Here is a 72089-nt window from a genome sequence, read left to right as displayed (position 1 = left end):
TTTTGAAAATTTTTCTCAAACCCTCAGTTTGAGTCCAGACATACCCGAAGATGCATCCGAATCCCTCAAACCAGGGCTCTAATACCAACTTGTAACAACGTAAATTTTCAAACCAAAAATTTTAAATTTTTAAAACACATTTTTTTCTAAATTCAATATCTCCAAAAGTATTATCAAATCATCAAACACATATTCCAAAACTGAATATATAACAAATCCAGGATCCTCTCAAAACATGACTCAAATCTCTGACGTGTGTACAATCAAGCTGGCGCCTTCCCGTGATCCTGAGAAGTACCTGGAACACATAACACATAACACGGTAAGCACAAAGCTTAGTGAGTTCCCCAAAATACCACTCGTAACTCATCAGCCTCTCATGGCTATACTCAGATAAGACCCTCCGATCAAATGTGTCTCAGTGGGACCCCTCCGGTCCCACAACTCAGATGGACCCTCCGGTCCCTCAACTCAGTAACTCAATATAATACACAGCATACATATCACAAAGACAAATAAGCAGGATAACTCAATACATAGTATATGCACATAAGACCCTCCGGTCACACATAGATTACCACTCAAGGTAAGTATAGTGAGAAGACTCGCCTCGTAAGAACTCGGATAATCTCGAACTCGAATCACCAGTCTAGCCTCGGCCTAACACAACAATAATAATCCCTAATTAATAAGGCTCTCACTGAAGCTAAACTAACCCTTCTACAAACTCACAGAAGGGAAAAGACCATTTTACCCCTCTATGGCCTTATAGTCCACAAATTTACAAAACCCTAAAAGTCAACCGAAAGTCAAAGGCAGGGAGTACGCTGCGCGTACCAACTCTCTACGCTGGGCATACTCGGCTGCCATGCAGGCATCGGGGATGCTCGACCCCTATGATGCGCGTACTGGGATTACGCCCATCGTACGTTCCAGTTTCACTCTCCTCACATATTTGGTCTTAATCAGTTAATACCTTGGCTCAAATCACAGATCTGGACTCCCTAATATCTCTTAATCCATAAAGTCAGTGGCTTTAAGCCTTTGCATGGCTGATTAGGTCACAAACACTCAAAACACTCATCCTCTTTCCTTATGAAGCTCATATCTCATGCATGGCTCACTTCTCACGTCCAAGATTGGATTTTCATGACTTTTTACCCCACAAAATACACTAAAAGGGGGTAGATCAAGGTCTCTAGAGCTCATTATCTCATAAAGTCTCTATCTTTTGGGACAAAACCCTAAATACTCCATATAAATGCACAAATGAAAAGAGTGAGAACGCTTGAAGCTTTATACCTCTATGTGAAGCTTTCCACACAGCTAAGCTCAGATCCAAAAGCCTGGACTCTCATTCGTTCTTCTCCAAGGCTTCTTCTCCACTTCAAGAACACAAGATTACACTCACAAGCTCTCAAATGCACTCACAAGCTATAAGAATGAAGATTTTGGGTTAGGAGGGTTTGGTGTCTGGGAATGGTGGCCAGGAATGAGGCCATCATATCCTTTATATAGGGTCACACCCCAAATTAGGGTTTCCACTCTGGGCCTAGTACGCCCAGCGTACCCTCCGGTACGCCCAACGTACTAGGTGGTCTATGCGTCAAATGCAGGCTCATGAGTACGCTGAGCGTACACTCTAGTATGCCCCGCGTACTCATTTACCACATTTTCTCTAAAAAGGGCCAAAATGGACAAATGCTCAAAAGATCAAGGTTTACAAGGTATACCTGGACTTGGGATGTTACACGAATAGAGCCTGGTTTTACAATTGGGACTTATTAAGCTAATACAACCCGGTTCCTTTATATAAAACCGGGTTTCTTTCCTGGAAAGACAATGTGTTCTATGTGGCTATATAGCCCGGTTCGCATGCATACAACCGGGTTCTATCATGCAAGTGAGAGGAAGATCTTGGGCGTTGAGCGCTTCCGACCCGGTCCAATTATGGTATTTTAGGGTTTGTTGAGTATTTAAGCACACTTATGTCCTAGGGTTAAATCATTTACAGACTCTATCACTCTTAAACAAACCCTAGAGAAACCATAACTCTCTCTCTCTCTCTCTCTCACACACATTTTGGAGCTTGAAATCTCTTTTGGAAGCTTACTCTTCATGTTTTGGTGTGAAGCTTGAAGATTAAATTGTTTGCAAAGTGTGTGGGTGAAGAGCTCAGGTGTAGACCTAGCGAAGCTACCTCATTTATGGATCATTGTGAGTAAAAAACTTCAATCTTGATTTCTAGTATGATAGATCCAACTTATGGTCCACTTTTTATGCTTTTTCCTCCAATTTTTGTGGTGAGTTAAGAGTTGAGGTGACTCCAGCTCCTTTATATCACTAAGGATCGTCATTTGGATCTTTTTTAGTTGTAAAGTAACTATCTTTATCATGTTCTTTGGTCCATGCATGTTTTATGATGTATTTATGTCATTTTTTACTTGGTAGTTTAGATCTAGCAAGTTTTGGTTGGCCTTAGTGAATAAAGTTGGAAGCGTTGCTCATTTACACCTCGTTAGAGTCCAAATCTAGAAAATATGGAATCGACTTAACTGATTAGGTCATTTTACCCTTAAGATTAAGCCAAAGCGTGTGGCGCTTTTCTTTAACAAGGGTGCTTTCTGACTTTTCTTATATGCGCCTGTTTTAAGCCTTATGCCCGACTATATTGTCATCTAGCAAAGCGTTGGGCGCTTATTGACCTAATGTTGACTTTGTTGACTTTTTGACACAGTTTGACTTTGGATCAATATTTTGGGGTTTAGTCCTCGACTGAGATCAGACCTTATGATATTGTTTAGGTGGTTAGTAGTACCAAACTTCTTGTTATTGTAGTCGTGGTGATTGTTTGATCGACTTTTAGGTAAGTCTTCTCATTATACTATGTTGGTTGTTAGATTATCTTTGTGACTCTTGCATGAAAGTCTGTGGTTAGATTACAACACGCGTATGAAAGATTGTAGTTGGATCACAACACTTTGTATGGAAGACCATGGTTAGATCATGGCATAAATGATTGCAGCTAGGTTGGAGCAATGGAAGTGACGGTAAGACTATGGTTGGATCATAATATTCACATTGGTTAAAATATACCCCAAGGGTTGGGCCCACTAATATGTATCGTATGTTGTATTTTGGGGAACTCACTAAGCTTTGTGCTTACGGTTTTATGTTTAGTGTGAGAAGTCGTGATAGCAGCAGTGCGTGTGTGATTCGATTATCTTCAGATTGAGGTGAGTCCCCTTACTATACTTATGGCTCGAAGGCACCAATTCCGGCCCACTGGATATTTAGTAGGATAGTAGTGATCTGTGTGACACTCAGTGGTATGTTTGTATGAGCTTGTTGTCTTTGTGACTCTTACTAGTATGACTGTATGCTTAGCTGTAGGGGTGAAATAGACCCTTACCGGTTGGAAGATACCGAAGGAGTCAGAAGGGACTCAGGGAGTCAGAAGGGACTCAGGGAGTCAGAATAGGCTCAGAGAGTCGGAAGGGACTCAAAGAGTCGAAAGGGACTCATGGTGAAATAGATTCGTACTTGCTTTAGCATGACATGTATGTATGATATGTATGATATGTGGTATTTTGGGGAACTCACAAAGCTTTGTGCTTACAATTTTATAGTTATGCTTTCAGGTACTTCAAGTTCGAAAGGGAAGGGCCCGACCTTATTGCACAACATCCCCCATAGTTGTATTCCACATAAGTTATTTATGATTTTACTTTGATGTTTAAATAATATAATCACTTTGATTGGTTTTGGAATGACGCGACTTCTTTTTAAGTTTATTAATCTTGGGGTTTGGGGGTATTGTCTGTTAGGGAAATAGAAAATACTTTTCAATACTCAAAATAAATTTGATGCCACTTGCCAAGTTCTGATGACCCTTGTTAGGAAGTAATGCAGATAACGCACAAAACAGAAAGCACACAAATACACAGTATTTACGTGGTTCGATCAAGGTGATCTACATCCACAGTCAGGAGAGGAGTACTCTTTATTCATAGAGTTCTCAAACATATATTACAAGTACAACCTCCAGAGATTCGTCCTACTTACTAAGGATACCAAAGACACCCAAATGACTTATCATGCATCCATATTTGTACTTGAGAGATCATACCTAAAACCCAGATGGGCCAAGCCCATTTTCCTATAGGCCCATGAATATTGTCAAACAATCAAAAATTGTCATGTAACATCTTCTAGAACATTCATCCATGTCATACAACCCATGAACATTTATCCTCGCAACAAGATGGCGCATCAACATGAGAATGGTGCTTCTTCTCCGAATATGGCGCTTCCTCCTTATGAATGGCGCTTATACCTTTAGAGTGGTGCTTCTTCCTCCATAATGGCACTTCTAGAACCATATCAGTGGTTCTTCCTTCAAAGTGGCAGACTTTGACCATGAGTTGTGCATCCACATTATGGACGGCGCTTTTTTATTCATAATGGTGCTTCTAGAATGACGCTTCAAGTATAAGATGACGCTTCATGATCATAGATGGCGTATTTTAATCGGTATAAAAAAGCATTAGTAAATGTGTAAAGCAATCTAAAAACTTCCTAAAAGTAGAAAAAATATTCAATTTTATGGGATGAAACTATGGGAAAAGCTCAATAGTATTCAATTGAAAAACACTTTTTCTTCCAAGAAGTGATTATAAATTCAAGTGAATATGGGTATCTGTTTGACATCTAGTCATCCTAAATAGTAGAAACTTCAAAGGATCTTTAGAAATTATAGTTACACCCAAAAATCACAATTCATCATATTCCCGGATTAACAATAAACATGCACACTATAAATTGAAAACAACCAGGAAATTGAAGTCAAAATATGAACTTTAAAAGGTCAAAATCAAACTTTTGGGTATCTTTTAGAATCCCATAACCATTGAAGTACATCACTGAAGTAAAATTGGGCCACCAAAACTTGCATAGACAGATCCACCGCTTTGGCTTCTATGAGGGTATCTTGAAACCATATTCTCAAGCAATCGAACACCACATCTGACAGCAGAAGAAAGTGGCTATGCTTCTCATCAAAGGCTACCAACCCACTAGAAAAACTGTTGCCACCTTTACGCCACGTCATCTCCGTTACTGTAATATCTCAAAAATCAAGGGTAAAAATTTCATTTTTATTATAATCAAAACACTATTGTAACTTTGCCCAAACATTGAAAAAACATTTCAAATAAAACAACTATCATAGTTCATTCTCAAAGATCACATATTGCGGAAAACACGGGTGTATGCACTGCGATCGTCCCGAGCTTTTTCATTTGAAAACTGGAGTACCTGAAACATAAACTGAAAACCGTAAGCACAAAGCTTAGTGACTTCCCCAAATACCTAGCTGAAGGTCACTGAAAGAATTCCCGAGCTGCTGCCCTGACGACACCTCCGAACTAACAGATCAAAATAACACCCAATTAGCAATTGGATTCCATCCCGAGGCCCACCAACCATACTTGGGCTAAAATGACCATTTTACCCCAGACCCCAACATGAACCAAAACTGAGGCCCAATTCCAATAACCAAAAAGGCCCAAAACCAAAAGATCTACAAGGCCGACTAATGGCCCAATTTTCCAAATTGGCCCAAACCTATATGGGCCTTATCCTAAGCCCATATTTCCCTTAATTATAATTCAGATTACCTCAAGTACCCCTTTGGACAAACTTGCTCAAAGACATCAATTAAAAGTCAAAGTCAACGGTCCAAGTTGACCCAACTCGCCGAGTTGTCCTTCAACTCGTCGAGTTTCTCCATTAATCTACAAAGTCTAGAACAAAACCGAGCCAACTAGTCGAGTTCGCTCAAGAACCAACAACTTAATGCATTAAGCTGCCTTCATCGAATCCAAGATCTCCAAAGCTCAGATCTCGACCAAAATGAGATCAAGAAGGGTAAAGTTTCCAACTTTACCCCTAGGAACCACCTAAATGGGTCCAAAACCCAAACCATATACTTGAAAGAGTGAGGGCTTAACCATTAAGCACTTAATCATCAAAGACAATACCCCAAAATGCAGATCTGACCCCATAAAACTAGATGGCCACGTAAAGTTTCCATCTTTATGCTAAAGCATGACTATAAGGAGCTCAAAAGCTCAAAAAGGGATAAATGAAAGACTTAAAGAATGCATGAAGCCCTTAAACCCATAAAGATCATAGATCTGAAAGAACAATCACTTGGGACTTCTACTTCCCCAACAACCACCCATCCATGGCTAAAAGCATACAATCTAACCCAAGAAGAGATCTAAGCAAATATTAAGCAAGGTTAGAACTTTATACCCAAAATGTGCTGGAAATGGAGCAGAGAATCAAGATCTGGAAGCTCCTGCTTGAACCAGCACCTTGCACCAAGCTTCTCTTCCTTCAATGAGCTTTAAACACACCAAAACACACCCATAATGAGCCCACAACACTCAAGGAGGCTCTAGGGTTTCGAGATTAGGGTTAGGGGCTATGGAGGCTGGGAATGAGACCAACACCTGGGACTTAAGATGTTTAAATAGGGTGAAAAACCCTAAAACTAGGGTTTCTCAATTAGCGTCCAACTCGCCGAATTCCCTTCACCAACTCACCGAGTTGGTCCATAAAAACGCCCGACCCAAAAGCCTCCAACTCGTCGAGTTTCCCACCATCAACTCGCCGAGTTGGTCCCTAGGAAAGGGCACTTATTTCCACAATTAATCTTCAAGATTCCGGGTGTTACAGTTACAAGTTCACTACTAGATTACTACCCCTTGGAAATGGTTACTACTCTACATTATTTATATTTATATTTTTTACTTTTATTATAATATACAGACTCATGCATTCATTGGCTAGCTTTTTGACCGTTTGGAAAGGATGAATTATATTGGGGGTAATCAAGCGCATCAAGCTCCACTCCACATCACACCTACTAGCCTATGGGGCGGTGTTCACTAGTGAGTTTCCATGCCATGCAGGTGAAAGAACCCATTTCTAAACTTTCGTATTTCTGAAAGACCCAAACTTTCATACTCGACAATTGTTACTCCAAAACATGCTACTTGCATATTCATAAAACAATATTTCACATTGATAACTTGTTTACATAAGACTGGATACAAATCGACTATTAGAAATTTTTATATGTTACATAACTTCCCAGGATACTATAAGTTATACATACATGATTACTATATACAATAGTTTCAAACTATTCAAAATCTTCTATCAGTATATAACTATATTGGTTGCTTATTGCCTGCAATTGTTAAACAATGAGAGAGGTAAGCGGTGACGCTTAGTGAGTTCAATAATAGATACAATATCACGTTATGTCATATATACTTCAATATGGAAGAAGCAAAGAGGAACAAGGAACCACAAAGGCATATGTGAATCATGTGACAAACTTTCCATATCAATCAATGATTTGATTCAAAGATATACGATCAATGAGACATGACAATTTCTATACTTGATATACATCAACAAAGCTTCGGCCCAAATGGCACAGAAGACATACACTTTCTAATTTAAACATTTCGGTAGATTTCAGGCTTATAGCCCTGTCTAACCATCTGCCAATGCCATAGAATAGAAGTCATTCTCTTATGGAGACATGCTCTACATGGCCAGAGGCTACGTACCAGTACCACTGTGAATCTAAGTCCTTTCACTGATCACATGGTCAAAGGTATAACTTTGCTATCATAAATAGCAGGAATAAAAATAGCACGGGAAAATAACCCGGAATAATAACACTGAAAAGCACATAGCACATATAACACATAACATACAATTGTTCCTATATGTTGAACTCACCATGAAATAACAGCGGGTTAAAATAGTAATTTAGGCAGCACTTCGTTACTATAATTGACTTTCTTCAATGAAAACCGGGAGTTTTCTTGAAAACTGGGCCCTGCGAGGGCTGGGCTTCAAACCGAAAAGATAAATTTCTCGGGCTTCTCGGGAACTTCGGGGCGTGTTTCGGGCATTGGAAATAATCCCGGGGCTTCGTGGGAAGTTGAAATAGTAGAAATATGAGTTTAGGGGTGAAAAAGGGGCATTTTCTAACATTTACCCGGGAGGTCTCACACCCCTTATATAGGTGCGAGCCTCGGATCTGAAGCAAGAGGAATGGAACACGTGCCTCGCATGTGAGGGTACTAGGTGGCAGCGAGGTTCGGATCTTCGGTCGGAGGAAAAGGGCACGCGTCGGACTCAGGAGCTTCGGAGTCACACGCGTTGGTCGCTGGTTGGACCGCGCTTCGGATGCGAGGGGTGGCGACACGGGTCGGACAGCTGGCCTCGGATGACTCAGCGGTATTGGACACCCGGCAGCTTCTCGGGGAGGTGACGTGGCCGAAGTCAGGCCATGCGAATATCCTCGGTTTTAGTGATTTTCTCGAATTTTGTGCCCCGAACTTCTAAAATCCATAACTTTCGCATACGAGCTCCGTTTTTTACGTTCTTTATATGCACGCGTAGGTAAAATTATGCTCTACAACTTTAGTTTAGACTTGGTCGGCTAAGTTTGAATTTATTTTTAATATTATTATTTTTAACAGACCGGGACAGGAAAATCCGTTAAAAATTCATAACTTCTTCATCCGACGTCCGTTTTTGTCTGTCTTTTTACCGTTGTACTACTATTGACGAGACCTTCGATTCTCGTTTAGGTTGTGTCGGCTAAATATCGCTCGATATTTATTTCGAGTTTTTAGCTGTCTACTACTATTTTGAAACTTAGAAAAATCATAACTTCCTCATACGAAGTCAGATTTGGACGTTCTTTTTATGAAAATTATCGGTTTAACAAATACTACGACTTTCATTTAGATCACCAAGGCTAAAAAGTAGTTTATCAAAAACTCACTTTTTACGTCATTCGGTGCCGTGCCGGTTTTGTCGCGGAACTTCGATTGGTCATAACTTCGTCGTTATAACTCGGATTTCGATGAGGTTTTCGCCTAAATGCTTCTAATGAAATTATCTACGACTTTGAATAATAAAATTTTACTTATTTCAAATTTTATATTTTCGTTAAATTTTGATATTTTAACTTTTAATTGAAATCTCATAAGACTTCCAATATTTTCCGAGTGATTCTAAACATAGTTTTACTTCATTTCTAGTAAAAACTATCTGTTAGAACTCAATACTCAATATCACATAATATTTCATAATATTATTTACTTAAAACACGATTTCAAAACGTGTAGGTTACAAATACCTCCTCCTTTTGAGGATTTCGTCTCCGAAATTACATCGATTAAAATAAATGGGGATATTTCGCTCTTATATCATTCTTATTCTCCCAAGTATAGTTCGGGCATCGATGGTGTTTCCACTTGACAAGCACCAACTCTACTTCTTTATTACGTAGATTAGTTGTTATTTCATTCACGATCTCTTCAGGCTCTTCTACATATCTTAACTTATTATCCAATTTCACCTCGGATAATGGAACTGTCTCATCATAGATGCTCAAGCATTTGCGCAAATAACTCGTATGAAAGACATCATGAATACCTGCCAAATCTTCAGGCAATTCCAATCGGTATGCTTGTTTACCAATCCTCTGGAGGATTTTGAAAGGACCAACAAATCTAGGACTTAGTTTTCCTTTCTTTCCAAATCGCATAAGACCTTTCCATGGGGATACCTTCAACATTACGAAATCACCCACCTGGAATTCTATTGGTCGCCTCCTCTTTTCCGTATAAGACTTTTGTCGATCCTGGGCGGCTTTCATTCTTTCTCGTACAATTTGAATCTTGTCGGTGGTGTCTTGAATCATTTCAGGGCCTCCAAGGATCTTCTGTCCTACATCACGCCAACATAATGGCGTACGACATTTGCGACCATATAATGCTTCATATGGTGGCATTTTGATTGAAGCGTGGTAACTGTTATTATACTAAAATTCGACAAGAGGTAAGTATTTATCCCAGTTACCACCGAACTCCAAGACACATGCACGAAGCATATCTTCTACTGTTTGGATTGATCTCTCCGTCTGACCATCTGTCTGGGGATGATAAGTTGTGCTAAGAGCAACCCGAGATCCCAATTCACGTTGCATACTTGCCCAAAAGTGAGATGTGAAGCGAGTATCACGATCAGAAATGATCTTTAGTGGCACACCATGTCTTGCAACAATTTCATCCAAGTATACTTGTGCGTATTTCTCCATTGGAGCCGTTTCACGCATGGCAAGAAAATGAGCGCTTTTAGTCAGGCGGTCAACGATTACCCAAATGCTATCATGCTGTCTAGCAGTCTTTGGCAATTTGGTAATCAAATCCATAGAAAGTTCTTCCCATTTCCTTACAGGAACATTAAGACTTTCTGGAGTTCCGTATGGCTTTTGGTGCTCTGTTTTGACTTGTAAGCATACTAAGCATTCTTGTACATATCTTCCAATGTCTCTCTTTAATCCAGGCCACCAATAATCAGCTCTTACATCATAGTACATTTTACTTGTACCAGGATGTATTGACAGTTTAGACTTATGGGCTTCATCTAAAATCTTCTTTCTTAATCCACCAATCTTTGGAATCCATACCCGATTCTTGAATACCTTCAATCCTCGTGGATCATCAAGTAAAACATCAATATAATGTACCATCCCTTCTTTCTTTACATTTTCTGGCTTTAGGGGCTCTACTTACCATTTCTCTAGTTCATCTAGAATAGTGAACTTTACTGTAGTGTGAGTAATAGCATAACACATACTATTACGATAAACCTTTCTGCTAAGTGCATTGGCAACTACATTAGCCTTTCCAGGATGATACATGATTTCACAGTCATAGTCTTTGATCAGCTCCATGGCTCATTGTTGTCTCATATTCAGAGTTTGCTGACTGAATATATACTTTAGACTCTTGTGGTCGGTATACAATTGACATTTTGTACCAAAAAGGTAATGTCTCCAAAGTTTTAGGGAAAATACCACTGCAGCGAGTTCGAGATCATGAGTGGGATAATTCTTTTCATAATCTTTCAGTTTTTGCTATCACTTTACGGCATCAACACACAACCGAATCCCAATCTTGAAGCATCGCTATATACAAAAAAATCATCATCACCTTCTGGAAGTGATAAGATTGGAGCATGAGTCAAAAGATCTTTTAGAGTTGAGAAAGCTTTTTCTTGGGCTTCACCCCATTCGAACTTCACTTCCTTTCGTGTAAGACTCGTGAGAGGTACGGCTATATGAGAAAAATCTTTAATGAATCTCCGGTAATATCCCGCGAGACCCAAGAAACTACGAATTTCGGAAGCATTATGGGGCACTTCCCAATTTTGAATAGCTTGGATTTTGGTAGGATCTACGGATACACCATCACTAGAAATAACATGGCCGAGAAATTGAACTTGGTGATGCCAAAATTCACATTTCGAGAATTTAGCATATAGTTTCTCCTTTCGAAGAAGTTCTAATACCGCACGAATATGAATGGCATGATCAGCTTCAGACTTGGAATAGATTAGAATATCATCAATGAATACGATGACAGATTTATCGAACATTGGGCGGCATACCCGATTCATCATATCCATGAATACAGCAGGAGCATTTGTCAAACCAAACGGCATGACAAGGAATTCATAATGTCCATATCGAGTACGAAAAGTAGTCTTCGGTACATCCTGCTCGTGTACTTTCAACTGATGATAACCAGATCTTAAATCAATCTTCGAGAATAGCTAACACCCTGAAGCTGATCAAATAAATCGTTAATGCGAGGTAGTGGGTACTTGTTCTTGATAGTCACCTTATTTAGCTCACGGTAATCAATACACATTCACATTGATCTGTCCTTCTTCTTCACAAACAATACCGGAGCACCCCAAGGAGATTAGGAGAGGTACTCGGTCGAATGAAACCTTTATCAAGTAGTTCCTGTAGTTGGATCATCATTTCTTTCATCTCAGCTGGGGCAAGACGATAAGGAGTCTTTGCAATCGGAGCAGCACCAGGCACAAGGTCAATTCGGAATTCTACTTTCATGTCCGGAGGAAGTCCAGGCAATTCTTCGGGAAAAACATCTGGATATTATTTAGCAATGGGAACATCATTCACCATTTTCTTCTCCTCTTTTGAGATATCGACTGTGTAGGCCAGATAGATAGAACACCCTTTCGATATGAATTTACGAGCTTTGAGGAAAGAGATTATTTTTAAGATTCTTTGTTCACCGTAGACATAGATAGGATTCTCCCCTTCAATGGGAATACATACTATCTTTTCATAGCACAAGAGTTCTGCGTGGTTCTTTGACAACCAATCCATGCCGAGAATAATGTCAAAGTTGGGCAAGGAGATAGGAATCAAATTAGCAAGAAAATTGTAGTCTTCAATTTCTATGACACAATCCTTATAGACTTTATCAACAAGTAATGATATATTTCCTGCAGTATCTACGTAAAATGGTTGCGTGAGTGCATAGCAATCAATTTGAAAAGAATGCGCAAATTCATGAGACACAAAAGAATCTGAGGCACCAGAATCAAATAAGATGTGAGCAGGTCTAGAGTTAATAAGAAATGTACCCGTCACAACATTCGGGTCCTCGCGTGCCTCTTCTGTGGTGATCTGGAATGCATGACCCTTAGCTTTTGGAACCTCCTCCTTTTTAGTTGGAGTACCCTTTGATTGTTGAACAGGAGCTTGACTTCTCGCCGGTTGTTGAACAGAAGCTTGACTTCCCGTCATCTGACTAGTAAGAGTAGGGAAAAAAACGCTTCTTGTGGCCAGTAATACCACATGCATAACAAGTAACATCCTTCGTTGGGCAAGCTGGCTTTATGTGACCTATTTCTCCACATCCATAACAGACAATGGATTCCTTGTCTATTTTGCATTGGCCCGGATGATTCCTTCCACAATGCGACATGAAGACGATTGAATAGAAAAAGATTGTGATCTACCGAGGCCACGAGGGGCGTTTTGAGTTTGCACTTGATTACCAGGTTCAGTCCGAACGGATTGAGCTGGTAGAAAAGAGGGAACAGGAACAATTCTTTCAGTACGTGGATGCTTCGGAACAATAAAAGTGGCACCGCGTATTTCTAAGTCATGCTCGCGTCTTCGAACATACTCAACAGCTTTATCGAATGACAGGACTTCCCGATTGGCAATGAAATCGTGTATTTCGTGTCGTAGTCCCTCCATGAATAACTGAATTTTCTTGTCTTCAGTTGGAATATACTTTGTAGCAAACCTTGCTCTTTGATTAAACTAAGTTTCATACTCATTCACAGTCATTCCTCCCTGTTTAAGCTTGAGGAATTCCTTCTCCAATCTCCTCCTCATGTCTAGAGGACAATACTTCTCTAGCAAACGAGTTTTGAACATTTCCCAGGATAAATTCTCCTGGTCAAACCCGTTCAGAGCTTCATATGTTGCTTCCCACCAGACCAAGGCTTCTCCGATGAGCATTGCAGAAGCATAAGTAGCCTTGTCTTCATTATCCACATGAGAAATACGAAACACTTTCTCTGTGTTCTGGATCCAGTTAAGAACAACGATGGGATTAAGAACACCAGAAAATTCTATAGCACCACTACTCTTGTAATCTTTGAATGAGGGACGCTTCACCTCCCCTTTTGAAGATTCTCCAGTGGCTTTCTCTTTTCCTTTATCACCATTCTTTTTGTGTTCTTCGAAACTATGTCGAATAATACCAGTAAGTTTACCCAATAGTCGCACCTCACGAGGAGATACTGTAGTATTTACTTCATCAGGTTGAGGACCTACACCCACCTCAGGGGTATGGCTACCCGCTTGTTCAGCCATTGTTCTGCAATATGGAGTAACATTGTATTTTAGAATATATTAGGGTTTATCTTTACCTAATACTCTACTTAAGTCTTTCCTAAAGTTTGTATCCATATACTTACAATGATTCAGTTCATATATTGAACTTCCAATAGTTTAAGTCTAAATACCAACCCGTGGAATTTAGTTCACTTAAACTACTGCTCTGATACCATGATTGAAAGAACCCCTTTCTAAACTTTCGTATTTCTGAAAGACCCAAACTTTCATACCCGACAATTGTTACTCCAAAACATGCTACTTGCATGTTCATAAAAACAATATATTACATTGATAACTTGTTTACATAAGACTGGATACAAACCGACTATTATAAATTTCTATATGTTACATAACTTCCCAGGATACTATAAGTTATACATACATGATTACTATATACAATAGTTTCAAACTATTCAAAATCTTCTATCAGTATATAACTATACTGGTCGCTTATTGCCTGCAATTGTTAAACATTGAGAGGGGTAAGCGGTGACGCTTAGTGCGTTCAATAATAGATACAATATAACGTTATGCCATATATACTTCAATATGGCACAAGCAAAGAGGAACAAGGAACAACAAAGGCATATGTGAATCATGTGACAAACTTTCCATATCAATCAATGATTTAATTCAAAGATATACGATCAATGAGACATGACAATTTCTATACTTGATATACATCAATAAAGCTTCGGCCCAAATGGCACAGAAGACATACACTTTCTGATTTAAACATTTCGGTAGATTTCAGGCTTATAGCCCTGTCTAACCATCTGCCAATGCCATAGAATAGAAGTCATTCTCTTATGGAGACATGCTCTACATGGCCAGAGGCTACGTACCAGTACCACCGTCAATCTAAGTCCTTTCACTGATCACATGGTCAAAGGTATAGCTTTGCTATCATAAATAGCAGGAATAAAAATAGCACGGGAAAATAACCCGGAATAATAACACTGAAAAGCACATAGCACATATAACACATAACATACAATTGTTCCTATATGTTGAACTCACCGTGAAATAACAACGGGTTAAAATAGTAATTTAGGCAGCACTTCGTTACTATAATTGACTTTCTTCAATGAAAACCGGGAGTTTTCTTGAAAACCGGGCCCTGCGAGGGCTGGGCTTCAAACCGAAAATATAAATTTATCGGGCTTCTCGGGAACTTCGGGGCGTGTCTCGGGCATTGGAAATAATCTCGGGGCTTCGGGGGAAGTTGAAATAGTAGAAATATGAGTTTAGGGGTGAAAAAGGGGCATTTTCTAACATTTACCCAGGAGGTCTCGCACCCCTTATATAGGTGCGAGCCTCGGATCTGAAGCAAGAGGAATGGAACACGTGCCTCGCATGTGAGGGTACTAGGTGGCAGCGAGGTTCGGATCTTCGGTCGGAGGAAAAGGGCACGCGTCAGACTCAGGAGCTTCGGAGTCACACGCGTTGGTCGCTGGTTGGACCGCGCTTCGGATGCGAGGGGTGGCGACACGGGTCGGACAGCTGGCCTCGGATGACTCCGCGGTATTGGACACGCGGCAGCTTCTCGGGCGAGGTGACGTGGCCGAAGTCAGGCAATGCGAAATTCCTCGGTTTTAGTGATTTTCTCGAATTTTGTGCCCCTAATTTCTAAAATCCATAACTTTCGCATACGAGCTCCGTTTTTGACGTTCTTTATATGCACGCGTAGGTAAAATTATGCTCTACAACTTTCGTTTAGACTTCATCGGCTGATTTTAACTTTATTTTTAATATTATTATTTTTAACAGACCAGGACAGGAAAATCCGTTAAAAATTCATAACTTCTTCATCTGACGTCCGTTTTCGTCTGTCTTTTTACCGTTGTACTACTATTGATGAGACCTTCGATTCTCGTTTAGGTTATGTCGGCTAAATATCGCTAGATCTTTATTTTGAGTTTTTAGCTGTCTACTGTTATTCCGAAACTTAGAAAAATCATAACTTTCTTCATACAAAGTCAGATTTTGACGTTCTTTTTATGAAAATTCTCGGTTTAACAAATACTACGACTTTCATTTAGATCACCAAGGCTAAAAAGTAGTTTATCAAAAACTCACTTTTTACGTCATTCGGTGCCGTGCCGGTTTTGTCGCGGATCTTCGATTGGTCATAACTTCGTCGTTATAACTCGGATTTCGATGAGGTTTTCGCCTAAATGCTTCTAATGAAATTATCTACAACTTAGAATAATAAAATTTTACTTATTTCAAACTTTATATTTTCGTTAAATTTTGATATTTTAACTTTTAATTGGAATCTCATAAGACTTCCAATATTTTCCGAGTGATTCTAAACATAGTTTTACTTCATTTCTAGTAAAAACTATCTGTTAGAACTGAATACTCAATATCACTTAATATTTCATAATATTATTTACTTAAAACACGATTTCAAAACGTGTATGTTACAAATACCTCCTCCTTTTGAGGATTTCGTCCCCGAAATTACATCGATTAAAATAAATGGGGATATTTCGCTTTTATCTCATTCTTATTCTCCCAAGTATAGTTCGGGCATCGATGGTGTTTCCACTTGACAAGCACCAACTCTACTTCTTTATTACGTAGATTAGTTGTTATTTCATTCACGATCTCTTCAGGCTCTTCTACATATCTTAACTTATTATCCAATTTCACCTCGGATAATGGAACTGTCTCATCATAGATGCTCAAGCATTTGCGCAAATAACTCACATGAAAGACATCATGAATACCTGCCAAATCTTCAGGCAATTCCATGCGGTATGATTGTTACTAATCCTCTGGAGGATTTTGAAAGGACCAACAAATGTAGGACTTAGTTTTCCTTTCTTTCCAAATCGCATAAGACCTTTCCATGGGGATACCTTCAACATTACGAAATCACCCACCTGGAATTCTATTGGTCGCCTCCTCCATTGTAATTACCATTATCCATTTTATTTTTCAACTTTGACTCTCAAAATTCTCTCGATTCGTCAAAATTTAAATAGATTTCTCAAGATCTGACGTGGGGTTTTATGATTTTCAAGGATTTATGGGTTGATGTTTCGCTCCTTTTTTGATCCAACCTGTTTGAGCTATATGCCTATACCACAACTTTGTTAATCAAAACTGAATGGAGAAAGGGAGGTTAGAAACGGCGAACCAAAACATTAGAGATAGCGTGTAGGCTTTTCTTTGGTGTAGGTTCTTGAAGCGACAATTCGTTATTGAAAACAACAGTAGACAAAAGATGGTGTCCCTAAAAGCACACCTCTAAAAGCAATCCGACTGAAGAGCAAAAACCAGGAAGCCAACGCCAAAATCAGAGCCAACAACAAAAAACAATATGAGCCACGACCCAACCTTTTACTGTTCATAAGGCAAAAGCTTTTTAATATGTATATAATTTAATCATTTTTACAAAAACACGAATTTCTGAGTCCTATAATACATTTTGTAGCAGTTACGTATCTCAAAACCGTGTCCTATTTGGTGAGTCCTATAATACATTTTGTAGCAGTGACGTATCTCACAATGATACACGTCATTCATTTTACATATATTAAATAAATTTTAGATCAACTAAGAATCAACAGTTCAACACGATCATTATATGCTTTACCTCATATTGTTTATGGGAGTCGGCTTCTTCAATGCTATCTATTAAAATTCTTTAATACTTCGATCGTTATCACAATACTTGTAAACTTTCACATCAATTTATCATTGAACAATTCTACTATGACCTTTCCGCTAAAAGAATTAATGTTTTATAAGTAAGCAATTGTCGTGATATTTACAACCAATTTTTATTTCCTTTGGTAAAATGTGATGTTACTTTGTTCAATGTGTAAGAACCAAAAACTAATACTAAGGGTCGGCCGTGACTATTTTTGGGCCATGTGTATTTGTTTAATTTTAGACCCAAACAGTAATTCAATTAAAATATAAAAGATACATATTTTCGTAATTTTATTTTATTTCATTTCATAATATAATGATACAAAATATTTTTGTTGCTATCTTTTTATATAAAACATGTTTGATGATATTTATTTTCTAATATATAGTTCAATACATATCGATATAAGGCAAACGGACAACAAGCTACGTCGCTAGCTTTTTCTGGATGACAAAACTAATTCGTTTGAAAACATCTGTGAATTTAGGAGATATTACATCTTAGAATTCAAAAAAAAAAACTTATTCTTTCAGAAAACTTTTGTCTTAAAATTTGTTGAGAAAAAATTTCAAATTATTTCTTCATGAAGAAATTTTATGCAAAAAACTTTTGTCTTAAAATTTGTTGAGAAAAAATTTCAAATTATTTCTTCATGAAGAAATTTTATGCAAAAAGGTTGTTTTTAAGTGGGAATCAAACCCAATTTAGTAGAAGGATGTGGTGTTGTGGTCGAAATGTAATGGGAAATGCTAGACAGTTGGATTAGGAGGAAAACTTTTGATGTTAACTAAGATCTCTGACATAAAACCTCAAGAGTTAAAAGAGTCGGGCTACCTTTGTTTATCTTATTGATCAACCGAAAAGAATACAAAATGATGAGAGTTTTGTTGTTGATTACAAGTAAATCTGAGTGTATTCGTGTGTGCACATGTGTGAGACTAGCTTCCTATTTATACATCATCATTATTAACGACTATTAACAATATTGCTAAAATCTCAACATTATCTTCAAATCCAAGATTCTTGGTGACTAGATCTTTTTCCTCATGTTGTTTCTTGATGAAATTCCGAGTTGACTGTGTCTTGATTGACACATTCAACACCTATGTGTCTTGATTGACACATTCAACACCTGAATTAGAAGAGATGGACAAATAGAGATAAAAAAACGATTTAGTTAATAGTCTTTAACATCTTGAGCAAGATGTTACTCAATATCTTGTTCGACATGTTATCCCAAATCCTACATAAGGTTTTAGAATAATTTTCATCCATAACAATTACCATTAAAGTCTAGGCTTTACCCTAAAATAAGATTTTAAAAGAATTAAAAATTCAAAAATAAATCTGGTAGGATATTGATAAGTCACGGCTTTTATATCAATGGCCAAAACGTTGTCGTTTGTGCCCTTGTATTCCTGAGGTTTGCAATCAACTCCCGCTATACATTGATTTGGGGATGCTCCCTATTTGAAAAAACCCTCATCTTCCTTGGTAGATCATCCGCTGCAATGTTTTGAAAACCGGACTGGACATCGAACCGGTCGTCTTATCGGGTTGATGATTCAATTGGTTCGACCGGTCGGACCGGTCCTAAAAACCGGATGAACCGGGCGATGTCATATATATATAATAATAATAATAATAATAATAATAATAATAATAACATTATTTTTGGACTTTTAAATTGAAACAACACCTTCCAAAATACTAATTCTAATAATTTGTCTTTCTCAAACAGTAATTCAATTAAAATATAAAAGATACATATTTTCGTAATTTTATTTCATATCATAATACAATGATACAAAATATTTTTGTTACATCTTTTTATATAAAACATGTTTGATGATATTTATTTTCTAATATATAGTTCAATACATATCGATATAAGGCAATCGGACAACAAGCTACGTCGCCAGTTTTTTCTGGATGATAAAACTAATTCGTTTGAAAACATTTGTGGATTTAGGAGATATTACATCTTAGAATTCAAAAAAACAAAAAACTTAATCTGTCAGAAAACTTTGGTCTTAAAATTTGTTGAGAAAAAATTTCAAATTATTTCTTCATGAAGAAATTTTATGCAAAAATGTTGTTTTTAAGTGGGAATCAAACCCAATTTAGTAGAAGGATGTGGTTGTGGTCGAAATGTAATGGGAAATGCTAGACACTGGGATTATGAGGAAAACTTTTGATGTTAACTAAGATCGCTGACATAAAACCTCGAGAGTTAAAATAGTCATGCTACCTTTGTTTATCTTATTGATCAACCGAAAAGAATACAAAATGATGAGAGTTTTGTTGTTGATTACAAGTAAATCCGAGTGTATTCGTGTGTGCACATGTGCGAGACTAGCTTCCTATTTATATACATCATCATTATTAACAACTATTAACAATATTGCTAAAATCTCAACATTATCTTCAAATCCAAGATTCTTGGTGACTAGATCTTTTTCCACCTGTTGTTTGTTTCTTGAGGAGATTCCGAGTTGACTGTGTCTTGATTGACACATTCACCACATCTGTGTCTTGATTGACACATTCAACACCTGAATTAGAGATATGGACAAATAGAGATAAAAAAACGATTTAGTTACTAGTCTTTAACATCTTGAGCAAGATGTTACTCAATATCTTGTTCCACATGTTATCCCAAATCCTACATAAGGTTTAGAATAATTTTCATCCATAACAATTACCATTGAAGTCTAGGCTTTACCTTAAAATCAGATTTTAAAAGAATTAAAAATTCAAAAAACAAATATGATAGGATATTGATAAGTCACGACTTTTATATCAATGGCCAAAACGTTGTCGTTTGTGCCCTTGTATTCCTGAGGTTTGCAGTCAACTCCCGCTATACATTGATTTGGGGATGCTCCCACTTTGAAAAAACCCTCATCTTCCTTGGTAGATCATCCGCTACAATGTTTTGAAAACCGGACCGGACATCAAACCGGTCGTTTTACTGGGTTGATGGTTCAATTGGTTCGAACGGTCAGACCGGTCCTAAAAACCGGATGAACCGGACGACGTTATATATATATATATATATATATATATATATATATATATATATATATATATATATATATATATATAATAATAATAATAATAATAATAATAATAAAAACATTATTTTTGGACTTTTAAATTGAAACAACGCCTTCCAAAATACTAATTCTAATAATTTATGTCTTTCTCAAAATTTTGTTATTAAAGTAATGAAAAAAGTAAAAAAAAAAAAGAAATAGCTTTTGTTGAATGTAGAAGAGGAGTCCTCAAATTGATCTTTAGGTTTATCCCACATCGACAAAAAACAAAAGTGGAGACCTTAGAGAGCATTATAAAACTAATGTAGTCATTAGGGGTGTTCACGGTCCGGTTTTTTCGGTTTTTAGGTCAAACCGGAGCCAAACCGTTACTAATGGTTTTTGTCAAGCAAAAACCAAAGCCGAACCATTGAAAATTTAAAACCGAACCAAACCAAACCGTTACTAACGGTTAGGCTCCGGTTTGGTTTCACGGTTTGGGCTTTTTAGGCCCATTTTAGTCGAGTCCATTAAACTTATTTAGTAAAAAAAACTGCACTATTACATGTATTAAAACAGTAAAAATTCTACGTAATATTAAAGCTACAATATTAGAGGTATTAAAACAATAAAAAACTGCACTATTAAAGGTATTAAAACAGTTAAATAAAAAAACTGCACCGTTTAAGGTATTAAAACATTCAAAATTCTGCCTAATTTAGTCAAAAAAAAAAACTGCACTGTTTGTTGAAAATACTACAATAGTAAAATTGTCAAAAACAGCAAGAAAACTACCAAAAAAGTTGTCCAAAACAGCAAATAAAAAGCAGTAAATGAAAATATCAAATATTGTTCCATTACATCAAATATTAGACTAATACACACATCCTACTAAGCTGTCGAAAACAGCAAAACTGTTATCCAAAAAGCATTATCAGCAAGATCGCTTACAAAATCCACTTCCAAAATTCTATCCAATTCATAAGCTTTTGCTGTCCAAAAAAGTCAATATTAAAACATCACACCAAAAGTTCAATATAAAACCAAGAGAAGAAATGTACATTTCATTCGATATTGTCGGTGCAAATATTAAGTTTGCTTGCAAAATCTAAAATACAAGTTATATTTTGTTAGAATTTAGAAATAATAAGTATGAGAAAATATATAACTTTTGAAAATTTAAAACTTACCATTTTCAATTTCATCAAGGTCTTCAATTTCTTTCAACACATCTTCATAACCAACTTTTGCATTTTTGTTAAACACACTCCGAGTCCAATTTTGTGTGCATATAAGCGCTTGCATTTCGTCCCCTTCCTTGGTTCTTATCAGTAGCACCTCCATTTTGCTCCACATGAACATCATCATCTACATCAATCTCTTCCATATCATCATCAACATCAATGATGTTCACAAGTTCACTACTTGGAATATTGATGTTATCTGTATCCATGTAAGGACCTGAAATAAAAAAGTGCAAGCAAAATTCAGAAAGAAATAAAAAATCAAACGCACATGTAAGGACCTGAAAGAAAAGATTAAGAGATGATGAGTCTTACCAGTTAGCAACAGGTTTTAGAAAGAAATAAAAAATCAACAGGTTTCATCCGATGTTTGCTACTGTTAAAAAAAATCAAACACACTATCGGAGCTAGAATCGCCAAACGGACCTTATCGGAGCAACAATCGGAGCTGCAGGGGAGGCCTGTAGTCGGAGCCAAGCAGTTAGCAACAGATTTAGAAAGAAATAAAAAATCAACTACTTTCTACTTTTGTTTCGTCCGATGTTGGCTTCTGTTAAAAAAAATCAAACGCACAATGATAGGAGAGGTGATGGATGGATAGAAATCAGGTGTAGATGGATGATAAACAAATCAGTTCAGTTGATTAAGAACACAACATACCTTATCGGAGTAACAATCCAACCAAGTAGCCAACGATAGAGAAATGAGAGGTAGAATCGGAGCTGCTGCAGGGTAGGCGACGAGCTGTTGGCCTGCAAGTCGGAGCCTCGGAGGGAAAACGAGTGGTGCACCGGTGTGGCAACTGGAAAGTGGAAGCCGAGTCTGCGTATTTGGCTCTTTGCGATTTGCGATTAGTCGATTAGGGCAAGTTGAATCAGTGAATCACCGTTGAACGATTGCTTGGAGCTGGAGCCTGGAGGTGAACTACTGGCCCAGTTCAATATTGGGCTGTAATAATTCAATATAATGTGGGTTTTTAAATTTATTATTTTTACATAAAAATTAATATATAATACAATAAAAATTAATTATATATAAAAATAATAATTAATATATATATGCAAATCCTACGGTCCGGTCCGGTTTTTATACGGATTGAAATCTTAAAAACCGTAAGCCAAACCGTTCAATACGGTTTGAAAAGTTCAAAACCGCAAGCCAAACCGTAAAGAAAATACAAACCGTAAAACCAAACCGATGACCGGTTTGGCCGGTTTCACGGTTTCAAACCGGACCATGAACACCCATAGTAGTCATAGACTTTTCGAAAAGCGAACATCGTATCTACCTCAGTAAGGTGTGGGTGTCCTGAACAATTTTGTAGTTTAAATTTTATAAATGAAAATTTTTGGCCAGTTTTTTTCCAGTTTGAGCAGCTTGGTTTTTACTGGTTTGTGGTTGAACTGCTGGTTCTTAACTGGTTTAATTACAAGCGGTTTTCAGGCTTTATAAAACCGGTACCCTGACTGGTTCTCGGTTGAACCAGCCGATCCGGTTCGGTTTTCAAAACCATGATCCGCTGGCCTTAGGTAGATTCGTTTACTATCTTTCTTCATTATCTTTTTCTCGCAATGGCCCAAAAGAATTCTCACTCCAAGGCCACCAAAACCTTGGTTGACGACTTCATTGAAAAGGATTTTTTGGTAAAACCTGAGGAGGATGCCAAGAAAATCACCAATGGAGGCTGTTGTAGCTATTTGACAAGCTCATTCGAAGATGGCAAAGGATGTTGAGGCTCTTAATCAAGATGGTTGGGTCGTGGAAGCATGCCAAGAGTCCCTGGATAATCATTTGGCAGATATGTGGAGTAGTTTCTGGAAAGAAGACAATGGGTAAGGTTAAGAGGAAAAAGATAGAGAAAAAGAAGGAAGATGAATTGAAGGAAACATGTGAAGATGAGTTGAACGAAACATGTGAAGATGCAGTGTGGCATGTTTATGAGGATGGTGGTGAAAATGTAGGTGAGAAGATTGGTGATGAGGATAAGGCGGGTGGAGAGAAGAAGTATGGCGGTTCTTCTCAGTTTAATTATCTTTGTTTATTTTGAGATGGGGTGGCCGCTACTAGCACTAGGGCAATTGTACGTCCTAGGCTACTTCTGAACTACCTTCGCTTGTTGGGGAACTCAAGAGTAGAGGGCGTCTTTCAGGTCCTGAAAAATTAAATAATCTCAAAGGCTTAAGACCAACAAAAAAAAAGACATTTATCTTTAGGGATACGTTATTAATACCCCATATTTTATAACCTTACCACCTTAATTATTAAGAGTTTGGTAACTTTACTGCACACTTTTTTTTTTCTTTTAACCGGCAAATTTAATCTACTCGTAAGCTAATAACACCTATTTCATCTATGTCCATGACGGGACTTAACCCTCGACCTCAAAGAGAGAGGGCACCATCTGATACCGTTGGGCTACAAGCCCTTTGGTCTTTACTACACACCTGTATGATAATAGACTTTTGAGCCAATTAATACAACTGACTCTCCTATTTTTTTTTCTTTTTACCAGTGACTTCCATTTTTTCTTTTTTAGTTTTTTTCAAATTTAGGACTAATCATTGACCATAAAAATGCACGGATGGGTATTGTTCACAATTTTTAATTTTTTTATTGACCTCCATAAAACTTACTTGTGGCTTCTATTTTTATTTTTATTTTTTGTTTTTTTATATGTTTATAATTTACCCACCGGTTATATATATATATATATATATATATATATATATATATATATATATATATATATATATATATATATATATAATATCATATTCAATTTGTGGTATTTATAACTTTTTTTTTCGTTCTAAACTTAATCTTGAAGTAATAGAACTTTAAAATAACAATCTATCTTTTAATATTTTAAAAGTATGACATTTTATACCCTTATATTTATATCTTTTATAGTTTCTATATATATTCATTTATTTTAACAAAAAACATCAACTTTTTTTTTTATCAAAACATTATTTAATATAATTTATTTATTTATTTATTCTTTTTTAATAAAAATATCAATTTTTATAATATATTTTAATAGATTAATGGTGTGTCGTGTTTTAACTTTAAAAAAAAATTGAATACAAATATTTACACATATTTTATAAAAATAGTGTTAATAAATTATCTATAGAATAAATAAAATAAATAATATTTTAGTAAATAGATTTATAAATACTCCATCTGTTCCAAAATTATTGTCCACAGACAAAAAAACACATAAATTAAGAAAATCAATCATTAGTTTTGTCTTTTTGAGTAAAATGACCATCTTGCCATTTTCTAAAACCAATGGGAAATGTGTTTTTGTAATTATTCAAGTTTACTTTATTAAATGTTAGGGGTAATATGGTAAAAGTGTAATCTATTTTTGGTAGTGGACAATAATTTTGGGACAAACTAAAATAGTAAGGTGGACAATAATTTTGGGACGGAGAGAGTAATAATTATTTACATATTAAAAAAACTATTAGTCGACGTGTTAAGCTCGTCTGAAGCCATCATTGTCGTAGATAGAAGAAGAGAAAAAGACGTAACTTTAGTCGACGGATGAAGATATGACATTTTATGTCCATCTATTTATATTTTTTCTACGTATATTGATTTATTTAAAAAAAAATAAACATCAAATTTTTATCAAAAAATTATTTAACTTAATTTATGTATTTTTTTTTTCACAAAAACACTAATTTTCCTAATAGCTTTTTTAATAGATTACACAAATAAAATAAATAATCTTTTTTATTTACCGTAGATCATCATCTATGGAATAATTTATAATATTTTTTTTACTTACCAAGTTTTATAATAATTTTTAAAGAAAACTATTATAAACTATTTATTAAAATATTATTTAATAGTTTTTATAAAAACCATAAATTATTATAAACGATTAATAATTATCTAAAATTTATAGAAAACTATTACTTACATACCTTTTTTTTATTATTTGTGTGCCGTAAAAATTAGTCATTTTAGTTTTCAGTAATCATAGAATATTACAATAGTATTTTTTTAATAACATATTTATGGAATAAATAAAATAAATAAATATTTTAGTAAATAGATTTATAAATATTAATTATCCATATATTAAATAAACTATTAATTATAAATATGTTAGTAAAAGTATATCATCATAACTTAATTATTAAAAGTAATATTAATTAGTAAAAAGTATGTCACATAATTTAATTATTATAAAATAATCATTAAGGGTAGTGATAAGTATAAAGATGGTATGGATAAATGATGCCTTATCTTTATTATAATTTTTTATTTTTAAATAAAAAGATATAGTGAAAAAAATTAGGTCATATGCAGCTGCCCACTTTGCCACTCTTAACGCCCTCATAGCCTCTTCTAAAATGCACATTGGCACTCCCAGACCGATCTCGGTTCGCTTTCGGATGGTCCGGTGTTTCTAGGACCGGTTTCAGAATGGTCCGTTTTGTTTTGGACCAACATTTTATTTCTTGTCTTTTTCACCGGTTTCGGAAATGGTCTGTTTTTTTTGGACCAACATTTTATTTCTGGTTAGACGGGTCTTTTTCGATCTGGTTTTTCTGGGACCGGTCTCGGCCTTTTTCAGTGCGGTCTCGTGCTCTTTGCGTGCGTCTTTTTCAGTTCAGTTTCTAGGTTTTTTTGGTCCGGTTTCATTATCTTTCGGTTTCAAATTTTCTCATTAATAAATATGTCATTAACACCAAAATGATACATTAAGATTTAATAAAAATGATATACTAGTCTTTCGTTTCCATTAATAGTAGTTGTCGCCGCTAATAACCATTTTTCTTGTGTTGCTAAAAGTGTATAACTAACACAAAAGTTATATGTATATAATCATTCGTTTCCCATCTTTTTTTAAACTAGTCTTGAGTTGGTCTTGGACCGATCTCGCGTTGGTCTCACAACAGTCGATCGTTTTTGAGACTGGTCTCGAAAAGATCCGTTCTTTTTTCGGGCCGGTCCAAATTTTTTTTGGACCGGTCTTGTTTTGTACCTGTTCGGTCTTGGTGTTTTTTTGGGACCCATTCAAAACCATTGTTTTTGTTTATGTACCTAGGCCTCTCACATTTGGGCTGTTGACGACAGCAAAGGTGAGACAGACCATGGTTGTTGGGCAAGGCTACCTCAACATTTTTTGGGCTGAAGTCCAACTTTTCTCTGGTCGATCCGTCGGCCCTACACTCAAATCGCCGAACCAATTAAGCATAGAATTTTAGCTAGGCACGTATTCACTCCTTATTTTACAACTTACAATAAAATATTGTAGAAAAATAAAATTAAAATCTTTTCTAACCGGAACCATGGCGCTAATTAACTGGTAGCATGTGAATGAAGTTGTAGGAGAATCCGAGATAAGTAAGGAATTTTTGTCGGTCCTTTACTACTTAATTTATTTATATTGCCGTCTAGTACTCTAGTTGAATGTTAAGATAGTATATTATATACATAAAAAACTAAGGAGTTAGTTGAAACTTGAAGATCTGGATGTAGAATTGTAGACCAATAGCCATTAACATCAATATTTTAGGTACTAGATGTTGGTATTTAACCAATATGTTTGCCTCTGCCTTCACTCAATCATGGCTATCTTTTTCTGGTCTTCGTCAACTCAAGGTGTTCAAAATTCATGCTTCATTCTCTTAGTCTGTTCTTCTTTACTCTTCTTGCCCTTGTCTAAATCAGTCTACTTCGAGTTCACTGAGTTTCCTGACGACCAAACTAGTGTACTATGTTCAGGTGATGCCAAAACTTCTCGTGGAAACATCCAGTTCAACAAAGTCAATAATAGCCTCTATCGTGTTGGCCATGTGAAATACCCAAATGCAGTCCAGATATGGGACAGCAAATCCGAGAAGCTCACAGATTTCATCACTCACTTCACTTTCATCATTGAGACACAACCTCCAAAAGATTCTGGCCATGGGTTCACTTTCTTTCTTGCCCCAGTTGGCTTCGAAATCCCACCTAACTCAGGTGCTGGCTATTTAGGCCTGTTCAACTCAAGTTACCCTAACTCCTCGTTAAACAAAATACTTTTCGTTGAGTTTGATTCCTACCCAGACAGATGGGATCCTCCATTCGAACATGTGGGTATCAACAAGAACTGGCTTGGTTCTGTTGCTTTCAGTCCTTGGAATTCCAGTTTGCACAGCGGGGATCCTGCTGATGCTTGGGTTTCTCACAATGCTACCACACAGATGCTGAGTCTCTCTTGGCGCAATGGGAAGTTCATATCAACCTTGAATACGAGTCTTTTCATATCAAGTTGACTTAAGGGAAGTTCTTCCTGAGTGGGTAACAATTGGATTTTCCGCTGCCACTGGCAGAGCAATGGAGAGACATATCCTTCAATACTGGGAGTTCAATTCAAGCCTGAATATAGTTGATAAAAAAGAAGATACGTCAAAGAAAATGAAACTAGCAGTGGGGTTAGCAGTTCCTTTGAGTTTTGTAGCTGTAGGAGGTCTAGTAACATGCGCTATATTTTGGAGCAGAGAAAATAAGCGTATTAAAAAATCGCTAGATAAAGATGGGTTGCCATCCATAAACGACGATCTTGAAAGGGGTGCAGGACCCAAAGGATTTTCATACAACGATCTTATTTTGGCTACCAACAACTTCTCCGATGACCTGAAGTTAGGCGAGGGAGGATTCGGATGTGTCTACAAAGGCTACTTATCCCGTGAAGGAATGGTAGTTGCTGTCAAGAAAATATCACAGGGTTCAAGACAGGGAAAGAAGGAGTACATAACCGAAGTGAAAATAATTAGCAGTTTAAGGCATCGAAACCTGGTTCAACTCATCGGTTGGTGCCATGATCAAACTCAGTTCTTGCTTGTGTACGAGTTTTTGCCAAATGGAAGCCTTGACTCTCATCTTTTCTTCAAAAAGAGCACCCTTCCATGGACAGTAAGGTACAAGATCGCTCTGGGTTTAGCTTCTGCATTGTTATATCTCCAAGAAGAATGTGAACGTTGTGTGGTGCATCGAGATATCAAATCTAGCAACATCATGCTTGATTCAGGATTTAATGTGAAGCTCGGAGACTTCGGATTGGCTAGACATATGGACCATGAACATGGTCTACAAACAACCGCTTTAGCCGGAACTCTCGGTTACATTTGCCCTGAGTACGTAACAACAGGGAAGGCTAGTAAAGAGTCAGATGTGTACAGTTTTGGGGTGGTTGCATTAGAGATAGCTTGTGGGCGAAAGGCAACCGATAAAGTTGACCCAAGTTCTTATCTAGGGTTGGTGCAGTGGGTCTGGGGTTTATTCGAAAAGGGTGAACTGCTTTCATATGTTGACCCGACGTTGAACAAGGAATTTGATATTGCAGAAGTTGAGCGTTTGATGATGGTGGGGTTATGGTGTTCACATCCTGACCGCAGTATGCGACCATCGATAAGACAAGCAATTCATGTACTGAAGTTGGAGGCAGCAGTCCCAAAAAGTTCCATTAAAGATGCCGATACCCGTGTACTACACCGAAGCAGATGCCCCTGAAATGAGTTCTGGTGGCGCTACGATGTCTACCACTAGTATTGATCTTGGACGTTGAACAATGATAAAACCTCACTAGCTTTGGAGACAATGGAAAGAAGTTGTTGAATTGGGTTTTTGTCATATATGAGAACAATACAAATTATAAGAGAGAATTTCTAGATTCTCGTCTGTAGCAGTTCAATAGTAGAAAATATGCTTAATGTTATAAAAATAGTCCAAGTTTTATGTTTGTTGCATCTTTATTTATGTGTTAAAAAACTAAAGATAACTTGTTTGACCTCTTAGCAATTGCACTTCACAATTTCGTCGTGACATATGAAATAATTATTTAAATACTAACATGCTCTTAGTATTAGTAATAATGTTTTAAAAATCGATTTTTTAGTTAAACCGGTATAGTGACAGCCGGTTTCCGATTTAACTGGTTCGACTGACTGGTCAACCCGGTTTTTAAAATTTTCATGGTTTGTTTTTTTCTTTTTTAACACACAAACAAATTCAAACATTAAAAATACACATAAAAACAAATTCAAACATTAAAAATACATATAAAAAGAAATTGTAATTATTACAAATAAATTAACACATAATCATAAATTTTACATCAATTCATATACATAAAAAAATATAATAACGAAAAAAATATAGTTTTGGATGAATACAAGCGCATAAAATTTTTTATGTGTTTTTATTAACTTTAAAAGAAACATAAATAGATGTGGAAAGACCGTCGACGTTTGTTATGCAATATACTTCATTTACATATGTTTTTATTTGGTTTAATCGTTTCAACCAATTCAATTTAACCAGTTCAACCAGGTATTTGTAAAATTCGGTCGATTCGTTTCGGTCTAGAAATAGACATAAAATCGGTGCTAGTTGAACTACTCCCTTCCCCGATTCCTGGTCCGACTGGTTCGCCCGACCGATTTTAATTGGTTTTTAAAACATTTGTATATACTATATAAAGATGTATATGTGTATATATAGTATGTTTTTGTAGGTGAACGTTACAACTTCATCGAAAACAATGGCAGCAACGTCGATGATGACAAATCCACAACCCGGGTTAGTATCAACCGACTCCAAGTGCCCACTTACCCAAGTAAGTACCATAAAGCACCTTCCACCCCTGCTTCCAACCTTGAACCAGACGTATAACGCTAATCTTTCGATATCCCTCAAAGCATACATCATGTCTCTCTTAAAACTCATATCCCATTACACTATACACCCACAACCACTCCCTTCCTCCCCCGACGACTGTTTTATCATTATTTTAGCTTTGACTCTAATCAATCCCAAACATCCACTTTCAGACCTCATATCCATTATCCAACGACACCTGCATGAACAACCCCTATTATCTTTGGGTTGTCCTTTCTTTTTTTATATCACTACAATGTCGTTAATTATTTGGTAAATTGTAGTAGTTATCTAGATTTTTTTAAATCTTTTCCTAATTGTAGAAGCTCTTTCACCGTTTACTGTTAAGGCATGACCCATTTAGCATGGTCCAGACCTCAAGATCTGGAGCGACAGCCTTATCTGGCGACCTTCGGGTGCTCGACTGACGGCCTCCGGGCGCTCGACTGACGACCCCTGGAGGCCTGGCCGAGCTCCTTGCTAGCTGGGCCTGAACCGGATGTGCCCAAGGCCTGACCTAATCTCCCTTTAACCTAATTCCAAGAGGAAAAGACATAATTTCCCTTCTGACCTAATGGTCCCCTATAAATAGAACATGTCCCCACCTTTTTGAGCGATCTTCTTCTCTCTCCTAAAAGAAAACCCTAAGGGGCCTCTCTTTTCTCTCTTTCAACCTTCACACAGCCGCCATGGATAAACATATAACCCGTTCATCATCTTTATTGATCTGACTTGATCGTCGGAGCTTGCTTCCGGGGCTCCGGCCCCGGAGCAACTCTAACGATCTGTTGTGGTTCTTGCTAGATATAAAGTCGGGAATACGCAGACGACATCAGACCTGGATCTCCGACCCTGATCCAAGACTCAAGACCCGAAAACCCGGTGAGACGTCACAACAGTTGGCGCCATCCGTGGGACCAAGAACGAATAGCTGTCGTCTCTTGGTCTTAGCCTCAGTTTCACCTCCGATCCGTTCAGATCTGATGCGTTTTCACCTTCGGGTTGCTCAGATACGTTCATTTCTATCATCATCTGTTCAGATCCATTTGTCTCTCGCCAAGACTTGTTCAGATCTGTTTCCTACATGTTCAGATCTTTAGATCTGTTTCGTCTCTTCCTTCAGATCTCTAGATATGCTCTATTTCTTGCTCATTTGAATATTGTCCAAGCTGGCAAAGATCTTCTCAGATCCATTTTCGTTCATGCTTTGGCGAGTTGTTCAGCAAGTTGGGAACAAAATAAGTTTTTACAAGCTTTTACCCACTCTTTGTTCATATTTTGGTGCTTCATCCAACAACTTGGAGAGAACAAAGGTTTTCACAAGTTCTCATACCATTTCCAGTTTACATGACCAACAAAACCCATTTTTAGCTCATCAAAATGTTTTTAAAGCACAAGAAAAGTTTCTCAAATCAGTTATCCTTTGTATTTTGGTAACTTATTCATAAAGTTGAGGAGAAAAGAATTTTTTGTCTGTCTTATTAGTTCATTTTCGTGATTTAGTCAGAAACTGGGGAAGAAAGAAATTTTTATAAACTTCTATACCTTTACCAATTCTCATTCCCAGAAAACTCTTTTTAGTTGAAGTTTTCATGAATATTTGATGTTTTATGCATCATATGCTCATAAATATTGCTATGGTGTTTGTACATTCTAAAACCCATCTAAAAAATCCCATAAATCTGTTGTTGTTCATTTTATTTTCACCAAAATACATCAGATAAAACCCAACCTCAAAAGTTGGACAATTTTACAACTCATGGTTGTACAAAGGGTAATAAAATGTACAAAAATGGTGTACATATGTCTTTCTGATCAAACAAAAAGAAAGAAAGAAAGAGCATAGCAACATATCTGAAAAATCACACCCATTTGTTTACCGTACATGGTTTGTACAAGTTGGACATAAAGATGATACAACAATGTTATCTTTTGTGTTTCTTTCCAGCCGACAATAAACCAAAGTAAGGAAAAATGATACATAAAAAAAATATTGTGGATCCCACACTTTACAGATAGTTAAAAGATGTTCTTTAATATTCAAGCTTGAGTTATCTCAATAAGAGGTTGTGCACATTTACCAAGTGATAACAAGGACTGATCATCCACATCACTTGAGCGAAATCGATGCGTGAATGCAACCAATAGGGTTCAAAGGCTCATAAACTTTCCCTAAAACATTTCAGTCTAATTCAAAGGCCTACGACCTTTTACCGCAACATGAATAAACGCTTAAATGGCTCACAACCTTTCCCTTGACACAAAAGTACCTAAGTCCTAAACCCCTCGAGGTGACGATCTCGGCTTGGCTTAGATTACCAGGCCAGAGTGCAACACCCCTCGGCCCAAGACTTAGAGCAAAGTACTAAAAGGGTAACTAGAAAACTCTAGGTAAAAAGAGTACACTAACAGAGCGGGCCACTCTAGATTCACAAGAAGGGACCAGCCAAGGCCTTAGCCTAAAAATATAGGCTAAGGACTCGAAGGAAAGATGAGCCTCGAGCTCGCGAGTCTGAACTCCTAGGAAAAATCCAAAGAACTTTGGCTAGGTACAAGTAAACTCCCGCTTAGCAAAAAAAGAGAATCATTCAAAGCGAGTAGGAAGCACTCTCAGTCAATTCCTAAGGCTAGCACAAACCCTTGGAAGGAAATCCCTCCGATGGGAAAAACATGTACAAATAAATCTCATGGGCCGACATTATCCCTGGAGAAGAAACTAAACCAACATGAACCATCCAAGACAGAAGCAAGGAAGTTCAAGACGACAATCAACCCACTAACTCTGCAAGAAAAAATTATAAACCTTGATCAAACGTCCTGTAACATCCATAAAAATCATGCCAATTTAAAACTTTTTAATGCATTCAAAAACCAATAGTTACTACAAATTGTTTTCAAAATAGTTTCTTATCAAAGTATCCCAAAAATCAAAATCATAAAATGTGAGGAGGTGCACGATCACGCCTTCGCCTCCCGCGATCATCTGAAGTACCTGAAACAAAATCAACAACTGTAAGCCCGAAGCTTAGTGAGTTCCCCCAAAATACCAACGCCATACAATCAAAACAATATCATAGCAAACATCACGCATATATATATATATATATATATATATATATATATATATGTATATATATATATATAGTCTACAGTACGACTGGTTCGCCCTCACCGGGCCTTTTGTCTACCTGTTCCACTCTCAGAGCCTTCAGTATGACTGGACCACCCTCATCGTGCCTTCAGTCTATCTGGCCCACTCACAGAACCTTCGGGATGTCTGGTCCGCCCTTCCAGGCCTTCAGCATGTCTGGACCGTTCTCTGGGCCTTCGGCCTGACTAGTACGCCCTACCGAGTCTGCATTATATCCGGGCCGCCTTGGGTATGTTGGCCTAGAGCACAAAGCAGGACCGCCTCAACCCACCCCCAATCACACAATCAACACATAAATATCATACGCTAGCTAGCATGTACAGATAGTCATATAGATCTAACAGATCACTAATCATAACATCATCCTATATACCTAGATACCGATCTAACAGATCACTAACATAACATCATCCTATAACCAAGATATATATCTAACAGATCACTAACATAACATCATCATATAACCATGATACAATCCAAAAAGGGCCGACCTTGGTGCCTTAGACCCTGTTGATATAGTGAGAAGAACTCACCTCACAATGTCGAACTGAACTGAAAGAATCAAGCTCCCGAATCACAACTCCAAACTCAAACACATATAATCATCATAGGACCAATTCTATCAAAACCTAAATTACCAAAATACCCTTGAAGTAAAACTTGGTCAACCATGGTCAAAGTCAACAGTCAACATTCCTTGTTGACCCAACTCGTCGAGTGCATCTAGCAACTCGTTGAGTTCCTTCAAAGCTTAGAAACCACGAAAACCCAAGTCAACTCGCCGAGTTACCAAACAACTCGTCGAGTCCATGCAGTTTCCAAAAGATTCGGGAAAACCCTAAACAACTCGTCGAGTTGGCTATGCAACTCGTCGATTTCCTTCAACCCTTTTCTTATTCAGACGCTTTTAAGCGAAACCAATGCTCCAAACTGTAGATCTAGCCTCCTAGGGTGTAGTTACCACGTAAAGTTGCTAACTTTACGTGCATGCAAGGCTTCAAGAGGCTAAAACACCCAAAACTAGTCTTAGGAAGAGGTTTAGGGCATGGAGAAAGGCCAAGACTAGATAAAGTCGATAACTTTATGACTATGGGGGTCTAGAGGAGTCCAGATCTGAAGTTACAACTTCAAATCATTCTCAACTTCCAAAAATGGATCCGAAGTGGGCTAAAAATACCCTAACCTCTTGAATGGAGAGATCTAACAAGAAAATGATCAAGGTAATGACTTTTTACCTTCAAATGAATGCCAAGACGAAGTAGAGGCTGGATTTACAAGCTCCTTCTCGTTCCAAGCTTCTCAATCTTCAAGTCTCTTCAAGAAAAGCACCGAACACACACTCTTTAGCCTCACACACACTCAAAATAGAAGGTTAGCTTGATTAGGGTTTGTTTCTGGACATGAAGGTGGTAAGGGAGGATGGAGGGAGGACTTAAGGTCCTTTAAATAGGATGCAGACCCTAAAAATTAGGGTTTTAAAGCACAGCCTCAACTCGTCGAGTTGGGTCCTCCAACTCGTCTAGTAGGTTCTAAAATTCACGCGAGATGACTAGGTTCTACACGACGATTTGGGGCCTCCAACTCGTCTATTTGCCTTAATAATATGAATATAAAAGCTTTAAATTTATACTTGGGAGTCGGGATGTTACACATCCATACGCCACGAGCCCACTAAACAAGATACACTTTCAGAATAAGCGCTGCAGCTCGGTCCACTTGGTTTTTGAAGAAAAAAAAAGGGGGGGGGGGAGAAGAGTAGTACGCAACTACTACTACCCCACGAAGAGTTTCGAAGCAATCACGACAGAAAATCCGAATCAATCCATGATCTTAAGAAAGCATACCAATCAATCCAACCATACAACACTCAACGGGCGCCGAAATTAGGCTCGTAGAGCAAAGCTCGATTCGCAAAACCTTTACAGGGGACTTGAGAAATGTACACTGCTGACCAGTCACTCCAAATTCCCCCTCGGGCATAGAAATATAATCTGCTACATGGCGATGGGTGCGGATTTCATCCCCCTCGCCTGAGCATGCATGTTATCCTTAATGGTGTTTCCATGAACAACTTTCGGGAGTAACTAGAAGGAATGAATCATGGACCGAGTATGCTACGTTTACTTGGCGAACCCTGGAGCTTGGCACCACAACCACCGCATAGCGAAGCTACATAACATCATTAGCAGCCCCGCTCTGCATCATCTTACCAGCAACAACTACGTTGCATCACATCGATCAGATCACACTCCCTAGAAGAAAAGAGTATCAATTCATCCAATGCCGCATAAGCCCATTCCATAACATGTTAAATTTTTAATAGTTATCTGGTATTACCATCAATTTTTCTTAGATTCTACTTGTTGTCTTATATTTCTATAGCGGATAGCACCTTCAACGATTTATTGGAATAGTTTTCATTGTTTGTGTTCTTCTTGTTACTTGCATATGTTGTATGGTAGAACCTTTCTCATTATGAGAATTAAATAGAGTACATGTACAAGTATTAGATTAAATTACCGTAAAGGTTACATAATTCAAATATTAGGCTATACATATAATAAAAATGTATACAACATATAATACGCTAATATCCCCCCCATAATTTGAACTGGGTACCTAAGCTGAATGTTCAAACTGGATATGATGTCGAGGAAGAGAGGCGTCGGAAGACATTTGGTGAAAATGTCTACAAACTAAGACAATAATCAGACCTACAACACATTAATCTGTTTTATAGCCATTCTATCATGAATAAAATGAATATCAAGGTCAATGTGTTTAGTACGCTAGTGCTGAATAGGATTTCCGGTAATGTAGACAACACTAACATAGTCAAATTAGACGATAATGAATTTATATGGGGGTTTACGTAACTCACAAATAAGATTGTCAATCCATGAAGTCTCATCAATCTTGTTTTCCACGCCTCGATACTCCACCTCGACATTAGGCCGAGAGATGTTGGATTGATCGTTTATACGTCTATGAATCATACAGTCGAGCCCAAAAAATGTAGAAACTATAAGTAGAACGTCTAGCAGTAGGACAACTAGCCTAATAAGCATCCAAATAAGCTATCATTTTCTGAGAGGAGGTAACATAGAATTAAAGACAAAAAATATAAGTTCCCCAAAGATACCCGAGAATACGTTTGAGGGCAGTAAAATGAGGCTCTCACGGATCATACATATGAACAGATATTTGCTGAACTGACTAAGTGATGTTCGGTCTAGTAAAAGTGAAATATTATAGGGTCCCGACTAAGCTATGATATAATGTCGGATCAGAGAACAAAGGACCGAAAACATAGAGCTTAGCCGATATGTACAGCGGAGTCCAAGTAGGTTTGCAATTTTACATCTTATCCTGATCAAGGATATCCGAGATGTACTTCTACTGAGATAGGAACATACACTGTCTATCACGCGTAACGGAAAGACCAATAGAGTAGTTAAGATCACCCAAATAAGTCATAACAAACTCATTACCCATAGTAGAAATAATATAGTATAACAACTCAATAGATGAAGCGGTCCACAAGATATCATCAACATTTAAAAGTAAGTAGGTTGTATACGATCCATGATTATAGATAAATAGAGACGAGTCACATCCATTGTGCATAAAACCAAAACTCAGAATACACCGGTGTGGTAAAAATACCGACTAGGTCCCAATTAATCCGTGGGCGTTACTCGACCAACAAGGACCTAGCGCTTAATCCATGCGTACATGTAACACCCCGTTTATTAAATAAATAAATAAACAAATTAATGGATGAATAGTAGCCCTAAAATCCGTAATTATATAGCAAGGCGTTGGTTTCGTGGAGTTAACTGGCAATTCAGAAGTTGAGGGTTAAAAGTGTAAGTTCCAGATTGGTTTTGTAAATATTTATGAAGGCAGTGACTGCTTGGTAAATTATTGGGACTTAATTTGGATAGATTTTAGGAAGCAAGGGCTAAATGGTAAATTTTGGATTCAGTTTGTAAAGATTTCTAAAGGCAGGGGCTATCAGGTATGTTTTGGACTCCAGTTGAAAATAATTTGTAGGGGAGGGGCTGTTTGGTAAGTTTTGGACCTAAAATGAAATGAATTTGTGGAATCAGGGGCTAAAGGATAAATGTTGGATTAAAGTTGAAAAAGATTTGGTAAGGAAGGTTTGGTTGTGACAAAAGTGTATAGAAGTTTAGTAGGGACACGAGACTTGAACCCGACAGCTATTCCCTCCCGTTATGTTGGAGACATGAAACCCTAACCCTCAGCCGCCGCTGCAATGCCGAGTCCAGCATCGCCGCTATTCCACCATCAAGCTTGACCGCCACCTCCCTGTTGTGGCTTGAACCAGCATCGCTCCCTCGCCGGTGAAGTCAAGGATGGACCTGCGGTTGTTGAGAACATCGGGAGCTCCATCAACCGGGGTCGGTGCTGTTGTTTTTCCGGTGAGGCGCAACCTCTGCTTTCCCCCGCTGCTATCGTCCTTCCTCCCCCCTCCGCCTATTCTGTCGTTGTGCTTCCGTCGTTATCCCTACTCCGAGCAGCAGTCGCGATGGCGTCTTTCTCCTCTAATTGCCTTATGCCGCCACGAGGATGTCCATGTGTAGGTATGCTTTTCAGTGTTGAATCATGATCTGAGCATGCTGGGTTGTGTTTGTGTGTTGTATGAGCCGTTTGCTAGCCGGAAAAACGAGGGAAAGCACCCCACCACTACCGTGAGGTGGTGGCTGCCACCCATTGCCGTTTTCTGCCACCCTTTGCCACCAACAGCCACCGTAGGAGGTGGTTGTGTGTGTGTCTGTATATTATGTGTGAAGTTGTTTATGCAAATTTTTTTGGGCAGGAACCACCACTACCATCACCATTCGAAATGGTGGCTGCCGCCGCCTACCGCCGTGAGCCGCTGCCGACCATCACTGCCCGAGGTGGCAGTGGGTGATTCCCGGCCTGGTGGAACCCTAATGGACCTAAAAACTTAATCTTGGACTTGGCTGGCTCGTGATTGGGTTAGAAACCCTAATTAGGGTTTGGAAAACCCTAATTTTGGGTTTGTTGGTTTGGACCTCTCGGGACCCCCGTTATGGGCCATTGGAATTGAAGTATGAATTTCATCCGATCACACCATATGACTTATCTAGTAGAGTGATGGAATTAATGGGTTAAGTAAGAAACACTTAAACCTAATCGTCATTTTATATAAAAACCCTAATTTGGGTTGGGCCTTGAGTTAGGCATTTTGTTGGGATTTGGTGATTGGGATATTGATGGGCCATCCAAGAACAAACATATGGACTGGAACATTTGGATTGGGCTTTAGGATAAGGCCCATTAGACAGGCTTGGACCCAATTGGGAAAATTGGGCCATAACTGCGCTATAATGATTATGAGATATTGGACCATCAGAATGTCAAGTGTTGGACCAAGAATAAATGGTGGGTCTTAGGGTAAGACCATGTAGAGGATTGGGCCCAATTTGGAAAATTGGGCCATAGTTGGGCCTTAGTTGATTATTGGACTTTTTGGCCTTCAGAGTATGAGTTTGGGCCTTAATCTTGGACCAAGCTAGGTTAGGGGTAAAATGGTCCTAGTGTGGATTTATGAGTATGCATTGGACACCCAAATGGTTAATTGGGTTTTGTTTTGATGTTGACAGTTTAGAGATCTGTCAGCCAACAACCAGAGATTTATTTGCGGGACTTCAGCAGTGCGAGGTGAGACCTCTTCTAGTAGGAACGAGTCTAAGGCACCAAGGGCGGCCCGTTTAGTTAGTAGTAGTTCCGGACTACGGTCCGATGCCGGGCGGGGCCCGATGTAGGTTTATATGCTTTTCCGGTTTTCGATCTGAAGTCAGGGTAAGCCTGAGGAATGTTTGTATGCTTGATTTCTTCGTGATTCTTGCATGTGTCTATTTGTATGTTTTTGGACTTCGGTCCGGTGCCGGGCGGGGCCCGAGGAATGTTTATATGTTTATGTTATGTGTTTATGTTTATATGAATATGTTGATATGCTTATGTATACCGAGCTTTGCTCGATGCCAGGCGGGACCCGATGCCAGACTTCGATTTGATGTCGGGCGGGGCCCGATGTAGTGGGCTAGGCCCAAGTTATCTTTATGTTATGTGTATGTTATATGCTTGTTGTTATGTTTTATGTATACCAGACTTTGGTCCGATGTTGGGCGGGGCCCGATGCCTGATGCGGCCGGATGTCGAGCGGGGCCGATGCCGGGCAAGCAGATGCTGGGCGGGGCCCGATGTAGCGGGCAAGGCCCAATGTGATGTTTGTATGTTTATGGTTATGTGATTATGTTTATGTAATTGTTGATATGATCATGTGTATACCGAGCTTTGATCGATGCCGGACGAGGCCCCATGTAGCAGGGCGGGGCCCACAACGTGTTTGTGTGACATGTGTATGGTATGTGGTAGTTTGGGGAGACTCACTAAGCTTCGTGCTTACAGTTTTCAGTTTTGGTTTCAGGTAGTTCGGTTTTCGAAAGAGGAGCCCGGGATGATTGCAGTGCACGCACCATTTGTTCTGCCTGGGATGTTTATACTCTGATATATTTGATAGTTATTATGATATTTTGAGATACATGGTTTATGACTCTTATGTGATGGATGATATTGATGGTTTTTACTAATGAATTAAAACGAAAATTTTGGGCTATATTTTTGGGATGTTTCAAGTTGGTATCAAAGCCTTGGTTTGAGGGATTCGGGCACACTCTCGGGTGTGTCTGAATTCAAACTAAGGACATGGTATGAAAATTTTCAAAAGAAAATCATTTTTAGAAAAAGGATTTTGAAAAGAGAAAAGAACTTTGAAAAGAGAAAAGGGGTGTGGTGCATGCAATCAACCGAGCTCAAATAAGTACTCCCAAATTACCCATACATGTTTATGTTATGATATGAGTATGAGAACTGCATGCTAGATTAGGGCTAAGGATCTAGGAGTGATGCCTTATATGTCTGTTATATGTATGAGCACTACATGCTAGTTTAGGACTAAGGATCTAGGAAGGATGCCTTATGTTACTGTTATATGTATCTCAACTTATGAACCGCATGCTAGTACAGATTAGTCAATAATGGTCTGAATGAGATATGCTTGATTATGTTTACTCGATGCTCGAATGTTGCTTGCTTTGTGCTTTTAGGAGTTCTAGTTATCTTTTACTAACTAGTAAATAAATATGTTAAGTTACATATTGCAAGGATTAAATAATTTCAGAAGGTTAGGTATAGCTCTATTGCGCAGCTCTTGTTTGAGTCCAACCGTTGTAGGGTAGGATCTCTCATTCGAAGAATTATCTAGTCTTAGTGATATGTAATAGTATTCACGAGCTAGTTAAGGGGAGATTGCAGGGACTTCTTATACAGCTGATGGCGGAGAGTGGGTTGGCGAGTACCCTAGGGCAAGCCTAGGATGAGATTAGCATGAGATCAACAGTAGTAGTAGAAGGGACTTGGTGGAGTCGAGCCAGTTCTTGAGGAAAGTACGGATAGATGTGGAAGGTAGTATGTGTTGGATTAGATGTCTAAACCCATAACTATTATTGGTATGTACTTGACCCGAGAGTAGCATGGTCCATTTGGGTTGCATATCATCAGGACAATTTGTTAGGATGGACTCTTGAGAAAAGGTTATATATGATTTATTAATACATTATAAGTACTAATATATTAATATGAAATCATATGGTTTTAATTAGTATTGATCAAGAATTAATTTAGAATTGATTTAGTGATAAAAAAGAGACTAATTAAATCTATGGGGACTAATTATGTTAATTAGTTATATTTATGTGTGTTGGGCTTATTATCCATGTTGGACCAAGTTTATGTATGGGTACATAAAGAGTTGGGCCACATGAACCATGGATCATAAGACCCATGAGTATGGATTTGGGTTATATCCATGACCCTAGAAATCCCACATATAAATACAAACTTCACTGCCCAAAATCGACACAAGTGTATTCTTGGAGTTCATGGTGGTTTTTGGGTGCATGGAGATTCTCTCTCAAGTTCCTCCTTTGTCCATGATGTATTGTGATTCCACTCAAGGCTTCCACACTATTGGGGCTAAGCTCTTAAGGCTAGATACATCAAGACTTCAATCTCCACCATAAGGTATGTTATCTTAACTACATTCTTGTGTGGTATATGATAATTGTATGCTAGTTATAGGTTTAATACCTTGGAAACACCATTGCATGTATAATTAGTGAAAACATAGATCCAAGGTATTTAGGGTTGCATGAACACCTTAGGAGTGTTAAAATGCTCAAAACCCAACAGTGGTATCAGAGCCTAGGCTTGTTTTCAAGTTATACATGCTGAAATAGCTTAAAAATCAAAAATTCTGGCTTCCTGGGCACTGGACTCGCCGAGTCCACTGATGGACTCGCCGAGTCCATGAAGAAATTCATCCTACTCGTGGAGTAGGTTCATACACTCGACGAGTAGAAGCCCCTGACAACATATTTTCGACTTTTAAGGCTGGAATTGGTCTAGAATCATTACCTTAAACTGTTTTGGACTTATAAAACCTGTTTTTGATGTGGTAATGATTATGGTAAACCAATTTCAAAGTTATTATCAAAGTTTCAAGTTTTATATATGTTTATATGATTCTTGAAAATTGTTGATATGGATTGTTCATGCTTATGAGTTTTGGTAGATCATGGGAATTATGTGCAAATTGTTTGTTAGTGTAATTTTTGATCTCAATGACATTGGATGAACTCCATAACTTGTCCTCAAGTTATGGAACACCAAAAGTTTTTGTGTTACCTTGTTTTATGAGTTAATTTAGATTAATGAAAAAAGTTGTGTGTTAGTTGTTTTCAATCTAATTTGATCTAGAAGTAGTCCATAAAATGTGTTTTTGTAACTTGTCCTCAAGATTATATGAAAAGTCACATTTATGACTCTTAAAACTCATAAAATTGCCATAGGTTACAAAATGAAGAGTCTTTTTGTCATAAATTGTTTTATGAACTCCATAACTTGTCCTCAAGTTATGGATGTTCAAGAGTCTCTTCATTAAAGTTTTTTTTTAAAAAAACCTTAATTAAACCCATAAGTTATGAAAATCTAAGAGTTTTGAAAAGTTTCAACGCTTGCCCTCAAGTTTTGGAATTTGCAAAGTTACCTCCCCATGTATACTTTAATTCCAAATTAAACCTTAGAATTTTAAAAGTTTAAAAATCAACCTTATACTATTATAATATTAAAAGTTAATGATTATGTATATATGTATAAGAGTAAAGTCAATCTTACCGTTAGTAGGCCTCATTCACGAAGCCGATCTCTAAGAAGGGTATAAGGTTACTGCCTATAAAATAGCAGTTTAATGGGTGTCCACTCTCACCCACCGCTTCCTTGACTGGTGGAGGGTCGTTAGCCAAACGGGTAGGATAGGACTCTAATTCTCCTTTCATTAAAAGTATAATGATAAATACTAAGTAACTAAACACTTATAAATTCCCAATCTTAGTTACTTAGGAAAATGTGAAATTGTGCTAACCCATGAAATTACACTTTGCACCCTTGTTAAGTCGTTAGTGGAGCGCGTGTGGTTAACCGGTACACTAACATGGGACTGACAATGTGTGGAAAAGGGTGACTTAAGTTTTATCATAGATCGGTGGAGCGCGTGTGCTTAACCGGCACATCGATTGGGTGATTAAATTAAGGGTACCAAGTCAATTTGCATGATTATTCACACCTTGTTTGTGATCCTCGGCATCCCAGTCACAAACTTGAGAGGGCACAATCGAGATTTAAAACATGCCATTGAAAGTTCAATGAATCTCAAAAGATCTAGGAGTTTCAATCCAATTAAAACTTAATAATTTATTTTGTTTTTCATGGTGGAAATTGGTAAATCGTCATTTACCTACCTTCAAATATTTTGTATCTTGGATTACATCATCCCTCTTCCAAGTTATAAAATAGTTTGTTGGGTCCTAGCCTTAATATTTCATATTGGGTGTTATGTTAAGGACTTAAATCAACTGAAACTTGAATTTCTCCCTCATATATGTCTAAGTTCAGACAGCTATGGTCTTCCTCATCCTTTTGGATAGAGCTTCACTTCCTCCACCTCCTCCAATAATTCTCCCTGACCCACAAGTTCAAAGGTCACTCAATCCCTAATTGGCAAGCAAAGTCTATATGTGCTTACATCTTGTGCTTACATCTTGGAGATTAAGTCACATATTGGCAAGCCGGGAGAGTTGGGTGTCAAAGTCTTAAGGGAGTTGACTGTTAACTGGGTTCTTCAATCACTTCCTAAGTCATATAGTGAGTTCTTTAAGGACTACTATGTGACAGACCATGACATGACCCTTAATGATCTTACGTATTTGCTCGATGCTACTGAATCAGCAATGATTTGGAGTAATGGTAAAGCAAATTTGATTGAAAGATCTACTTCCCATGCTTCCATGGACATTGGTAATGGTAACATTGAAAGTCCAGAAAAACTTTCTCTTCCCAATGGAAAAGGGATCGGCCATGGTCAAGTCGTTTGACTTAATGGTAAAGAGAGAGGCTAAGTCTGGACAATCAAGTGTACCATTTCCAAAGTTTCCATATGTTTCTTTTTCCAAAATAAGGGGCATTGGTTGCGAAGCTGCCCAATTTACCTGAAAACACATAAGGATGGTAAAGTCAAAAATTTTGACTATACTTCGGGTAAACTCCATTATCTAACTCTATTAAGTCTCTTTTGGAGATTCTTAATACATGATGTAATGTAATGTTTTAGAGAATCAAAGGAAGCTTAAAAGAAGAGTATGTTGATTCTGATCGCGAAAGGATAGATTTCGATCACATAGTTCGACGATCAGAATTTTGAGCAACTGCTTAAGAGTTATGATATATATTGCTTAGGAATAGATAACAACATGTTTTCATATGTGTTTGCATTGTAAGGAAAGTTTTTCCGCAAGTTTTAAAATAAAAGAAAAGTTTTGATTTTATTTATTTTAAGTATCCTTACAATGGCATTAGTGAAAAATTGTTGTTTATATGATTTCATTAATAACAATATTGGAAAATGGATTAGATTCTTTCGTTTGTGGTAGCGTCAGAATTTACCAAATAAGGAAAGATTTTCATCACCCAAGGTTCAGTTGGATAGAAACTTGGAATCATACAAGTTGTGTTGTGTGATGAATGAGAATTTTCATATTGGGGAAATTAAGACTAAGTCCTTGTTTACATGTATATGTAAGTCAAGTAAAGGACTTAGGGGTCGGGTACACTAGGTTGTGCGCTGGTCAGGTCCACCACAAAGATTGATAAGATTATTCGTTATGATTTACTAAAGTTTAGTAAATATGGTTATGCTTGCAAGTTTAAGTATAATTCTGGATCATTGGAAAAGTTTCAATGATAGACAAAATGAATAAAAGGAATGAAATTAGGCAGAAAGATGAAAGTTTCTCCAATCTGAAGAGATGGGAGAGTACTTGTTTTATGATTATCTTAGTGATTACAAAACCATATCAGAATTGATCCTCTAAAGGACACCTTAGTGCATTTGTTTGGCTAAGGAGAGGAATCGTGAATTGTTGAAATGGTTAAATCAAAAGATAAATCATTCTTCGTCCCAAAATCAAGTCTTAGAGTCATACTCCAAGATTGAGCCTTGAGTGACATAATCTTAAGAAAGGTTTAAAACACTTGTCAAATGTAGAGTAAAATGTTTTCTTACTCGTGTACATTTGAAATTGGTAAGTTGTGATGTTTTGGATAAAACAAAGACCAACTAAGAGCAATTGTGAGAAGTGTCTATCTTAATAAGAATCCGCACTAACTCTTGAATATTTGTTTTGTCAAGGAATGGTTCTTGACAAGAGAATCCTATATATCAAGAGGACAGTGGGAGTCTTAAAAGATCTTGAGATGGTTTCAAGAACTAATCAAGAATAAAACCTATTGTTTAATCGCTAGCACACAACTTGAGGTTTGTAACCTATCGTGTTGACATATTCTTATATCTGTGTCTATTCCAGTTAAAAGTTGACTATGCTTGTGAGTTCTATGAGTTCTCAATTGCTTGCATAACAACCTGGAAGCAATGGTAGGCCCTGTGCTGCCAGGTGGCAAGAAAGTAAGATTAAACAAGTTCAGTCCATATGAGTTTGGATTTGTCGCTAACCTTGTCTTATGATTATGGTTTTGACAAATTCGCATGGATAGGAACACTTACACCATAAAAGTAAAATCGAAGTGGCATAAGGTTTCTCTCCGATTCATGAAAATGATGGTGAGGAAACGCATTCACTAGGTAGGTTTTAAGTAGATAGCAATTGTGATATTTGCATTCTCTAAGTCGTTAGTGGAGCGTGTGTGGGTAACCGGCACACTAACATAGACTTGTGAGAAATGGCAAAGGTCTAAACAATTGAGACTATGATTACGACATCCCTTTTCATAGTTCTAAAATTGTTTAGACACACATGTGAGCTGTTTAAGAAAAAAGTGTATGATTTTGATAAAGTCTTATCAAAGCAATCTCGTATCAGAAATATGAACTTTGGTAAGAAAGTCAATAAAGTATTGATTTCTAGAAGTCCAGCTGATTTCTGGGTACATGTCAAAGCTAGTGGGAGCATAAAGTGTTATGCTGATTACGTGTTGCAAGTTAGCAATGTTAATTATAGAAAACAAAAGTTTCAATTCGCATTGAAAAGTTGTTTTGCTATAATTAAGGGAGAGGATTTTATACTTCATTCCAATTCTACAAGCTTAGATTGAGATTTTAATCAACATTAGTCAAGGATATATATGAATGTTATGTTGGAATGGTTCAACATAAGGAAATTCTATATATGTGGCGTTCTCAAAATTCGATTATGATTACGACATAGTTCGAATTGTGAGAACATGGCAAATAATATTTTTATAGCATGAGTCGTGTCCCATATGCTTCGGGTATAGGATCGATTACATCCATTCTAAATTTTCCAAATGCTTAGGGCATTAAGAGGGAAAAAGGAATAGAACCGGATATAACTAAAATGATTAAGCAATTGTCGAGGACAATATGAGGTTTACCAAAGATTGGTTGCTCGTGGACAATTGGAAGTATAGTGTAAACTTTGGAAAGGACCATATTGACATATTCTGAAAAGAGGCAAATCTTGTTCAGAAGTGATAGTCAGAAATGGTAATATATAATTGTTTCCATAGGTGGAAGTTATTCTCTGAATCTGTGTAAGATTAGAAAACTTAATGCAAAGAAAGATGTTCAAAGGAATGTACTTTGAATATGAGACTTCGGTTCCATGGAATTGATCTCCATTGGAATACTTTGTAATGTTTGTTGCCAAGTCTTTGTGACTTTTGTGCATAGTCATTACAAGAGAATCATTGCATATAAGTTTAGAATCTAACAGATTACAGTAAATGGCAAGAGTTTGGTATTCTTACATTTATAGAAGGGATTAGGATTGTGAAATGAGCATCATTGGAGTCGTATTCAATTGATCTATTTCACAAAAGAAAGGATCGTAGGTAAACATAGTGTGCATGCTTGGAGCATGGCATGACTATTGTTTTAATTCAAGTATTAAGTTGATAAATTGAAACATTGTACAATGAATAATGAGTAATCAATATGATGCTCAGATAAAAGGGTTTTTATTTACACTCAAAGTGTTGGGGCCATATAGGATTAGTATTATTCTTGTGTTTCACTTTGCATGTTTTGACTTCCCGAATAACTAGGTTACTAAAACCGTCCACAATCAATCATACTTTGGAAGTAGGTATTGAGGCAAGACTGTCATGAATGGGTCTGTAGTCTGTCTAGGTGTCTAGACTTAGCTGTAGTATTCATGAGTGCTCCTGGAATAAGATTCGAGTATTGGATTAAACCCACGCTCATTTGAATCACTTCATGGATTTTATCACGAGTGAATCATGAGACGATAATATCTTATATTCTTCAAACCTAGAGATATGAGTTGTTGACTATGAGTTGATTATACATTGATTGTACGAAAACGCATCAGTAACTTGATGTTATAAAACGTGCCTTTGTGTATGATTCAACAAGTAGTTAGTACAAGCATATGAGTCGAAGTTTATCCATTCCTTTTACATCATAAGGATAAAAGCGATATCTGTGGGCCCCTCAATGATTTAGTGATGACACCCCTAAGTGCTTGGCCAAGCTTGGACTAATTTGATTTGTTCAATTAGTCAGTTGTCATAAATCGAAAATCGAGAAACAACAAATGGACAGAGAGAATGATTATAATCCATGTCTCAGTCCATATGATATCCAGAATGGAGGAATATATGATCACTTATCTAATAGACGTGTCATTGATTTGTTCAGAGTTCGACAACGACTTTAAGAGCTACGATTGCTAGTCGGGTTATGAAGTCGTACTTGCAATAATAGTTTTAAACTTATCCAAGTGGGAGACTGTTGGATTAGATGTCTAAGCCCATAACTATTATTGGTATGTACTTGACCCGAGAGTAGCATGGTCCATTTGGGTTGCATATCATCAGGACAATTTGTTAGGATGGACTCTTGAGAGAAGGTTATATATGATTTATTAATATATTATAAGCACTAATATATTAATATGAAATCATATGGTTTTAATTAGTATTGATCAAGAATTAATTTAGAATGGATTTAGTGATCAAAAAGAGACTAATTAAATCTATGGGGACTAATTATGTTAATTAGTTATATTTATGTGTGTTGGGCTTATGATCCATGTTGGACCAAGTTTATGTATGGGTGCATAAAGAGTTGGACCACATGAACCATGGATCATAAGACCCATGAGTATGGATTTGGGTTATATCCATGACGCTAGAAATCCCACATATAAATACATACTTCATTGCCCAAAATCGACACAAGTGTATTCTTGGAGTTCATGGTGGTTTTTGGGTGCATGTAGATTCTCTCTCAAGTTCCTCCTTTGTCCATGATGTGTTGTGATTCCACTCGAGGCTTCCACACTATTGGGGCTAAGCTCTTAAGGCTAGATACATCAAGACTTCAATCTCCACCATAAGGTATGTTATCTTAACTACATTCATGTGTGGTATATGATAATTGTATGCTAGTTATAGATTTAATACCTTGGAAACACCATTGCAAGTATAAATAGTGAAAACATAGATCCAATGTATTTAGGGTTGCATGAACACCTTAGGAGTGTTAGAATGCTCAAAACCCAACAGTATGGGCCCGTACTATTGAAAGCAGAGGATCTGTACTCGAATCAAGGAAAGCTGAGATGAATCCAGGAAACTTATAGTGTGTGAGATCCGTCGAGTTATGATGGGTATTATGATGTTGGTGATGGTATATTACCGAGTATAGTGACGCTACGGGGTAGGCCAGATGGCAGTTCTGGTGCCAACGAGGGATCAGGCTCGGACTCTGGAGTTGGGCAGCTTGATGGTCAGATGAGGGAGTTCATTCCATCTGAGAGTTCGCACAACATCACTTACCAGACTCCTGTGATCTTCGGTATGATCAAAGAGGGAATTTTAGAGATTTGTGATGAGAGGATGAGTGTGTTATGCACTGAGATAGTAGCCATGATAGGGACGCGTACGTTGATGTTTTTGGAGTTCAGAGCTTGTAAATCTCCATATTATTGTGGGGCTAGGGATCCCATTGCTAGCAGAAGATGATTGGCATATGTCGCCAATGCTTTTTCGTACCAGTCGTTGCTCGAGAGGGACAAGGTACGACTTACTTCCGGCCTCCTGAAGGACAGGGCACGCGAGTGATGGGAAGAGGTTGGTAGTGAGTTGGGTGATGATGTGGTCGATTTTATGTCATGGGATGACTCTTCGACTGGATTCTGGGCAGAGTTTGCCCAGGCGATTGAGGCGCAACAGTTGGCGCAAGAGTTATTGGATCTCTACCAGACTACAGATATTGTGACAGAGATCACTGCCAAGTCTCGAGAGAGAGCTTAGTTGGTACCACAGTAGGCAGTAGATGAGGAAATGAAGAAGGTAAGGTATCAGGGCACACTGCAGAATGATAGCAGGGAGATCGTGAGTATCTCGGGATGTGAGACCCTGAATGATAGAACTTCTAGAGACCGAGAATGAGATATTGACTTGGAGCACATTGGGAAGAGGTAACCAGATCATTTGCTTATATTGAAGGGTCTCGGGAGGAGACCCAAGATTTCAGAACAACTTTTAAGAGGCCAGCAGGGCCAGATTCGGTGCAGCACTTGCGGGAAACTGCACGGTGGAGCCTTTCATTCCAAGGGTTTGAGTAAGTCTAACTCCGGGTTATCCTCTGTTTGTGTTTGAATTATATTTTCGAGAGATGTCATATGCCAATTGCATACCGAGAACTATTAGTGGGTAGCGGATGGTTATTTTCCTAATTATGGATTCGGGAAATATTCATCAGGTTCTTGGAGGTTGTGTGATCTTTTGGATTGGCTAGTATTGAAACACTAGAAATGGTAAGCGTGGTTTCCAGCAGATTGGTCATAGGATGGTAAGAAGGATTGAGAATCCTTCTAATATTGTGTGCTGTAAGATGTTAGTTGAATCAAAGTGGGGGTGAATCGTCCAGAGATTCAGTAGCAGGAGTAGTTTTGAAACTGGGAAAAGTTTCGCATCCTTGTCAGGAAGAAAGACAACCCAATAGACTGTAGGGAATGAGAGTAGTGTGAGTTGGAAGTTCGAAAAACTTGCCAACGATGAGATCGCGTTCTCGGACTGTTTGATAGTCGGCTTCAGGGAATTAGGTTGGGGATTCCAGTCAGGATATGGGTTCAATTTTGGATGTTAGGTCGTGTGTATGCTCGACGTTGGATGTGTTCAAATTAGTAATCAATGATTGAGATAGTGTGGAAAGTGTTATAAGACTGCGGGATAGCCTTAGTATTCACCAGTAGCTAGACATCGTGGAAAGTGTTGTAAGTCTGCGGGTGTAGCCGTAGCATTCACAAGGTTAGCAGATAGTGTGGGAAGTGTTGTAAGTCTGCGGGTGTAGCCGTAGCATTCACAAGCTTAGCAGATACTGTGGGAAGTGTTGTAAGTCTACGGGTGTAGCCGTAACATTCACAAGGTTAGCAGATAGTATGGGAAGTGTTGTAAGTCTGCGGGTGTAGCCGTAGCATTCACAAGGTTAGCAGATAGTGTTAGAGTGTTGTAAGTCTGCGGGTGTAACCGTAGCATTCAGTAGGCTAGTAGATAGCATGGGAGTGTGTTGGATCGTGGAAGGAACAATAGTACCCACCGGTTCGGGTGCAACAGTGAGGATATGGAAATCCACGGATTGGATTACGGAATTACCCAGATGGGTTAGATCTGGTTGAGACAGTGATAAGACTGTAGGAATGCCACTACATTATGAGATCAAGGAATCAATGGACTGCTTAAGGTCGTTTGTGATATAAGGCTACTATTGGTCATGTAGCAATCACTTTTAGTCTTGGATTTGGTAACGTCAGGATTCGACGCGTGGACCCGATCGGTTGGAGACCCGGAAGGTCTCGGTAGATTTTGGAAAGCAGCCATGTGACAGCATGCTGTTTCGGGCAGTTTCAGTGTTTGGGCAGTATTAGTATTTGTGTTTTATGTTGCAAGTACGGACGAAATAGCAGATTGCTTGGGTTATGCTAAGTCACTCACAGCGGGATTATCTGAGCCTTGGCCAAGTATAAGTGATCTGCATGGATAATTGGCTCTGTGATCCTGTTTTATAGTGGGAACCTTGAGTTATCAGAAGTTGAGTAGTCAGTTGAGGAATAAGTGGACTGGGTTCAACAATAATGATTCAGTATGAGCTGTCTGTCAGGGAGTCAGACCACCTCGAGACTGTAGATTTTAGACGGAGTAGATGTGATCTTGTTGCAAGAAATTCGTTCATCTGCGTATTTTAAGGCCTTTCAAAGGTTGGTCACGGTTACCCTGGGGAAGGCTAGGGTGTGCCCAGAATTATGGCCATGTTACTTGAGTGGTTTGGCATGTAAGTAATGGTAAAGAATGATTTCGAGGACAAAATCTAATTTAAGTGGGGGAGAGTTGTAACACCCCGTTTATTAAATAAATATATAAACAAACTAATGGATGAATAGTAGCCCTAAAATCCATAATTATATAGCAAGGTGTTGGTTTCGTGGAGTTAACTGGCATAATTTAGAAGTTGGGGGTTAAAAGTGTAAGTTCCGGATTGGTTTTGTAAATATTTATGAAAGAAGTGATTGCTTGGTAAATTATTGGGACTTAATTTGGATAGATTTTCGGAAGCAAGGGCTAAATGGTAAATTTCGGGTTCAATTTGTAAAGATTTCTGAGGGCCGGGGCTATTAGGTAAGTTTTGGACTTCAGTTGAAAATAATTTATAGGGGAGGGGCTGTTTGGTAAGTTTTGGACCTAAAATGAAATGAATTTGTGGAATCAAGGGCTAAAGGGTAAATGTTGGATTAAAGTTGTAAAGGATTTGGTAAGGAAGAGCTGGTTTTCACAAAAGTGTATAGAAGTTTAGTAGGGACACGAGACTTGAACCCGACGGCTATTCCCTCCCGTTATGTTGGAGACATGAAACCCTAACCCTAATATTACTATTCAGCCGCCAACTTGGATACCCTCAGCCGCCGCTGCAATGCCGAGTCCACTGTCGCCACTATTTCGCCATCAAGCTCGACCGTCACCTCCCTGTTGTGGATTAAACCAGCATCGCTCCCTCGCTGGTGAAGTCAAGGATGGACCTGCGGCTGTCGGGAACGTCGGGAGCTCCATGAATCGGGGCCGCTCCGCTTTCCCCTGCTGCTATCGTCCTTCCTCCTCCCTCCGCCTATTCTATCGATGTGCTTCTGTAGTCATCCTTAGTCCGAGCAGCAGCCGCGATGGCGTGTTTCTCCTCCGACTACCTTATGCCGCCACGAGGATGGCTGTGTGTAGGTACATTTTTCAGTGTTGAATCGTGATCTGATCATGCTGGGTTGTGTTTGTGTGTTGTATGAGCCGTTTGCTAGCCGGAAAAACGAGGGAAAGCCTGCCACCACCACCGTGAGGTGGTGGCTGCCACCCATTGCTGTTTTCTGCCACCCTTTGCCACCACCAGCCACCATAGGAGGTGACTGTGTGTGTATATATTATGTGTGAAGTTGTTTATGTAATTTTTTTGGGCAGGAACCACCACCACCATCACCAATAGAAATGGTGGTTGCCGTCGCCTGCCGCCGACCATCACTGGCCGAGGTGGCAGTAGGTGGTGCCCGACCTAGTGGAACCCTAATGGACCTAAAAACTTAATCTTGGATTTGGCTGGCTCGTGATTTGGTTAGAAACCCTAATTAGGGTTTGGAAAACCCCAATTTTGGGTTTGTTGGTTTGGACCTATCGGGACCCGCGTTATGGGCCATTGGAATTGAAGTATGAATTTCACCCGATCATACCATATGACTTATCTAGTAGAGTGATGGACTTAATGGATTAAGTCCTTAATGGGTTAAGTAAGAAACACTTAACCCTAATCGTCATTTTATGTAAAAACCCTAATTTGGGTTGGGCCTTGAGTTGGCCTTTGGTGATTGGGCTATTGATGGGCCATCCAAGAACAAATATATGGACTGGAACATTTGGATTGGGCTTTAGGATAAGGCCCATTGGACAGGCTTGGGCCCAATTGGGAAAATTGGGCCATAACTGGGCCTTAATGATTATGAGATATTGGACCATCAGAATGTCAAGTGTTGGACAAAGAATAAATGGTTGGGCCTTAGGGTAAGACCATGTAGCGGATTGGGCTCAATTTGGAAATTGGGCCATTGTTGGGCCTTGGTTGATTATTTGACTTTTGGGCCTTCAGAGTATGAGTTTGGGCCTTAATCTTGGACCAAGCTAGGTTAGTGGTAAAATGGTCCTTTTACCCCAAGTTTGGATTTATGGTTATGCATTGGAAACCCAAATGGTTAATTGGGTTTTGTTTTGATGTTGACAGTTTAGGGATCTGTCAGCCAGCAGCCAGAGATTTATTCGCAGGACTTCAGTAGTGCGAGGCGAGTCCTCTTCCACTAGGAACGGGTCTAAGGCACCCAGGCCGACCCGTTTAGTTAGTAGTAGTTCCGGACTACGGTCCGATGCCGGTCGGGGCCCGATGCAGGTTTATATGCTTTTCCGGATTTCGATCCGATGCGGGGGTAAGCCTGAGGAATCTTTGTATGCTTGATTTCTTCGTGATTCTTGCATGTGTGTGTTTGTATGTTTTCAGACTTCAGTCCCATGCCGGGCGGGGTCCGAGGAATGTTTATATGTTTATGTTATGTGTTTATGTTTATATGTATATGTTGATATGCTTATGTATACCGAGCTTTGCTCGATGTCGGGCATGGCCCGATGCCGGACTTCGATATGATGTCGGGCGAGGCCCGATGTAGTGGGCTAGGCCCAAGTTATGTTTATGTTACGTGTATGTTATATGCTTATGTTATGTTATATGTATACCCGACTTTGGTCTGATGCCGGCGGGGCCCGATGTAGCAGGCAAGGCCCAATATGATGTTTGTATGTTTATGGTTATGTGATTATGTTTATGTAATTGTTGATATGATCATGTGTATACCGAGCTTTGCTCGATGCCGGGCGGGGCCCGATGTAGCAGGGCGGGGCCCACGATGTGTTTGTGTGACATGTGTATGGTATGTGGTAGTTTGGGGAGACTCACTAATCTTCGTGCTTACAATTTTTAGTTTTGGTTTCAGGTACTTCGGTTTTCAAAAGAGGAGCCCGGGATGATTGTAGTGCACACACCATTTGTTTAGCCTGGGATGTTTATACTGTGATATATTTGATAGTTATTATGATATTTTGAGATACATGGTTTATGACTCTTATGTGATGGATGATATTGATGGTTTTTACTAATGAATTAAAACGAAAATTTTGGGCTACATTTTTGGGATGATTCAGTACACAATGAGTGAAGCGGTAGAAAACGATGAAATTTTAACATTTTGAAAAGTTCTATCTCAATAGAAATTATTTGAGGAATGATTAGTGTTGTATTAATCATATTAACCTATTTTGTTATGATATTAGTGGTATTTACGAACTTTGTTATGATAGTAGTCATATTTAATTTTTTTTAAAATACAACAAACTAGCAATTAATGGTACTGGATTAATCTCTGTTTAGCCGATTAATCCTTAACCTCTGTCCACCGACTAGCTAACGTTGAACGTTTTTTTACAACCTTGGAATAAACTAAGTAAATATTTAAAACCACACCCATGGTGGTTCTGTGAGGCCATAGACAGACCGTTATATAAGGCATACATGAGCAGGAAACACATGAATCTTGAAAATCAAGAGGGTTTTAACTTGTAGATAGTTTCCTAAAGATGACCGTGCAGAAAAGCGTTTATCACATCTAGTTTTTTTGACCAGACAATGATGTTTTACGTAGATCTCGGACACCTGAATGTTTTCATGGCGATTTTGACCACGGGACTGAAAGTCAAATCACAATTGATACCTGGTCGTTAAGCCCTACCATTTTCCATATGACGGACCTTGTACCGAGATAAAGAGCCATTTACATTATGTTTCTTTTTGAATAGGCATATGCAGTTAATGATATTTGCATCCGAGGGTTAGGGGACAAGGGTCCAAGTCCTTTTAGAAATAAGTGATTGATACTCCTCTTTAATGACATTAAACTAGTTAGGGTCATTAAAGACCTGTAAATAAGACCAAGTAAGAGGAAACGAAGAATCAACATATTTGTTTAGTTTTTGAATATATTTGACGATGCCATCTTGTGAATGAGTCATCATTCGATGGGAAGATGATAGTAACCAGAAGAACAACAACTGTCAGAGCTGCATGTCGAGGAAGCAACAGGCTAGAGATGTAACATCCCGGGATTTTCAGGTATTTCCGAATCCTCCCTTCTATTATTATTTTGTCTTTTTTAGTCCTTGGGGATGGAAGGGTGTAGCCATGAGATGCCCTAATGGCAAATGTTGTAATTTTGGATCAAGAAGAGCACGCTGCGCGTACATAAGGGTACGCTGAGCGTACTAGGCGCGCCCTAGTACGTTGGGAACACTTGTGTACGTTGAGCGTACTTACGTCAGGTGGAAACCATAATATTTAGGGTTTAGGTGGTATATAAGTATCCTTATGAGCTCATAACCCTCTACCATTTCAGCCTCTATAGTCTTGAGCCGTTTTCCCGAAACCCTAACCCCTCTCTTGAGTGTATGAGCTAAAAGTGTGTGTTTTGAGTAGTTGAAGAAGAAAAAGTTGCATCAAGGTGTTGGAGAAGGAAGGCAAGCTTGAAGATCTAATATAATCTTGTCCTCTAGAAGCTCCAGGAGGTAATAAGCTTCTGCATGTGTGCTTATATGATGTAGATCTTGCCTTGATAGCTTTATGACACATTTCTTGTCCCAAAAAGTCCCAATATTGTGCATGTTATGTTTTGGACATGTTAATCTGTCCTTTCAGACCCTAGGAAGGGTTCTATGTGATAAAAATGAGGTCCCAATGGCTAGAAGTGTCCCATGCAAGTGATAGAGAGGTCTTAATGGATTAAGACCTTGCATTAAGAACTTTACGGACGTCTAAAGTCTTAAAGTTTGAGACTTTATGGTTCTAAGACACATTTGGTCGATGGATCTAGAATTTGGGCTTAAGTGCTTAAACCATTAAGCACTTAATTGAGTTTTGAGTACAACGAGGGCACGCCCTGCATAGAGAGCAATACGCCCCGCGTACGCAGTCAACGTCCCCGCTTTACAGTCAACGCAAGGCTCGCGTACGCCCCACGTAGCTTTGGAGTACGCCCAACGTACGTCTTCTGTTGGGCTTTTGTGATTTGGGCTTCGGGATTAGGTCATCTTTGGGCCAGATGGTTTGGACCCTTATTGGACTTTCTGAATAGATGTGTTTTGGGCCAAATATGGAAATGGACCTTAGAATGAGGCCCAATTAGAGATTTGGGCCCAATTTGGAAATTGGGCCAATTATGGGCCTTGTATATTGGGCTTTTGCATTAAGGAATTGAAGTTGGGGTCTGGCCCAACTTAAGGAAAGGATAGAATGGACTATTAACATATGTTTGGACCCTTAGTCAAGATTGGTATTCAACTATTGACTTAGTGTTTGTTTATTGTGATAGTTTGGGATTCTCGGTGAGTCAGCAGTCGGAGATTTCAGTACAGTTCGACATTGTGAGGTGAGTTCTTCTCACTATATCAACAGGGTATAAGGCACCAAGACCCCCTTTTTGGATTGTATCCTAGTTATAGGATGATGCTATGTTTAGTGATCTGTTAGATCGGTACCTGGTATATAGGATGATGCTATGATTAGTGATCTGTTAGATCTGTATGACTGTAGACGTACATGCTAGCTAGCGTATGATATTTATGTGTTGATTGTGTGATTGAGTGTGGGTTGAGGCAGTCCTACTATGTGCTCTAGGCCAATAGACCCATGGCGACCCAGATAGACTGAAGGCCCATTGGGGCCTACCAGTCAGGCCGAAGGCCCGTAGAACGGTCCAGACAGGCTGAAGGCCCGGTAGGGAGGACCAGACATGCTGAAGGTTCTGAGAGTGGGCCAGATAGACTGAAGGCCCTGTGAGGGCAGTCCAGTCATACTAAAGACTCTATATGCATGTTGTTTGTTATGATATTGTTATGATTTGTATGGCGTTGGTATTTTTAGGGGAACTCACTAAGCTTCGGGCTTACAGTTGTTGATTTTGTTTCAGGTACTTCGGATGACCGCGGGAAGGCGAAGGCTTGATCGTGCATATCCTCACATTTTATGACTTTAATTTCTGGGATTCTATGATATGAAACTATTTTGAAAACATTTTGTAATAACTAATGGCTTTTGGATGTTTGAAAAAGTTTTAAATTTGCATGAATTTTATAGATGTTACAAGAAAGGAGCTGATGTCAGAGAAGTTGGTTTATTTTCAACAATATCAAGTTCATGAGGAGCTGCTATCATAACAAATGTAGCTGTAGAAGTGACAAGAGGATTAGTTAGGTCGGTATGATTAGGCGTGGATAAGAGGTGACAGGAGATCGAGGTAATGAGGTGGCACTGGAGTCGGAAATATCGGCATCATGATCCAGAAAATAAATGATGAAGGAGTCATCGGTGTCATTAATCCAAACATAAATGATGTGTCTCGTCAAAAACCACATGACGTGATTTAACAATCTTATTTATGGCAAAATTTAAATACGGTAGCCACGACGGTGTGTACGGTAACTAAGAAACACACAAGGAGAAGTTCGAGGAGATAGTTTATAAGATGTGACAATATGATGCCATACAAATAACACAAACATACACAATATCTTATTCGTCCCATATAGCCTTTGTGGTAGTTTAGTCTAATACTTTTGCATGTACTCTATTTAATTATCATAATGAGAAATGTAGAAAAAGAAGTTTAGGCGTTTAGGCGTGGCGCGTTGATCCCATGTTTCATGGTATATTTTCCTATAGAGTAAATTACAGGAATTGTCCCTCGTGCAGGTGCCAATAGGCACGTTGAGTCTCTATTTTCAAAAATTAACTCGGACCGTCCCTTGTTTGTTTAAAACTTGCATATTTCATCACCTCCAATATAAAAAGAATGTTTTACCCTTACTTATTTATTTTTCTATTGATTTATTAATTATTAGTTATTACTTTATCAGAAAAAAATTGTTTATCAAATGTTTATCACTTGTACAGGCACTCAAACTGTCAAACACCATCCCATATAATCTCTTCAATCACTTTGACCAAATCATCGGACAAAGATGATGTTGCTGGAAGTAGATGACCTCGCCGACGGTACCTCATCGTCGTCACCATCCTCACCCGATTCATCGCCATCACCACCCTCGTCGTCAACATGAAGTTCAGAATCCCTAGTTGTCGATTGGGGATCTAGTACGATTCAATCGAGGCCAACGCGATGTACCATCCGAAGATTTTCGATGGCGGATAACACTGTCAGTGCGCTGTTTAGAGGGGAACAACCAGTGATTCTCGGTTGTGGTGATAAATCGATGTGTTAATTTCTCTGTAACTCGAAACCACCACAACAAGTATCGACACAAACAATGTCTTCTTCTCCCTCCAATCGATCACCAGATGTGTCTTCTTCCTATTTCCGTTTCAATCGAGTATAGATCAAGAATTGGACGTTACTGGTTAAGAAATCGATGAACATGAGATTTTCTTCTTCCGTTTTTTTTGTTTGTGTGATCACTTTTTCATAGAAGTGTCGACTTGGTGGGGTTGCGATGGTTAAAGCTATGGTTGGTGGTTGTGGGGTAGGTGTAGGGGTTGACAATTAAAGAATAATGATGGTGGTGGTGTATTTTTTTTCCTTATGGATGAAGGCAGATTCAGAAAAAATAAGGGGTTATGTTAGTTATGGTGGACTATTGGGAAGAAGAACGATGGAAAAAGGGTTGTTGATGATGTTTATGAGTGAAAAAGAGGTGGTGACCGATGTTTGTAGGTGGTGCTCCGCTGGCGGTGATGGTCCGAAGGTGGTGACTAGGGTTTAGAAGGGAAGGGGTTAGGATAAGGTGGGTGGGGTGAGGTTTTTTATTTTATTTTGTATATTATACAATTGTAAAAAAAATTAAATCAAGAAATAAAATAAAAAGGACAGAATAATCATTTCATGTCTCGCAAATGATGAAATATGCAAATTTAAAGTAACGAGAGATGACATATGTAATGTTTAACCAAACAAGGGATGATCCAAATTAACTATTTTTAATAGAGACTTGACACATGACAACTCGTGTAATTAATGTAATTAATTATGGAGTCTTTCTTGTTACCATAATTAAATAGATTCCATGTACAAGTATTGGGCTAAGCTACCATACAGAAAGGCTACATGGGCCGAATATGAGGCTGCATATACAAATAATACAAACATACACAACATATAATACGTTAACAATAATGTTACATCAATGTTGTAAATTGTAAGAGAAATATAATCTTGGCCTTTTGTCGGATAAAATTTATTTTACTCCAAGCTAGACCTAGCTAGTTGGTTTTTTCTGTATCGGTCTTTAATAATATCAAGTTTTATCTTATTATTTAATTTCCTTTCTTATGAAAGAGAAAACAATTTATATTTAGAATTCACATACAAAAACTTTTGCAAAAAACAATAATTCAAGATAAGGTTGAACCCTATCTTCGTGTAATGTTCAAAGTGACTGAACTTTCTTTTGGCTTGCTAGAGATTTCTCTCTGGATCAGAAATTCAACGGTAAAATAAGTAAGGACACAATTGAGACCGCTAAGTACATACATCTCATATATTCCCATGTCTCAAACAACGTATTGACTTGCTTAACATCCTCAACCCCACTACACTCCAAACGAAAGGATATGTAATACAAACTTAAGCCTACCCTCTCCAATCCCTACATTCCAACACTTCATAACTAACTCCTCTCTCTTGAGTAAATGTTCATATGCTACCATGAGGGAGTGACGACAACCAAAAAAATATTTAAGGTAACCCAAATATTATTTTCTTGAACCCACACCAAAATCCTTTTTTTTTTTTGTCAATTCTTGTAAGGGACTGCGTAGTGTGAAGGGCCAAGATTACATAATCATGGGATCCATACTTGGGTTAGGCAAATCAGCAATAAAAAGCTACTGGATAGGTGCGGCAATTGTATTGATTATCATTCTCACGGCACTCTTAAAGAAATGGGCAGTTTATTTAGACAACCAAGCAGAAGCAAGATCTTCGGCTAAAGCACAAGGCGGTGAGAATCAGAAGAACATTGGTTTATGTTCATTATCTACTACCAAGGGTATTCGGACTTTTGCACTTGAGGAAATCAAAGCCACAACTAGGAATTTTCGAATACGGATAGGTGTTGGTGCCACATCATATGTTTATCTCGCTGAGCTTGGTGATGGTCGGTTTGGTGCAGTTAAGAGGGTGATGGAAGAGAGGGGTGGTAGCCAGAAGATGTTTCTTGATGAAGTATCTATCTTGCTTAGGATTTCTCACCCTAACTTGGTTGGCTTGTTGGGTTTTTGCTTAGACCAAGGTAATTAAGCTTCACATATTTGCAGGTTTTAATAGATATCTTCTCTTTATAATTACAACATCATTACAATTAAATTACAACACGTTAATCTTTGCGTTTTGGTTTTTGAACTTATGTTTCATTCATGAGGTTATATATAATTTTATTATAATAATTAGAACTAATTCTTATAAGTTAATTAATTTTTTTTTACACATTTCTGGTGATAATTTTAAATATCAAAACAATAATAATAATAATAATAATAGTAATAATAATAATAATAATAATAATAATAATACATCCATGTGAACTTATATTTTATTCATGAGCAATATTTTGTCTTTCAGATTAAGATATTTTGAACTGACATTTATGTAGCCCAATTACAAAACACAATTTTATATGATATGCTTGAAACCCCACTTTAAACCTGTACACCTTAATTGTTGTTCTTGGAATTAGCTAGTTTTGTGCATGTCAAATTTAATAGTTTTTGATTGTTTATTCAAATTCATTTTAAGATAAAATAATAGAACGAAAAAGAAAAACCAGTATATATATTTTGTGGGTAATTGATGATAGAAATGAGGGTCGCATTTACGTTTTAGTGGTGTGCATATTTTATTAATTAGTCATACTATCCTTTTTTGTTTCCTGTGTTAGTTTGTGTTTGTATACATGTCAAGTCGTACCCAACCAAACGGACATAAAGAGAAAAAGGAACATAATAAAGATATCATTACAATAGTTGAGAATGCATATTCCTAGTTTTGTACTCCTCCGTATTGTCCTAGGGTTATATTACTCCTAGGGGTTATCTTGACGATAACTAAGTATTCTTTCCAAAAAGAAGAAACAAGCACAAATATACTATTTTCAGTTTTAAAGATCGCCTCGTTCATTTCAAAATCAAAAAGATCATATAATTGCTAAAATCAAGGTTGTCAACGTTCACATTCCGTTTACACGATCATGAATGGGATGGTTAAATTCGACAAAAAGACAAACTAGCTAGTTATAAATTTACAATATAAAAAGTACATTTTCGTCTATTTGTTCACAAATATAAAATTAATATAAACTTAAAAGTTAATACATCAACTAGAAATATAATAAGATTATAATTCAAACGAAATTGTTGTAACTTCTCAAAAGCACTAATTATTTACAACATGGAGAAAATGTCAAAGCTTATAATTCTCATTACAGGTCTTTTCAAGTCAGTCATTTCATCTCTATATATATGTGAGATACATTTGCTAAGGTTTCAAAGACTTTTAAGGTTACACTTTTAACTCTTATTACCAAATTACAGAAATTGGTAGGATCAGATCGGCTTATTTTCTACTATCCTATGATCTTGCCTTAAAAACAATCTTGCTTGGATTCAATTTTTTAAAATCCGGTATTTTAATTGAACCGGTATAGTGACTGGTTCTTGGTACGACCGCCTGGTCAACTACTTATTATAATTTTAGATTTTTCCTATTTTCCTATACATACATACATACGTGTATATATAAATCAACAATTTGACGTGTACAATTTCAAATATTAAAATTTCACATAAAAACAAGTTGTAGATCAGTATAAAAATATATTAAAATAACACATAATCATCAGTTTTACATCAACCTATATAATCAAAAAGAAAATAAACCATAATACTGAAACAAAATATAATTTTAGATGAATACAAAATATCAAAAAGCTTAATAACATTTACTATATGTTCAAACCGGTTTTTAAAACATTTTTTAGATTGGGATCATTTTACGTTTGTTGGTAGGATCTTACAATCCTACAATTAGGAACTCAATCCTAAAAACGTTGAATATACATAATTTAGTCGCATTTGAAAAAATAAAAAACATACGCTGAAAGTCATTGAATGAACGGATGTAGAGAGCATGTCACATACATAAAATATGTATAATAATCACGTAAAATCATATTCTAAAGCACAATTTATGTACTCTTGACAATTAATAATATCTAGTTTATTTTACCATTTTTTTAAAGTATAAAATACTAAAAACAACGCACTTCATCTTGAGTTTTTTTTTTTTTTTTTTTTTTTTTTTTTTTTTTTTTTTTTTTTTTTTTTTTTTTTTTTTGTCTGTGATCACTAAAATATATTTTGAATTGATTACTGTCCAATTGCTTCCACACTTTACAAAAAATCTAAAATGTAATTTGTGAAGCATGTTTTTACATATATTAAAACTAATATGTTTTTCCATTACATAAGTGGCTTAATTAATTTTTGTCTGTATCAATTATAGGTGAACAGCTTCTTCTACTGGAATATATACCAAACAAGAGCCTCTTTGATCGGCTACACACCCGCAAAGGCAAATCTTCAGGATCTCTGTCATGGTCGAGTCGTCTAAGCATTGCCCTAGACATCGCCTACGCCCTAGACTACCTACACTCAGTCGCAGACCCTCCAGTCATCCATAGAGACGTCAAGTCGTCCAACATTCTACTCATCAACGACGATCATGCTAAACTTGCAGACTTTGGATTATGTAAGTTAGGGCATGATACACAGAGTGCCCAAACCCCAACAATCATACGGGGTTCTTTAGGCTATGTTGATACGAATTACCTCAACACAGGTCTAGTATCACCTAAGAGTGATGTATATAGTTTTGGTGTTCTATTGCTCGAGCTTATAACTGGAATGAAATCACTACAAGGGTCAGTAACCCTAGCAGAGTGGACGAATGAGTGTAGAAAACATCATGATGTGGATATTCTGATGGGTATGTTGGATCCGAAGCTAAATGGTGAAGTGAATGCCGACCAACTTAGAGTTCTTGTGAACGTGGCGAATATGGCTTTGTTAGAGAACTCGATGGCAAGACCAAATATGGCGGAAATTGCATATAGAATATCGAGTTGTATGGACAATTCGCTGGAAAAGGATTTGCCTGTATGATTCCTGTCATGGGTTGATAGTATATATACATTGTGAATTTGAACGGTTAGGTATACATTTGTAGTTGCATCCAACCCATTTTGTATAGAACATTCTTTTATAACACAGAAAGGAGATGCAGAATATCACAATTTTATTGTATTTCATTTTTTTTATCCTTAATCTACCATCATCTTCTTCTTCCGTTATCTTACATTTGTTTGGAAGTATCCACCATAACATAGCCATATATGCCACCATAATCACATAAAGTTTGAGAAAAATGCTGGTCAACAATGTCGGTATATTTTTGTAAAGGTAGATATTTTTTACATTGTTTATTGTTACAAACCACATATAATCGATCAAAAAATTGAAGCGGGAGAAATAATTATTGTTAGACGATATATGTATTTGTATGCTAAATCTTTGTTAGCCCAAGTATTATGTTCTTTAGTTAGCCCACTATTGTACATCGAGCCCAATTGTATATTTCTTTTATATATATATATATATATATATATATATATATATATATATATATATATATATATATATATATATATATATATGTATGTATATATATATATCTTACACGTAAAGGGTTGATGCCGTTTCATGGGAAATTATGTTTGGTAACATGGTATCAGACTACTATCATCCCTAACCTTAGCCGATCCCTTCCCGTGGTCGTCATCTTCTTCTATTCTACTACATCTGTTATTCTCTCTGTTTACCTCAAAGCTTCTCCCTTCTCGTTTTTCATCATGTCTGGATCTTCTTCTACTCCTAAACCTTCTCCCAATGATAAAATTTATGGGATGCCCAACATTAAATCTTATGTTCCCCTTCTTCTTGATCTCGACCGCTTGAATTATGACTCCTGGAAAGAACTTTTTAAAATTCGTTGCATTGGATACAAAGTCTATGGTCATCTTGATGGCACTTCTAAGATTGAAGATGATCCAGAATGGGAGACAATTTACAATATTGTCAAACAATGATTATATGGCACTCTCACTCAACCTGTTCTCCGGTCTATTCTCAAACCAAGCGCCACAGCAGCGGACGTATGGAAGACCATTGAAGATTTGTTTCATGAGAATAAAGAGACAAAAGCTATGGAATTAGATGATGAACTTCGTACCATCACCATTAGAGATTCTTTAGTTATGGAGTATTGCACTTGCATCAAGTCCATCTCCGACCTTCTTGCTAACATTGGATCCCTGATACCTGAAAGAAACCTAGTCATTTATGCCATCAATGGCTTATCTCCTAAATTTGCTAATGTCGTCACCGCCATCCGACATCGGAAGCCGTTTCCTACTTTCCTTGAGATGCGCTCCATGCTCACACTTGAAGAACGATTCATGATTAAAGACCACTCATGCTAATTTCAAGCTTCACACCAAGATATCACATCTTCACCGACTGTTCTCGCAACAAAGCACCAAAATCGGCCCTCTAATTCTCGATTCCGCAATCCAGGGAGTAGAGGCGGTAGCTGAAATTAGCGAGACGGCAACAGAGGCGGTCAGAATGGCGGCAGAAGTGGAGTAGGGCAGGGCAAGTTCGACGCCAATGGCTTTGGTCGCGGTCCAAACAATTAGGGATGGGGCGGCTTTTACCCTTGGTCGACGTCGCAAGGTCAACAGTAGCAGTGTGGCCTGTTGCCATATCCAATGACCTATCAGGCTCAATGACCCAATGGTGCAAATTCCTCTTTCCATCAGCATTGGCCCACTTCAAATCCAACTTCAGCCCAACAAAATGCTTTTTTCTCTATGACACAACAGCCCAATAACCAACCCAACAGCTGGCAATGGTTTCAATACCCGAATAATATGGATCAACCGACTGCCTTACTACAAGCGTTCAATACTATGACCCTTCAAGATCCATGCAATGCAGATTGGTACATGGACACCGGGGTAACCGCACACCTTCACGTCGATGCAGGTACTCTCAAGTCTTTTAGCAATACGTGCAACAATTCAAATTTATCGGTATTAGTCGGCGATGGATCTCGTCTTCCGGTCACTAAACTTGCTCAATCTCATATTCATTTAAATCCTTTTCGTACTCTTGTCCTAAAAAATATTCTTATTACACCAAAAATTATTAAAAATGTTGTTTTTGTTTTTGTTTATTTGTTGTTTATTTGTTTTATTTTTTTTTTGTTTTTTTTGTTTGTTTTTTTTAAACGGAAAACTAACATACACCTAATCTAATCGTAAACACCATGTATGTCTCCTAGTGAGACTTGAACCCATGACCTCTCATTTGAGAGAGTCACTCCTTACCGCTAGGCTAAAGGCCCTTTGATAAAAAAAACTTATTTTTGGGTGCCAATTTACTCGTTATAACAAATGTTGTATTGAATTTGACGAGTTTGGTTTTTATGTGAAGGACTTTCGCACCAAACGTATCGTCCTTCGATGTGATAGCACGAGTGATCTTTATCCGGTGGCCACCCCCACTCCTCAATTCTTAGTCTCAGCTCTTCCTTGTGGCACCAACGACTTGGTCATCCCGGTCAACCCGTGTTCAACCATTTAATATCTAGCAATTGTATATCATGTAATAAAAAGGATTCTCCTTTATTTTGTCATGCTTGTCAACTTGGCAAGCATACATGTTTGTCATTTTAATTATCTAACACTCATGCTCTGTTTTCATTTCAAGTTGTTTATTCTGATGTGTGGACTTCACCATTACAAGGTCACGGTGTAATAAAATATTATTTTATTTTTCTCGATCAATTTTCTTATTTTGTGTGGGTTTATCCTCTTAGATTGAAATATGATGTATTCTATAAATTCCTTCACTTTCGTGCCTATGTCCAAAATCATTTTTAAACGACATCCAAACATTTCAATGTGACAATGGTAAAGAATACAACAATGCTAAATTTCATCAACTGTGTGACTCTAACGGTATACACATGTGTTTCTGGTGCCCTTACACTTCCCTACAAAACGGAAAATCCGAACGCATGCTTCGTACTCTAAATAATAGGATGTGTACCCTCCTGTTTCAAGCCCATCTTCCCCCTACATATTGGGTAGAAGCTCTCCACATGGCCACACATCTTTTGAACATCTTACCATCTACTACCCTTCACAATGGTACCCCTTATCGAAAACTCATTCATACTAAGCCTACGTACTCTCATCTCCGTGTGTTTGGTTGTCTGTGCTAGCTACATCTACCCAATACCAATAAACTTGAACATCATTCTGTTTCGTACATCTTTCTCGGTTATCCCTCCAACCACAAAGGCTTCTGCTGTCTTAACCTTCATACCAAACAAATTATTATCTCCAAACACGTCACCTTTGATGCAAAAACTTTTCCTTTCGGGTCTATGACTCTGAATGAATCCCCATCATATGATTTCCTTACATGTCATGGTTTTCCCACAGCCATACGAGCCGACCCACCCACGTCTAATACATATGAATAAATCCATGATCAATCATACAATGAAATCCATCTGAAAATTTGAACTCCCATACTTGATTGACCCCTACACAGATAGACCAAACTAAAACACAAGAGCCTGATCAGCCAACAAAATTGAAACTATCCCTTAGTCCTGAACCCTTCAACTAACACCCTCGTCATTCCTAGTCCTTAACCCATATCCTTCCGAAGAGAAAGTCTCAGACAAAAACAAACACGGTTTCCAAACTCGAGATCTCACCCAACCGATCTGATACTCAACTAATGACCCGAGATCCATAATTCTACGCTTACATTTCACACCACAACCTTCTGATTCCCGATAACGCCTCACATGACCACTAAATAATTACTCCCAAACCATCTCTAAGACTACCAGTCTCGCACGTGGTCCAACCACCAGGTTCCCAAAAACAGCAAGGCTACCCAGCTTAAAACCCCTGATCCCCCACCTGATCCTATAACTCACGATCCAATACCTTGACCCAACGGTCTCTACCAGGACCCACCTGATCTACCATAATCATACGGGTCTCACCCACGGGTCCTACTCATCTTAAGCTATACAGGCTCGACTCCGACCCAGACCCCAACAGTCCTCAACCCAAAATATAGGGTACTCCTCGACAACCCTGATCGACGTGCCCAAGGCACGAACTAATTCCCCATCACACTCGACCATTTCTACTAATAGTTTACCTCGAACTAGTGGATGCTACGGACCCATAGTAGTCTTAAAACACCTCCAACCTACCATGGATACTACTCATGGCCTTACTGTTGGATTTGGTGTCTAAGCCCATAACTATAGTTGGTATGTATTTGACCCGATAGTAGCATGGTCCATTTGGGTTGCATTCACCGGAGCAATTTGATAGGAAGGATATTTTAGAAAAAGGTTATTTATGATTTATTAATATATTATAAGAATAATATATAAATTGAGAAATCATATTATTTAATTGGTATTGATCAAGGGTTAATTTGGAATTAATTTAGTGATCAAAGGAGACTGATTAAATTGACAGGGGCTGATTATGCAAATCAATGATACATATAGTTTGGGCTAATGATCCATGATTGATTAGTGATGGACTAAGCTTATGTGAGAGTCCATGAAGTGATTAGTCCAAATGAATTATTGGATCAAAAGCCTAAGTGAATGGATTAGGGTTTACAAGTGACCCCTAAGCCCTAAAATCGGACAACAAGTGTATTCTAAGAAGAGGTAATCATCTATTATTCTTGGTGTTTGTGGCTTATTTGAGGCATCACATTTGAGGTGCTAAGCTCTTGTAAGGCCAAGTTCTACAAGCTACAACAAAGAGGTAATCATCTAACTAATTTTTATGATTCAAATTTCAAAGTTGTATGCTAGTTAGGTTTCATGCTTTGGAAAAATGAATATTGCATGTATAACTGGAGAAAACTTAGATCCAAAGCATTAAGGTTGTATGTACACCATAGGTATGTTATAGTGCTTTAAACCCATCAGTGGTATCAGAGATACGGTTGTTTTTTGTTATATTGATGCAATTGTTTGATTTTCAAAGCTGAAAAAAATGTCTTTTTTGGCCACTGACTGCTGGACTCGTCGAGTTCCATATGAGAACTCGATAAGTTGGATCATATGTGATGAACTCGTCGAGTCCATGCCATGAACTCGACGAGTAGGATCGTCTGCTTGCAGATTTTCGAGTTTTTTTTGGCCAGTTTTGGATTAGGATCATTACCACAAACTATTTTGAGTGTGACAATTTGTTTTTTTTATGATATGGTAATGATTATCCTCATCTAATTAAAAGATAAATTGTCAAATTTTATGATAATTGCTAGATTATATGACAAGCTAATTATTTGTATTATTTGATTTGAAATTATCTTGCTATATGAGTAGTATTAGGTCAAATTGGTAAAAGATAAAATTATATGATTATTTTATTAGTTTAAAATTTGATCTAAATGGTTTTGAGGAGTTTCAAAACTTGTCCTCAAGTTTTGGAATTTGAAAGGTCTTATTAATGAAACATTAAGTTCTAAAATCCAAGAGGTTTTGAAGAGTTTCAAAACTTGCCCTCAAGTTTTGGAATTTGAAAAGTCTCATTTATGAAACAATAAATTCTAAATCATAGAATTTTAAAAGTTTAAAATTCAACCCTTATACTATTATAATATTAAAAGGATTAATACTTATATACATGTATAAGACAAGTCAGTCTTACCGTTAGTAGGCCTCATTCACGAAGTTGATCTATAAGGGGGGTATAAGGAAACTGCCTATAAAATGGCAGTTGAATGGGTGTCCACTCTCACCCACCGCTTCCTTGATTGGTGGAGGGTCGTTAGCCGAACGTTAGGATTGGACATTAATTCTCATAAAAAAGTATAATGATAATTATAAAAGTACCTAAATGTTTTCCATAAATTCCCAATCTTAGTTACTTTAGGTAAAATGTGAAAATGGTGCTATTCCATGAAATTGCACTTTGCACCTTGCCAAGTCGTTAGTGGAGCGTGTGTGGTTAACCGGCACACTAACCTGGACTAACAAGGGTGGCAAAGGGTAGCTCAATGTTTATCATAGATCAATGGAGTGTGTGTGGTTAACCGACACATTGATTAGGTGATAAATGACATCGAGAGTACCAAACACATTTTCATGGTTATTCACACCTTGTTTGTGATCCTCGGTATCCCAGTCACAAACTTGAAGGGAATAATCGAGATTTAAACATGCCATTGAAAAGTTCAATGAATCTCAAACATCTAGGATTTTCAATTCATTTAAAACAAAATCTTCATTTTCGTTTTTCAATGTGGAAATTAGTAAATCGTCATTTACCTACCTTAAAATATTTTGCAATTGGATTACGGCATCCCTCTTCCGAATTTTAGAATATTGTGTTGGGTCCTAGCCTTAATATTTCATTTGGGTGTTATATTAAGGATCCTTATCTAATTTAAATTTTGTCTTTCTTTTCAGATGTCTACCCCAAACACTGCTGGCTCCAACCCTTCCGGCTCTTTCTTCCTCATGAACTTATGTGGGAGGGTCATATTTGATGGATCAAATTTCAATGATTGGATTCGAAAAATCCACATGGCCATTCGATACGAGGAAAAAGAGTATGTCCTCGACAAAGAGCTTAAGGAGATTGATAAATTTAATGTCACTCCTGAACAGATAGCTGAGTATAGGGCTCATGAGAAGGACGCGACAAATGTGTCGTGCATCATGATAGCCACTATGAATCATGAGCTTCAGAAGTCATATGAGGACTTCTGGCCTTTTGAGATGCACCAAGACTTGATGGAAAAGTACCATCAAAGTGCTCGACAGGAAAGACATGAAATCATTTCCTCCATGATAACAACAAAAATGAAGGATGGAGAGTCCATCACGGCCCACTTGCATAAGATGCAATGATATGTGGACCGCTTGCTGAAGTTGAATGTCAATTTTGATGAAGAGTTGGCTATCGACATTATCCTACACTCTTTACCTTCTTGTTATAATCAGTTTGGAATGACTTATCATATGAACAAGGAGGAAGTTACTCTAATCAAGCTTCAAGGCCTTTTGAAACCTGCTGAAAGTAGTTTGAAAGGCAAATCTGTTGTACCCACTCCTACCACTGCTGCCCCAGTCCTAGCAATTGGACATGGTAAAGGGAAGAAAATGAAAGCTCCAATAAAGAATCACAAGGGAAACTCTCGTGATGGATCCTCTTCTAGTAGGTCCAAAGGTGGTTCTGCTACTCCCTCATCCAACCCAAAGGAAGCAGAGTGCTTCCATTATCATGAAAAAGGGCACTGGAAGCGAAGCTGCCCCAAATACTTGCAGGACATGAAGGATGGGAAGATAAAACCCACCGTCGCAGTTATTTACACTATTCCCTCTAATAACTCATCACATGCTAATTCTTGGGTCCTTGATACAGGATGTGGTTTTCACATTTGTTCTGATTTGCAGGGTCAAAAAAGAAGTAGGGATGTCGAGCACGAGAAGATGAACTTAATCATGGGGAATAGGAAAGTGTCGTCTGTCACCAATATTGGAGTTTATTATTTATTGCTTAGTAGTGGGTTAAATTTAGAGTTGAATAATTGTTGCTACTCGTCTGATATGGGGAGAAACATTATTTCTTTTCATCGTTTGTATAAACAATGTTTTAGATTTCCATTTAACAATCAAATTGGTTCTATAAATGCTTTTTATAATGGTATTTTTTATTTTGAAGCATTGCCTTGTAATGGTATATATGAAACTGTTATGGTTGTAGACAATTTAGGAAATAATGTATTGCATATTCATTCGTCCAATGGTTTGGACAAAGCATGCTTATGGGATTGTCGTCTTGGACATGTCAACAAGAAGCGCATAGCCCAACTCCAATAGGATGGAGTGTTAGAGTCATTTGACTTAAAGTCGGATGACACGTGCGAATCTTGTTTACTTGGAAAGATGACCAAGTCACCTTTCACTGGTTATTGTGAAAGAGCTGAGGGTTTGTTGGATCTCATACACACCGATGTGTGTCGACCCTTCAGATCCGCCACAAGGGATGCTAACCGCTTCTATGTGACTTTTACCGATGATTATAGCAGATATGGGTATATCTACTTAATCAAGCATAAGTCAGAAACCTTTGAAAAGTTCAAGGAGTTTAAACAAGAAGTAGAGAATCATATAGGCAGGAAGATAAAGATGCTCCGGTTCGATCGAGGTGGTGAGTATCTTAGTATTGAGTTCCACGACTATCTTAAGGAATGTGGAATTGTTTCACGATTGACCCCTAAGCCCTAAAATCGGACAAACAAGTGTATTCTAAGAAGAAGCTAGCCGATTTTGGTGCCTCCAAGCTCTCTCTCATTATCCTCCATTGTTCTTGTTGTTTGTGGCTTATTTGAGGCATCACATTTGAGGTGCTAAGCTCTTGTAAGGCCAAGTTCTACAAGCTACAAGAAAGAGGTAATCCTCTAACTAATTTTTATGATTCAAATTTCAAAGTTGTA

General features: G+C 37.9%; 1 protein-coding gene, 1 long non-coding RNA gene and 1 pseudogene across 2 annotated transcripts; 2 read left to right on the top strand and 1 right to left on the bottom strand.

Moving 5' to 3' along the window:
* Positions 1–21345: 21345 nt before the first annotated feature.
* Positions 21346–22709, bottom strand: LOC145120341 (uncharacterized). Its single transcript, XR_013714170.1, has 5 exons — positions 22447–22709; positions 22102–22247; positions 21733–22003; positions 21604–21650; positions 21346–21534 (listed from the first exon to the last, which is right to left on the bottom strand). It is a non-coding gene; the product is annotated as an uncharacterized LOC145120341 (long non-coding RNA).
* Positions 22710–27377: 4668 nt separating this feature from the next.
* Positions 27378–29515, top strand: LOC145120340 (L-type lectin-domain containing receptor kinase IX.1 pseudogene; annotated as a pseudogene).
* A 30737-nt stretch (positions 29516–60252) lies between these two features.
* On the top strand, positions 60253–64609 carry LOC145122099 (protein CYTOSOLIC ABA RECEPTOR KINASE 9-like). The gene is made up of 3 exons (XM_079057760.1): positions 60253–60700; positions 62968–63620; positions 64256–64609. Exons 1-3 carry the CDS (start codon positions 60253–60255, stop codon positions 64607–64609), a joined length of 1455 nt encoding a protein of 484 aa, XP_078913886.1.
* Positions 64610–72089: the final 7480 nt, after the last annotated feature.

Source organism: Lactuca virosa, chromosome 6 (assembly GCF_052849685.1).
Source record: "Lactuca virosa cultivar CGN04683 chromosome 6, Lactuca_virosa_CGN04683_v6, whole genome shotgun sequence".
In the NCBI taxonomy this organism is placed as follows: domain Eukaryota; kingdom Viridiplantae; phylum Streptophyta; class Magnoliopsida; order Asterales; family Asteraceae; genus Lactuca; species Lactuca virosa.
Note: the sequence above shows the minus strand (reverse complement) of the source record. Positions and strands in the feature narration are given on the sequence as shown.

Coding starts and splice junctions, on each gene's coding strand:
- LOC145122099 (XM_079057760.1), top strand. CDS start 60,253: ATGGGATCCATACTTGGGTTAGGCAAATCAGCAATAAAAAGCTACTGG. Junction 60,701..62,967: donor GGGTTTTTGCTTAGACCAAG/GTAATTAAGCTT, acceptor TATCAATTATAG/GTGAACAGCTTCTTCTACTG. Junction 63,621..64,255: donor CGCTGGAAAAGGATTTGCCT/GTATGATTCCTG, acceptor ACATGGTATCAG/ACTACTATCATCCCTAACCT.